Source organism: Sphaeramia orbicularis, chromosome 16, assembly GCF_902148855.1.
Source record: "Sphaeramia orbicularis chromosome 16, fSphaOr1.1, whole genome shotgun sequence".
NCBI classification, from domain to species: Eukaryota; Metazoa; Chordata; class Actinopteri; order Kurtiformes; family Apogonidae; genus Sphaeramia; species Sphaeramia orbicularis.
Window position 1 is genome coordinate 14,773,167 of NC_043972.1, and position 72,089 is coordinate 14,845,255.

Consider the following 72,089-nt stretch of genomic DNA (forward strand, 5'->3'; position numbering starts at 1 on the left):
CATGTACACTGGTAATAAAATAAATTCTATATGTTCTGTTGAAAAAGGAGTGGGAAGAAGAAAACATATTAAAGCCCACCCCCGTCTCACATTTATACAACAGAACACATGACTTTAACTTCCTTAATGATATAATAACATCTGTTTAGAGTCCTAATAATGTAAATAACAGACAGAAAACAGATTAAAACTGAAGTATATTAAACTTAGTAACTAAATCAGGGCTCTCAAACTCATGTTCTTTCAGGTTCCACGTTCAGCCTGATTTGATCTGCAGTGGGTCAGACCAGTAAAATAAAAACAGAATAACCGATACATAATGACAACTGCAAGTTTTTGTCTTTGTTTTAGTGTAAAGAAAAAAAAACATTAAGTTATGACAATACTTACTTTTATAAACTATCCAAACAAAAAAGATGTGAATAACCTGAAAAAAGAAAAAATAATAAATTTCCTCAGAAAAATCAGTGCAATTTTATTAATATTCTGCCTCAGTTTATCATTTCTCCATGTGTATTATGGATCAGATCTACAAAGACACTAAACACAGACGAACAGGTGGAAAACAGTTCAAAATGTGCTGAATTTTCTTTAAACATTTCAGATTGTTCAAATTTGTTCAGATTATTCACATTTTATTGTTACAGGATAGTTTGTAAATGTAAATATTTTCATAATTTAATGTTATTTTTTGCACTAAAACAAAGACAAAGATTTGAAGTTGTTAATTCAAGATTTTTTGCTTAATTCAAGATTTTTTTTGCTAAATTTAAGATTTTTTTTGCTTAATTCCAGTTTTTTTTTTTTTTTACTTAATTGAAGATTTTTTGCTCAATTCAAGATTTTTAGCTTAATTCAAGATTTTTTTGCTTAATTCAAGATTTTTTCCTTAATTCAAGCTATTTTTTTTTTTTTTTTGCTTAATTCAGTTCAAGACCGTGGAATTTTTGCTCTTTACAAATCCATCCCACGGGCCGGATTGGAACCTTTAGTGGGATGCATTTGGCCCCCGGGATGCATGTTTGGGACCCCTGATCTAAATGATAGTCTGCAGAATTTATAATCCAGTATATTTAACAATCTTCTGCCTGATAGTAAATGTTTGGTGTCTTTGTCGATCTGATCCATTATGAACATGTAGAAATGATACATTCAGGCAGAATATTGTTAAATTTGCATGCATTTTTCTTAAGAAATTTCAGTTTTTTGGGGGTTATTCACATCTTTGTTGTTTGGATAGTTTGTAAATGTAAATATTTTCTTTTTTTATAGTGATTTCCTTTATTGACATTCAGTATCAAACATTCCCATTTCTGTCATCATATGTACATATATCATACATCCGTAGTCTGCTCTAAATGCCAAAATAATATTTTTGTTTAATTTCCAAACACTGAAAACAAGGCAGTAAAAATGTCAATAATTTCCAAATTGAATGTTCTTTTTTTTTTAGCACTAAAGGATAAAAGTTTGTGTTTGTCATTCTTTATAGGTTCTTATTGGACTGCTCTGACCTGTTTCAGATCATATTGGTCTGAATGTGGACCTTGAACTAAAATGACTTTGACACAACAAACCAGGAAAAAAAAAAAAAAACCCAAAAACATCAAACAGCTGATGTCACTTTTCTTTTTCCAACTGCAGGTCGTTGAACTCATTGTGAAAAAACCTCCTTAAACAGGTTTTGTCTGTGGAAGACTGTGACATGCACCAGAATAGACCAGCGTTTATCAGTAAAAGGTGAAACAATGACACACCAACAGTGCCTCCAGTGTGAATGAGTCCAGACCAGTGTGGATGCCAGCCTCTACAGCGTGGGGGGGTGGGGGGGCTGTGGATTCCTCTAAAGTGAGGTCACATGGTCGGCGGTCGGGTCCAGACAGTAGGAAGTGAAAGTGCCGCTGCAGCCACAACCCAGGTCAGACCTGAGGACGGTTTTCCGCTGTTGGGTGCAACTCCTCTTCTGTTTTTACTGTTTTTATTCTGAAACTGGCGCGCACATTTCCAGACAAACTCATGATGTAACGACGAGAACAGAATCTGCAAGACGACGACCCAAACCCTCTGAGGAACAAACGTCTGAAAGCTACACATGTGGACAAAAGTATGTGGACACCTTGGATTCTAACCGGGGTCTGGGATCCAAAACTATAAGGACTAATGTCAAAATATAGGTTTATATTATGGGATGGATATCAGTGCATTGGTTAGTTTGAGTTAAATTCCCTTTGTTTCTAAAATGACTCAGAGATAGTTTGGACTTTTTTCCTGTTTTTGTGTTTTTTTTATGCATGACTTTGATTCAAAAAATATGTAAAAATACACAAAAGTATACAAAAAATATGCAAAAATACAGTAACGTATACAAAAAATATGTAAAAATACACTAAAGTCTACAGAAATATGCAAAAATACAATAAAGTATTTTTAAAAATATGTAAAAATACACTAAAGCATTCAGAAATATGCAAAAATACAGTAAAGTACACAAAAAATATGCAAAAATATACAAAAATATGTGAAAATACTGTAAAGTATACAAAAATATGCAAATACACAGTAAAGTATACAAAATATGCAAAAGTATACAAAAACATAAAAATACACTAAAGTATACAAAATATGTAAAAATACACTAAAGTATACAAAAATATGTAAAAATACACTAAAGTATACAAAAAATATGGACAAATACACTAAAGTACACAAAAAATATTCAAAAAATATTAAAAAATACACTATGACACACATTATACAATATTTTTGCTTTTTTTATCCTTTAGTGTATTTTTGGTGTATTTTTGCACTTTTTCTATACTTTAGTGTATGTTTGCATATTTTTATATACTTTCGTGTGTTTTTGCATATTTTTTGGTATACTTTATTATATTTTTAGTGTATTTTTGCATATTTTTGGGTTCTTTAGTGTATTTTTTACATATTTTTTGTGTACTTTAGTGTATTTTTTGTGTATTTTTGCATATTTTTATGTACTTTAATGTATTTTTAGTGTATTTTTGCATATTTTGGTATACTTTAGTGTATTTTTAGTGTATGAATGAAAGAAAAAAAAACAGGAAAAAAGTCCAAACCATTTTAGAAACAAAGATAATTGAACCCAAACTAACCCATTACAGTGATATCTATCCCATAATATAAGCCTATATTCTGACATTAGTCATTATTGTGTTTTTTATCCCAGACCCCTGTTAGAAAAGAAACGCCTGAATCCAACGTGTCCACACACTTTTGTCCATCTTTTAATTTTCATTTATTTCCGTGTGGGAGTTTCGGACATGAACAGACTTATCAGAGCGGTCGTTTCTTCAGGTCAAAAGCGTGAATGAAAGCAGATCTTCCCGTCAGTTGTTAAGAAATCAAGCTCAGTTTGTTTTTAGCGTCGGAGCCTGTGGATGTTATCGACGCCGTCCTCGCAGTCGCATTAGAGCCACTTCTTCTTTGAGCGCTTTAATGAGCAGAACCTTGGAGGTGTTTAGGAAAAAAGGGACGCACTATGGGTGACTCGGTGTGATTTGTATTTTCTCATTGTGTCTGACACCAAGGGAACGACAGAAGGGCGAACTTGTGAGGTTTGACAAAGACGACGGCAGATGTGGAAGTGTGAAAAATAAAACCAAAGAGGATGGAGCTATTTTTGTGCAAAGAAGAAAAACATTAAAAAAAAAAAAAAAAACAGCCTCGCACTGAGATGGTTGCTCTAAATGAAATACCTGGAGATTGCATGTTGCTTTGCAGGGGTATTCAATTTTAATTAGGGTTTTGGAGACATCTTTTATCAGACTGTCACCGACGCCCCCTCCCTCCTAACCTGACACCGAAGACACAAATACATCCGAAAATAAATAAAAACTGGGACTAAAATATGGAAAAGTACAACAACACACATTATCAGAAAGCAATGAATTGAAGACAAAACTATCGTCCGTTTTCATTTTAGCAAAAAACCATTACCTCGACTTATTAACTGCATTTTCTTTGGGGCAAAGGTGATAATTAATTTTGCTCAGGGAGGCTCACATAAATCAGTCTGCAGCTCCAGCAGAAACAGAAGCAGAAACAGCAGCAGCAGGAAATATCCAAAACTGTTAAAGAGTGAGTGTTCCTGCCTTCAGTCCTGGAAGGAGGAGCGCAATTTAAACAGAAAAAAAAAAAAAAAAAAAAAGACAAACCACAAACCACACAATAGCACAGGAAAGGGGGAAAGAATATGAGTGGAATTCAACAGTGAAGAAAGAGCAGAATTCAACAGTGAAAAAAGACGGGGAATTCAACAGTAAAATATGAGTAGAATTCAACAGTGAAAAAAGAGCGGAATTCAACAGTGATGAAAAAAGCGGAATTCAACAGTGAAAAAAGAATGGAATTCAACAGTAAAATATGAGTAGAATTCAACAGTGAAAAAAGGCCGGAATTCAACAGTGAAAAAAGACTGGAATTCAACAGTGAAGAAAGAGCGGAATTCAACAGTGAAAAAAGACCGGAATTCAACAGTGAAAAAAGACCGGAATTCAACAGTAAAATATGAGTAGAATTCAACAGTGAAGAAAGAGCGGAATTCAACAGTGAAGAAAGAGCGGAATTCAACAGTGAAAAAAGACTGGAATTCAACAGTAAAATATGAGCAGAATTCAACAGTGAAAAAAAAACGGAATTCAACAGTGAAATATGACCGGAATTCAACAGTGAAATGTGACTGGAATTCAACAGTGAAAAAAGACCGGAATTCAACAGTGAAATATGACTGGAATTCAACAGTGAAATACGACCGGAATTCAACAGTAAAAAAAAGACCAGAATTCAACAGTGAAAAAAGACCAGAATTCAACAGGGAAATACGACCTGAATTCAACAGTAAAAAAACAGACCAGAATTCAACTGTGAAAAAAGACCAGAATTCAACAGTAAAATATGACCAGAATTCAACAGTGAAAAAAGATCAGAATTCAACAGTAAAATATGAGTAGAATTCAACAGTGAAGAAAGAGCGGAATTCAACAGTGAAGAAAGAGCGGAATTCAACAGTGAAAAAAGACTGGAATTCAACAGTAAAATATGAGCAGAATTCAACAGTGAAAAAAAAACGGAATTCAACAGTGAAATATGACCGGAATTCAACAGTGAAAAAAGATCAGAATTCAACAGTAAATTATGACCGGAATTCAACAGTAAAATAAGACTGAAATTCAACAGCAAAATGTGACTGGAATTCAAATGTAAAATATGACCAGAATTCAACAGTGAAATATGTACCTGTGCCTTCATTCCTGGCCCGTTACCCCCCCCCCGTAACTGTGCCTTCATTCCTGGCCCGTACCCCCCCCCCGTCTCCCCGCCGTCCCTCCTCTTCCATTGTTAGTCACCTGCTTTATTGGCTGGAGCAGCCGTGGCGTACTGGACATCATGTGAAACTACCAACGACAGGATGCAATAAGCTGCAGAATAGCAGCAATCTGAGGAAAGTTCTCCATTCACCGGAGCTCCTCTAACTCTGTCTTCTTATCCTGGGCAGAAAATAAAAAAATCAATACGGGCTCACAGGGCTTGATAAAAGTGCTGGACAGGGAGAAAAGCCACGCTGGATATAGTAAATTAAAGTGATCAAAATTTTCCAGTGGACTCAGCCCACAGCCTCCGTAAACGAACAGGCCTGTCTCCGCCGCTGTCCGTCATCCTCCTCCTGCGCTCACATCTTCATCTGTGCCGTTTCACCGCTTCGCTTTCACATCAAGTACACACACCTTTAACTGGGAACCTCTATGGAAGAAAATCTGTCTCATCAGATTCTGAAATATGCAAAAATACACAAAAATACACTAAAAATACACCAAAGTATACAAAAATACACTAAAGTATACAAAAATTACATTAAAAGTACCCAAAAGTACCCAAAAAAATATGCAAAAATACTCTAAAGTATACAAAAATACACTGAAAATACACTAAAGTATACAAAAATGACACTGAAAGTAGCCTAAAGTACACAAAAAAATATGCAAAAATACACCAAAATATACAAAAATACACTAAAAATACACTAAAGTACACAAAAATACACTAAAAATACACCAAAGTATACAAAAATACACTAAAAATACAAATATGCAAAAATAAACACTAAAAATACACTAAAGTATACAAAAAATACACTAAAGTATACAAAAATTACATTAAAAGTACCCTAAAGTATACAAAAAAATATGCAAAAATACACTAAAAATACACTAAAGTGTACAAAAATTACACTAAAAATACACTAAAGTATACAAAAATACACTAAAAATACACTAAAGTATAAAAAAAATTACATTAAAAGTACACAAAAGAATATGCAAAAGTACACCAAAGTATACAAAAATTACACTAAAAATACACTAAAGTACACAAAAATTACACTAAAAGTACACTAAAGTACACAAAAAATATGCAAAAATACACTAAAAGTACACTAAAGTACACAAAAAATATGCAAAAATACACTAAAAGTACACTAAAGTATACAAGAATTACACTAAAAGTACCCTAAAGTACACAAAAATTACACTAAAACTACCCTAAAGTACACAAAAAAATATGCAAAAATACACCAAAGTATACAAAAATACACTAAAAATACACTAAAATATACAAAAATTACACTAAAACTACCCTAAAGTACACAAAAAAATATGCAAAAATACACCAAAGTATACAAAAATACACTAGAAATACACTAAAGTATACAAAAATTACACTAAAAGTACACTAAAGTACACAAAAAATATGCAAATATATGCAATATGCCTTTTTTTGTATACCTTAGTGTATTTTTGCAGATTTCTGTATTTTTTTGTTTTTTAGTATTTGTGACTAAATCCAACACTTGAAGCCGTCAGATTATTTGCTCATATTCAGGACTAATGTTCTCCATGTGAGTCTGAGCCGTCCGATCCTAATTCAATTACAGTAAAACCCTGATCAGCTGACTGTGCTGACACAGGCCCGGCCCGGCCCCCGTCCACCCCCCACTGACCCCCCCCCCCCCCCCCCCCGGCACCTCCAACAGTAAAACAGGGATTACCAGGGTTGGGCCAATCCGGTGCAGACTCATGGAGCGTCAGTCTGACAGTTGATGGGACTGCTTTATGATCATTTGTGTTCATCTGGGGGGGGGGGGGGGTTCAAACATGAGGCCCGCAGACCAAAACCAGCCCCCCAGAGAGTCCAATCCAGCCCACAGAAATACAAAACAAATACACTAAGATATTAACGATAAATGATGTTAAAATCATGTGAGTTCAGGTTCTACATTCAGACCAATATGATCTGAAGTGGATCAGAACCAGAACAATAAGAACAGAAGAACCTGTAAATAATAACAAACATGAACATTTATCTTTGTTTTAGTGTAAAAAAAAAATGACATGAAATATTTACATTTGTGTCATTTTAAAAGTGTAATTTTAACAACATTTACTGATGTTTCTCAAACACAGACCCTATAATTAAACTAACAAAAAGCCATTAGACTAATAAATAAATAGGATTAACTTCGATTACATCATCCATTTTTGTAGGATCTGGTTTCTTCAAATTTCCTGATATTATGAATTTAAAAACAATGGACATTATTTTTTGTGTTAAGGACTAAAAAATCTTCCTGTTTGTATTCAAAACATTTGCAATTTAAGAGAAGATAATTATAATTTAAAGGTTTTTTGTGTTTGAAACATGTGAAGTCAGAATAAATGTTAAATATGACATGTTTCTGTTATCGCGGTCACATTATGGAATCAGTGGAATGATGAGTTGAAACTGTGGAGCTCGTTGATGAGTTTCAGAAAAGTTTTAATTTGTCTAATTCTCCAGGGCTATAAAAGTCAAAAGAGTAGAAGCAGAAATACAAACACCTCTGGGTTCAGCTTCAGCCTTTTTCAGCTGTTTATTGTGTCAGTTGTATGTTTTTTATATGTATGTGTTTTGTATGTAAGAAAAATCAAACTATTCCTTCATTCAATATTATGCCTTTTTCTACGTTACAGATCAGATCTACAAAGGCACAAAACATTTAGTATCAGGTAGAATGTGAGTAAAATTATCCTTCATTTTCTTTAGATATTTCAGGTTATTCACATTTTATTCTTAAAGGATAGTTTATTTATGTAAATATTTTCATAATTTGATGTTATTTTTTGCACTGAAACAAAGAAAAACAATTGAAGTTGTCATTATTTACAGGCATAATGTAATTTTTTTTTTTTTCCGCATTAAACCAAAAATAATATTTGGACTCATTATTTATGGTTATTATGCTGTTATTTTGTAAATTCTGGATTAGACCCTTGGGCCACCAAAGTATACAAAAATACACTAAAAATACACTAAAGTATACAAAAAATACACAAAAATACACTAAAGTATACAAAAAATACACAAAAATACACTAAAGTATACAAAAAAATACACTAAAGTATACAAAATTACATTAAAAGTGCCCTAAAGTACGCAAAAATACACTAAAAATACACTAAAGTATTCAAAAATACACTGAAAATGCACTAAAGTATACAAAAATGACATTGAAAGTACCCTAAAGTGCACAAAAAAATGCAAAAATACACCAAAATATACAAAAATACACTAAAAATACACTAAAGTACACAAAAATACACTAAAAATACACCAAACTATACAAAAATACACTAAAAATACAAATATGCAAAAATAAACACTAAAAATACACTAAAGTACACAAAAAATACACTAAAGTATGCAAAAATTACATTAAAAGTAACCTAAAGTATACAAAAAAATATGCAAAAATACACTAAAAGTACACCAAAGTATACAAAAATTACACTAAAAATACACTAAAGTATACAAAAATTACACTAAAAGTACACTAAAGTACACAAAAAATATGCAAAAATAACTAAAAGTACACTAAAGTATACAAAAATTACACTAAAAGTACCCTGAAGTACACAAAAATATGCAAAAATACACCAAAGTATATAAAAATACACTAAAAATACACTAAAGTATACAAAAAATACACAAAAATACACTTAAGTATACAAAAATACACTAAAGTAAACAAAATTACATTAAAAGTGCCCTAAAGTATGCAAAAATACACTAAAAATACATTAAAGTATTCAAAAATACACTAAAAATACACAAAAGTATACAAAAATTACACTAAAAATACACTAAAGTATTCAAAAAAAATACACTAAGAATACACAAAAGTATACAAAAATTACATTAAAAGTACCCTAAAGTACACAAAAGAATATGCAAAAATACACCAAAGTATACAAAAATTACACTAAAAATACACTAAAGTATACAAAAATTACACTAAAAGTACACTAAAGTACACAAAAAATATGCAAAAATACACTAAAAGTACCCTGAAGTACACAAAAAAATGCAAAAATACACCAAAGTATACAAAAATACACTAAAAATACACTAAAATATACAAAAAATGGGCCGCATGTTTGACACCTGTGTCGAATAAAAGGACGAATCACAGCGTCCAGCAGGTTTTATAACATTCAGAATTTCATTTAATTCAATTCAGTGAATGACTGTGAATTTGAATGGACTCCACCCAACAGGAAGTGGACTTGAATTCATTTCAGTTCAGTTCAGTTCAATTCTTTCTTATCACATCTCAGTGAGAATCGGATCCTCTGAACGTATGGAAACACAGACACTAACATTAAACACACACTCCCTTAATGTTGAATAATTAGACATGGATACAGCAAAGTATTCTGGGAAATGAAGTGCTGTCCTATCATTTTCCGGTTATTCCAGTTTTAAAGATGTTTTATAGAGTATGTTTTTAAAGTTCATTTGTGTGGATGAAGTCCAAATGATAATAACTGTATGAAAATCCTGTTGTCATCATATGTCTTATATACGATAAAGCTTCATTAGTTTCTTTTCCATTGACCCTCAAATTTTGTGAATGTAACTGGGGCATAAAAATGCACCTAATGGAAAAACTATTTCACCAAAAGTCTCGTTTTTTGATTAAAAGTTTTTGCGCTGGCAAGAGGTGGTTTTGGTATATCATGCAAAACTGCAATGGAAAGACCTTTATCTGCAACTAGAGTCACATGAACAAAAACACTGATGTTGAGGTACGTTACAACAAGAGAAGAAGAAGAATCTAAAAGAAACGTGTCAGTATGTGTGGACACACCTGGAAACTGAATCATTTTAGAATTTAGTAGGAGATAGAGGGGGAATATACTGTATAATAATAATAATAATGAATATATCTGTTAATCAACACCATATTTACGTTCGTCTCCATGTTTATGGAATGACTTCTCGTGTCATCTAACGATAATAAATAAACAAATCATCGCATTTGTGATTTAATGGAAAAACCGACATTACGCACGTCTGTTTTTTTTATATTTAGTAAATACGAATAAAGTTTTGCGCAGATGTCCAATGGAAAAGCCACTAGTGTTAAATCAACCTTAATTATGTGTCATGAGTTTCTTTGAATTTCATGGAATTCCAGGTCTACTTCCTGCCGTTTGACTTGGAATTCCACGTCCTGTTTGTGATCTCAGTTCAAATTCAAGAACTTTCTTTGAATTTACGGCTCATTCTCAGTTCAGTTCTGACTCTCGTCCACCCCTGGCGTCCACGTCCACCTCCTCCAGCTGACGTCCAGGTGGCGTCTCGTGTCCTTCTGTGTGCGTCTTCCTGTTTGTGCCAAAGCGTGGAGGATCAGCTTAAAACAGCCGTAACCGCCGAGGCCGCCGCTGCCGCTGTGCGCTGATATCCTGTTGATCCGCCGCAGACGCCAGACGGCCTTGAGACACTTAAGTCCACAAACACATGTCCTGTTAGCTCACATCAACGCCTGTCCAGGACCAGGACCGGGGCCTTCTGGACTACATCAACCCTAGACTCAGGCCACTTTCACCCGGATCAGGAACAGATTATCATTTATTTATTCAAACTGAACTAGTCTTACCCATGACGCCAAAAACACAACAAATATGCCTGAAGACGTGGAGTTGAAAGGAGGATTAGCACCAATCCTGTTAATCAATGACTCGTATTAATCTGGTGCACATCCTGTTCTATATATATCGATTTTAATCTCTTTATAAACCAATTCCAATTAGAAATGCCCCAGGAGTCAATCCCATTGGACGACAGTTGGTCGACCTGCGTTCAACATTTAAAACCTTCAAAAAGATTAAAAAGGTGGAAGAGAAACGGCAGCTCTGACGGAACGGACAGGAACAGGCCCGGGAAGGTTCTGACCCGTTTCGGTGTAGGTTCTGGTCCGTTTACCAGAGTCTGTTTATGTGCAGATTCTGGTCCGTCTTGGTGCCTTGGTGCAGGCTCTGACCCGTTTAGGTGCTGATTCTGGTCCATTTATGTGCAGATTCTGACCTGTTTACATGCAGGTTTTGGTCCGTCTTGGTGCAGACTCTGGTCCATTTATGTGCAGGTTCTGGTCTGTTTAGGTGCAGATTCTGGTCCATTTCGATGCAGATTCTGACCCTTTATGTGCAGATTCTAGTCCGTTTGGGTGCAGGTTCTGACCCGTTTACGTGCATCATATCATTGCCGTTAAAATCAATGAGCACCTGTTTCATGTAACACTGTTGTCGTCATCGTCTGATCCTCTGCATCCACCGTTTACTTCCAAGCCTCGTTCATGATCGATGAGCGGTTGGTCATGTAAACATGCGTCCATACCTCCCTGACGCTCACACACACACACACACACACACACACACACAGGCGTGGAGGTGGACGGTCCTTAATCACGCCGCCGCTGTTGACTGATCAATGACAGATATGAGGAACGGTGCTGGAATGTTAACGCCGACGCTCCCGCTTTTATCCGTTTCTTTATTGAGGCCCATTTTTTACCCCGGTTCTCTTCGGCGCCTCAGTGTAAACAGACTCGCAGAGGTATTAATTAAAATCTAAATACTAAATATTGATTGATGCGTTATCAGGCCGCAGCAGTCGGTCCCCGGGCTATTGATCCGGCCTGTGATTTATTATCATATTTAAGAAAATCATTTTGCGCCGTAATGGATTTTTTTTAGCGAAAGGTGTAATTCTGTCTTTGTGTTTTTATCTCGTTTGTGATGTGGAGCGTCGCAGATGCGTGCGATATCGCCGGTCGAGACGCCATCGGCCTCCGACGGGGGCTGAGAAACCCATCCAGGGCCTCGTCACTGGGAATAATGGGCGCCGGGATTAGCTCTTTAATCACAACAAAGATTAACAGATGCTATGAGAGCAGTTATTAGCAAACATCTTGCACTCATCAAATCAATAAGATGATTTGTAATCAGGCTGTCGGTGCGAGTGAAAAGGGAGACGGGGCCGTTCGCACTGAAAGATCCTGGCAATCAGAAGCTACTGTGTACCAATTACCTCTGCACAAAATAGGTGCTCTTCTTCCTGGTCGGGCTGGCAGTCCTCCAAAACACACGGCAGACTGATAGCAACACAGGGCATGAACACGGCCAAACACAAAACAGCGCACGGATAACCTTGTGTTTGATCAGGTGTTAGCTTGTGCCGTAATTTCATTTCACTTTGTGCTATTTCATTTGGTGGATCTGGATGTACTTAAAGGCAGAAATCTAAATGTTTACACACGCCGTCTCTCACCACAAAAGAGTGTATAGCTCATTAGAGTGTTACCGTAAATAAGTCAGCACAGGGACAAAGAGGGAAGAGCAGAGGAACGCCACAGAAAAAGGGTTCGCTCTGTAAATATTTCTCCCTGGAGACGAGGACAAAGACGGAGGAGAGGCTGAAGGATCGACTGCTTCAGAACCCAGCTAACGCTAACGTTCCCTGGGCAGTTAGGAGGCGGATCTGCGACAGGAAACAGTTCAAGTGTTGATGCGTTAACCCACACGTCTAACAAGTGCTGAAGCTTTTCGTTAGCGTCTTAGCATAATTAGCAAAGTCGGATTTTTTTCAGAACAAAATAGCATATTAGGACCACATAAGAAAATAAAAACACTCTTACTACGAGAATAAAACAGGGGTGTCAAACATGTGTCCTGGGGGCCAAATACGTCCCTCCAAAGGTTCCAATCCGGCCCCTAGGATGAATTTGCAAAGTGCAAAAATTCCAGTCTTGAATTGAATTAAGCAAAAAAAAATTTACCTTCAATTAAGGAAAAAATCTTGAATTAAGCAACAACAAAAAAAATCTTCAATTAAGTAAAAAAAAATCTTGAATTAACAACTTCAAATTTTTGTCTTTGTTTTAGTGCAAAAAATAACATTAAATTATGAAATTATTTACATTTACAAACTATCCTGTAACAATAAAATGTGAATAATCTGAACAAATATAAACAACCTGAAATGTCTAAAGAAAATTCAGCACAATTTGAACTCTTTTCTGCCTGTTCCTCAGTCTTTAGTGTCTTTGTAGATCTGATCCATAATGCACAAGTAGAAATGATAAGTTGAGGCAGAATATTGTTAAAATTGCACTTTTTGTTCTTAAGAAATTTCAGTTTTTTCAGGTTATTCACATCTTTTTTGTTTGGATAGTTTATAAAAGTAAGTACTTTCATAATTGAATGGGTTTTTTTTGCAGTAAAACAAAGACAAAAATTTTGAGTTGTCATTATTTATAGATTATTATACAATTATTTTACTGGTCCGGCCCACTGGAGATCAATTGGGCTGAATGTGGAACCTGAAAGAACATGAGTTTGAGAGCCCTGTTGTAAAATATCGAAATAAAACACGTAATTTTTTTGAGAATAAAGTCGAAATACAAAAAGAGTCATAATATCATGAGAATAACGTCGTCATATTTCGAGAATAAAGCCATAATATTACAAGAATAACGTAGTAATTTAAAAACAGTTGAGAAAAATATTATTTCCAAAAATAAAGTCGCACTTACTCGTTGCATAATGTAGAACTGTGAACATTCTGTGAGGTTCTACTTTCATTTGGGGTTTACGCACAAAGACCAAATACTGAAACTATTAGCCCCGCCCACCATCAACACATTAGCATTGGTTAAAGGTCTTTGAAGACAGTTCGCAAACGTTTGGGTTTGTTTTTCATCATAAGAATTGAACAGATTTGGAACAAATTGTCTCTTTTGTGGAGGACGAACTGATAATTTATAAATTATGACTTTTTATCGCACTGTTGTGATTTTTTTTTTAATGACAATTTTATTCTCATAGTGACCAGTGTTTTTATTTTTCGTACAAAATTAATCCGCAGTGTTTGGAGAGTAAAGTTACGCAGATTTCACAATTTGACCAAAAACGCAGCTAATGTTCTGTTTTCCCTTTATCCGTACCAATACAAATATGTTTGTTTTATTTTTTTCTATCTTCCAGTTCATTCCCAGATCGGAGTCTAACCCTAAATATGAACGCCTTCATTCAATCGTCTTGTCGCTGACCCAACACCACCCTGTTCTTTCATCATCTCCGGTTCAGTGTCGGTTCCTGATGGTTCCTCGTATCAGTTTTACTGTGTGCCACATCCAGTCATGTTTGTTTGTTGAAGTGAAAGGAGGCACAAACCTGCAGCTCTGCCCTCAGCCTTTGGGCAAACCTGCACCATCCTCTGCTCTTTTGTTTCTGTTACTGGGGGGGGGGGGGGGTGTCATGTGTAGCAGGAGTGTCAAACATGCGGCCCGGGGGCCAAATGCATCCCTCCAAAGGTTCCATTCCGGCCCCTGGGATGAATTTACAAAGTGCAAAAGTTCCACAGTCAAAGATGTGGAACTCATTTTAGTTCCGGTTCCACATACAGACCAGTATGTTCTACAGTCAAATAATAACAGCAGAAGAACCGACAACAAAGAACGACTGCAGATTTTCTTCTCGGTTTGATGTGAAAAAAATAATATTACATTATGTCTGTAAATAATGACAACTTCAATTTTTTGTCTTTGTTTTAGTGCAAAAAAATAACATTAAATTCTGAAAATATTTACATTTACAAACTATCCTATAACAGTAAAATGTGAATAACCTGAACAAATATGATCAACCTGAAGTATCTAAAGAAAATTCAGCACAATTTAGACTATTTTCTGCCTGTTCCTCAGTGTTTAGTGTCTTTGTAGATCTGATCCATAACACACATGGAGAAATGATAAGTGGAGGCAGAATATTGTTAAAATTGCACTTATTCTTCTGAGGAAATTTCATTTTTTTCAGGTTATTCACATCTTTTTTGTTTGGATAGTTTATAAAAGTAAGTATTTTCATAATTTAACAGGGGTTTTTTTGTACTAAAACAAAGACATGAATTTGCAGTTGTCATTATTCACAGGTTATTCTGTTTTTATTTTACTGGTTCAGCCCACTGCAGATCAAATCAGGCTGAATGTGGAACCTGAAACAAAATGAGTTTGAGAGCCCTGATGTGCAGGAAACACCTTTACACCGTTAACACTGGGCCACAGTGTTTTTAAAAATGATCTGCCTCAGAGATTAAATGTTACGTATTTCAATAAAATAACTGGAAAATTAATCTTTAAATGAAATTAACTTTTGTTATGATTTGGCGCTATATGAATAACATTTGATTAATTGAAAACAAATGACCAAAGTGCTGGTTTGCTGATGTTTTTAGGTTATATGATTAAGTGCTATTACACAGAAATTTAAATGTAATACCTTAAAAGGGCCGGTCGTGTTCCTTTAAAAGATGTAAAGATTTGTGTGTGTGTGTGTGTGGGGGGGGGGGGGGGGGCTGAGTCACTTCCATCCACCTCATTATTCTGACACATCATCACATTATGAAGCAGCAGGAAAATATTTAACTGGAACAGAGGAATTTAGATTTAACTGAAAAAAAATCCTACTACTGTTGCTACATTTTTAACTAGAGTTTGATCGATATATTGATTTTTTTCAATATCAGCCATTGGCCTTAATTTTTTTTTTTTTTTTTTTCAAAGCCGATACTTGATTAGTAGTAAAAATGTTATCAGATATTTGATCAGGTACCTGTGTGGGAAGTTCAATAAATGTTAAAAGAGTACTATGTGCACATGTATTAGTAACTTCATTTATATTGCTGCATAAAAATCTTACTTATGTGAATGTTTCAATTGTATTTTACAGTCAATGTGCTTTAAAAAAAAATATCGGCCTCAAAAATTGGCTGTAGCTATCAGCATCGGCCTCAGAAAAACCCATATCAGTCGATCTCTATTTTCAACAGTTGTATTAATGACACTGCTCTACAGTTTTGCTTTGTTTTTTTTTTATAAATTATCTTCCCCAGAGATTAAATGTACTAAATGTTACGTATTTTAATCAGATTAATTGTTAAACTTATGACCAAAGTGTTGGTTTGCTGATGTTTTCCAGGTATATGATGGTGTGTTCTTCCACATATATGCTGGTTTCTGTCCATTTATCCAATAGATGTATAAATGTTCCACTGATAGAACCTGTGCAGTCCATGTATTGTCATGTGCAGACAGTGTAGATCCAGTAGATCTGACACTAATATTCCTTTGGAGTTAAACCAGTGTTTTTCAACCTTGGGGTCGAGACCCTATGTGGGGTCTCCTGAAATGTCTAGTAACTGCTAAAAAATCTTTTTTTAAATTACTAATAAAAAATATATGGTTAGTTCAGAGAGAAAACCCCAATCCATAGCAGACAAACTGTGGTTGTGAAACTGCAGCACTGTGGTTCTGTTTATGTGTCAAATGTTCATTGTGGTCGGTTTCAGATGCTGCAGCTCTTTCATAATTCATAGTTTGAGTTCTTGTTTGTTCAGTATTAATTGTCAGCCTTGGAAATCCAGCTGGACTGACTGTACATATCCTGAGCCTTTGTGCCGTAATCTACACCTGGCTTTACTGCGTCCGTCCACAATAATATACATTATTTAGACTAAATGTCCTCTAACATTCACCTGGATTTGAAACAGGAGAGAAAACTATTACAGGATCAAAAACAAATTAATTTTAGCAAAAAAAAAAAAAAAAAGTCTCTGTTTTGAATGTCTGGGGTCGACAGAAGTGTGTGATGTTAAAATGGAGTCAGGAGTAAAAAAAAAAGGTTGGACCCACTGCTAAATACACTGGATTTATTCTGCACATATTGTTAGCCTCAAAGAATATCTGTCCAAGTCAGACACAAATGGACAAAACTATGTGGACACGTTGAATCCAGGTGTTTCTTTTTCTAACAGGGGTCTGGGATACAAAACAATAATGACTAATGTCAGAATATAGTTTTATATTATGGGATAAATATCATTGTATTGCACTAAAGTACACAAAAAAATAGGAAAAAATACAATAAAGGATACAAAAAATAGGCAAAAATACATACACTAAAGCATACAAAAATACACTAAGAATACAATAAAGTATACAAAAAATATGCAAAAATACACTAAAGTATACAAAAAATATGAAAAAATACAATAAAGGATACAAAAAATATGTAAAAATACACTAAAAATACACTAAAGTAGACAAAAATACACTAAAAATACACTCAAGAATACAAAAAAAAGCAAAAATACACAAGTCCTGTCCAAGGAAAATCCAGTTCTCCCTTTGTGCAGTAATCTCCACCTGGCTTCACAATAATAGACATTATATAGACTAAATGTCCTCTAACATTCACCTGGATTTGAAACAGAGGAGAGAAAACTATTACAGGATCAAAAACAAATTAATTTTAGCAAAAAAAAAAAAGTCTCCATTTTGAATGTCTGGGGTTGACAGAAATCTGTGATGTTAAAATGGGATCACGATTAAAAGAGGGTTGGACCCACTGAGTTAAACCCATTCTATCGTTAATTCTCCAGTTTCACATTTTAACCCCAGACTGTATGTGTGAAACTACAACCAAGCAGTATTTAGGACTGGATTTATCTGGATCAGTGAGTCCCACCTGGTCAAACGTCCCTCCTTTTATTGTGGAGGCGTTTGCCTTGTCCACCAGTGGAACATACGTGGAACATACGTGGAACATGTGGACTGTGGGCGGTCCTAGTTCCTGATGCCTCTCACCGTCTGGACACATGCACTTACTGGGATTAAGCAAAGCAAACGGTGCCAAAACAACGACAGTAAGAAGAAACTGATGCTCTTTAAAAATTCAGAGGCCTCTATTGAACAGACACTGTGGCACACATATCCCAGCATCCCTCTGGGCCGGACGCCACTGGATGTACACATCAGCCTCCTTCTGTCTCACACAAATCACCGACAGAATCCACATTCCATCAGAGGCTCCGTTCACACAGCAGGTCTAAACGCACAAGTCCGATTTTTGGGTGAAATCCCATTTTTTGTGTGTGTGTGTTCGTTCATATCACACATTAAATGCGACTTCTATTAGTTTTGAGTCTGAACGAGGCTGATCTCATGACGTCGTGTCGTATGTCATGTCAGTTCTTATGGCATTTGGCGTGTTATACATATGCATTTTTGTGCTTTGGCGTGTTATTTTCACTGAGTGTGCAATAACCTGCTCTACCTTCCAGTACTTTCATTCAAATGTGCAATCATTTGTTTTTACCTCCCAGTACTTTTATTTAGTTATTTATTTATTTTTCTGATATAGTACTTTATTTTACAAGTGTGTATTTGTGTCTGTCTGTGCAAGAACTGTTTTTATATGTTTTAGCTGTGTTTATGTTTCGTTACTGTTTTTGTTCATGTCTTTTTTGTTTGGATTCGGTGACTCAGGGAAACGCACAAGAATTCCAACGTACCTATACTGCTATTTATTTATTTATTTATTTATTTTTTAAATTTATCTTTTTATGAGCAATGTAACAGAGCATACAAAGGAGCATAAATACAATGCATTCATTATACATTGCCTTTTTATATCATTTTTCCCCATTCCCAATCCAACCCCAAGGCCCTCCGAGAAGGGGCAACAGCAGAAACAAGAACATCACAACAGTCTCTGAGCAGTAGAAAATCAAATAGCTATTTATTTATTTATTTATTTATTTATAACATGCAAAGAAACAAAAAAAAAAACATAACGAAGCAAATTAAAACAAAAACAAAATTTTTATAGACTTGCTTTTATGTGATGTCTGTCCCTTTTTAATTTTAATTGTTTAAATTTGAATTTTATCCTGTTTAGTTAATAATTTATATTCTCGTACATGATGTTGTTTTATCTCACTCCTTCATTTTCACATTGATTTGACAGCATCATGTTATCCCTGCCCTCTTTACTCTGAATCACTTAATTTATTGGAAGTGTCCTGTTTTTGCATTTGCTGTCCATATCTCTTCTATTGTGTTGCTTCTGTTTTAATGTTTTTACTTGTATCTTGTATCCTGCTGTTGTGCCCCTGCTTTGTCTGTCAAAGCACTATACAAACTTCGTTTTTAAAGGTGCTATTAAATAAAGCTATTAATATTATTATTATTATTATTATTATTATTATTATTATTATTATTATTATTATTATTATTATTATTATATAAAATAACATTTAAATGAACAGAATCTATCTTCAAGTAAGTGCAAGTCTGAATTTTGCACGGTCAAAAAGAAGTAGGAACAAGTATAAACTTATTTAATCCAACCCCTCAAGTGCTTTTACACCTTTATCACTAACTTATCGTATCTGTGCAAATGGCAAATAAAGTCTATTCTATTCTGTTATTCAACGCTGTTTGGTCACATGTCAGTTTACGCGAAGATCTCCGGTTCCATAACCTTTAACCCTCGGTGTGTGTTGTTTGACGCGGAGTGAACACACATGCAAGAAGGTTATAATGCGTACAGATAACACACCAATTAAAAGTACTGTGTGTATTTACGCAATTTGATGATATAACGTTGGTATGAACTGAATGCGACCCTGAAGTGACCTGCTAACGTAACACATGACCACGTAGACACACACTGTGTTTACGGAAATAACACCCCTGGCAGTAGTAGTAGTAGTAGTAGTAGTAGTAGTAGTAGTAGTAGTAGTAGTAGTTTTATTTCGAGCACATAGAATCATCAGATAACGAATCAGACAACATGGTCGAAAAATAAATAAATAAATAAATAAATACAATTTTTCAGCGAGCACTCGAAAAGGAGTGGGCAGAAGTATAACTTATTGACTCCACCCCCTTTTTACAAACTAATAATCAAACTAGATCCGCTTCCTTTGCTTTAACACACATTTTCCTCTGTATATTTTTAGAATAACAGAAAACATCCATACATTCACAGACACTTTTTTAGTCACCTCACACACAATCAGATTTACATAATCAACCGTTTTAAATATAGACTATAATATTTATATGCACTTTAAATATTTACTCCAAATACAATGATCAATAATTGTGATAATATCTTCTTATCATGATAACCAATTAACTACAATAATATCTGATTTTATGTGTACTTCTATAATGTTCTATATTTTATTATTATACTGGATTTATACGTCCTTTTAAATGCACAAATTGAAGAAGACATTTTTACGTTTTTCTCCGGACTATTCCACAGATGGACCCCTCTGACACAGATACACTGGCTTTTTATGTTTGTTCTACACTTCATTTTCTTGTAGATTTCAGTTCCCCTTAAATTATCATTCCTTTGCCTGGGCTCAGGCCCTGGGATGGAGAATTGTGATGTTTGTCACATTTCAATGACGTAAAGGTCGGATAAATGCGCAAAAAGTTGCATTGCAAAATTGGATTTAGGACCACATATGAAAGTGGTCCGGGTCAGATTTAGGACCACATATGAAAGTGGTCCAGGTCAGATTTAGGACCACATATGAAAGTGTTCTGGGTCAGATTTAGGACCACATATGAAAGTGGTCCGGGTCAGATTTAGGACCACATATGAAAGTGGTCCAGGTCAGATTTAGGACCACATATGAAAGTGTTCTGGGTCAGATTTAGGACCACATATGAAAGTGTTCTGGGTCAGATTAGTGCTGTTCAGACTGTCTTTAACAGATCAGATCCAGGTCACATATGGGCAAAAAAGTCGGATTTGGGCCAGATTTACCTGCAGTGTGAACGGAGCCTTAGTCTAACGGAGGACACGTCCTGAAATCAATGACAGAATCTGCATTTAACATGAACTAAAACACACAGAAACACCGACAGGATGCATGCACACACACACACACACACACACACACAGTTGTCGAGTGGCTAATATCTCTCCAAGGTCAAACCTGACAAGGAATTCCAATGAGATTAAGTGTCATCAGTGCAGCTTTAGCGCTTTTTCTGCTCATTGTTCTTGGAAACGGCGTCAGAGCCACAGATGACCAGGCCTCGCAGCTCCAACCTGCTTCAGCCCAGTTTATAAACGACAGGAATGTGACGATTCCACGCACAAATTTTCGAATGCAGCGGCAGGGTTCACCTCTGAGCAGACGTGGGTCAGACTCCACCTGGACTTTGGTGATAATTAGTCTGAGTTTTACAGTAAAAGTTCGGTGTCCGGGGCTCGACGGCGTCCTCCGGTGACGTGGCGTCAGCTGATGTGTTTTGTTTACATGCGTTTGGGCGGTGTCAGCCACTGCTGGCTCTGCTGCCTTTGACATGCAGTCCTTCAGAGGCAGCAATCATGGTTCTAATAGTTGTGGATTTTTCATTCTAGTTTAGTTTTATTTAGTTTTGACGTTTTTTCTCTAATTCAGTTCGTTTTAATTCGTTTTTTGAGCAAGTTTGCTAGTTTTCATTAGTTTTTTTTTCTACATGCTTAGTTTTAGGGGGTTTTTTAAATATCTTTTCTCTTCTTCTCCGTCGTATTCAAATAAATCCCAGACAGGACTCTGCTGCTTTCTTCCACCGGACCGTCAAGTGTCGTACGGTGCCGCTAGCTAAAATTGCTAGAGCGAAATAAATCGCTTTTGTATCGATCCAACATTGACAAAGATGAAAACGAAGGGAATTTTATCCATAATTTTAAAATGTTTGTTAGTTTTGTAAACACACAATACAGTTTGTTAGTTGTTTTTTTTCTTTAATTATAGTTTTTATTTATTTCAGTTAACGAAAAATGTTTTTACAATTCTAGTTTTCGTCATTTCATTAGTTTTCATTCACAATAATAACCTTGGCAGCCATGAGCGTTTTGTCATCTCATCTGAAGTGCCAACTCAATGTCCAATTACACCCCGTCTACTAATTTAATTACAGTAGCTGCAGAAAATGGGTTGATTCAATTCATTTCAATTAGGCGGGTTTGGAGCCGTCACATCCCATCGGACTCATCTCAGGTACTGTCACATCTGATCTGAGCCGGCCTCGTTCAGAAGCAGACGAGCAGCTCATGATATGATAACTGAAAACTCATGGACAACTCCACCGACGAGTGGAGGAAAAACAGTGGATGGATCAGACGCTTCCAGGTTCAAATGTTCTAACGTGTGACTGTGATGAATGTGAGTCAAACACACTCCAGTTTCAGAGCAGGATCACAGCCAGGTCCCACTTAGACCAGGACCGGCTACAAGCACCATTACTAATGCATGATGTCCACAATTATGGATCAAATTGTGTGTGTGTGTGTGTGTGTGTGTGTGTGTGTGTGTGTGTGTGTGTGTGTGTTACATATCCAGTAAATGGATGTGTGCAGGAAAACACATCAGGACAGAAATCAGACAAGGAGGATTTTACAATAATAATAATAATAATAATAATAATAATAATAATAATAATAATAGTAATAATAATAATAATAACAATAATAATAATAATAATAATAATAATAATAATAATAATAATAATAATAACAATAATAATAATAATAATAATAATAAAAGTGGATTTTCAGGTTTGTACTAAAGCTGTTTTGCCAGTTTTTGCAAAGAAAACCAAAAGAATATTCTGCAGATTAAAATAAAATAATGATCATTAAAAATGACACATGAATAATGTAATTATAATAATTATATATTGTAATTATAATGTAAGTTGACTGTTAACTGTTACCTGTGGTAACACCACCAGGAATGTCCTTTGTTTCATTTTTCACACACATTTTGGTTCTACAATGTAAATACAGTCAAATGAGTTCATTCTAATTTGGTCTAGGCCTGTTTTGTTCATTGTTCTGGTTTGAAGTCAGAGGACAGGAGTGAGTATGTAAAATGTTAGCATGTTCAGTTATTTGATGACGAGAATGGGGGTGGGATGAAATAAGTTTTTCTTCTTCCCACTCCTTTTCGAGTACAGATGAATGATTTTGGAATTTTGAATTTGCATTTATTCTGTAAATGCTCGAAATAAACAAACAAATGAATGAATGAAATGAATGAATGTTAAATAATAATGGCACTGAAATATAAATTAATCTCACATAAATCACACTAAGATTAAATGTAATATTTAGCTACAAACCGAATATGTGGATTAAAAATAGAAATAGTACTTAATTTAATTTAAGGCATAAATTCAACGCCATCATATCACAATAATATCATGTTCATGTTCATGTGAACGGGCTGGTGTCCAGTATTCCATTAACTGCTGTTGTTGCTTTCATTCCTTCAGTGTGTGACAGCTGAAGAAAAGTTGCAGCTCGTCTGTGATTGGTGCAGGTCGGAGGCTCGTGCTGTGCCATAGGCTGCTACTGTAGCCTGCGGCGCGTGCAAATGCGTCCCGACACCAGTTGCGGCGGCGCAAAGATGTGTGATTGGCCGCTGACGCAGAGGAACGCGTGCGTGAACTGGTTGAGTTCAGCATCTGCAGCTTCACACCGAACACCGGTTAAACATGGAAACACCGACGCGTTACAGCGAACACACACACACCTCAGACACATTTAACCACCACACCGGCTCCGTTGGCATTTACGCACAGACACAAGGAAACTGAGCGCATTTACCTCCGTGCGTCTTCACCGCGGCCCGGCCTTCCTCCTCCTCCTCCTCCTCTTCGGTATCCGCAGTGAAAGACAGATAACCCCAGACTGCAGAGAGGGAGAGGAAGGAGAAGGAGAAGGAGGGACAGGAGCAGAGTGGAGTCAGTGAAGTCCTCCTGGTGCGTTCAATGACGCACAGGCCACAGTCGCCTTTTTCTTACCTCGCGCCTCGGATCCAGAGGGGGTGAAATGGGTAAAAGCGGTTGTTTGGGTGATTACACGTTTCTCCCTCTCTCCCTCCTTCCTCCATCCCCGACCCCCCACCCCTCTCTCCTCCTCCTCTTCCTCCCTCCATGGGCTCCAGCTCTGCAGTAAAACAGCCCCGTCCGCAAAAGGCTGGAGCGCAAACCCCAGGCGCAAAATGTGCGTAATTACCTCCGCCAAGGAGGTTATGTTTTTACCGGTGTTGGTCTGTCTGTCTGTCTGTCTGTCTGTTTGTCTGTGTGTCTGTGTGTGTGCAAGATAACTCAAAAAGTTATGGACGGATTTGGATGAAAATTTCAGGAAATGTTGATACTGGCACAAGGAACAAATGATTACATTTTGGTGGTGATGGGGGGGGGGCACTGATCTGCCTTGGCGGAGGTCTGCGCTCTCCGAGTGCTTTTCAAAATTTTTTTAAAATCCCTGTAGTTAAAAAAAACACCTCCGATATTTCCCATGTGTTCTCAGCTCCAGGTGATGTTAAACACGTGTGTAACAGTCCACACCAGGAGGGTTTACATTAATACATCCCGTTTGTGTCAATCAAAAATATCCACACTGATCTGCGCATTTTTCCCAGAATTCCAGTGTGTTTGCCATCCTAGACCCCCTCTCTTTCCCTCTCTCTCTCTCTCCTCCTCCTCGGCGCGTGCGTGCGTGCGTCCGTGCGCGCGCGCGGCCCGTACCGGATTAAATGGCACCTCGTCTTAAATGGCACCTTGCCTCGTTTCCCCTGCGCTTCATCATCAGCAAAATAAAGATTAGGCCCACGGAGGAGATTGTAAAGGGGATCTTCATTCCTCCGCCTTTGTGATGATATTGATGATGATGATGGCCAAGTGGACAGTTTGATTTTTGTGTGGCGAGCTAGTTATAAAGAATCAATATTATATCAAGGGGGGAACTTTGGTGATAAAGGACTTCAGCCACTCTGGCTATTCATCATAAGTCTGTAGCAGGCAGATAGGTCCAAAGAAATTATATTGCTCTAAAGAGTGTGTCTCCTTATCTCTGAGCACCAGGGGAGTGGAGGACACGCCGATCGATACAGTAGCTGCCGTAGACTCCCTGCAATTATCAATAGCTGATTTTGTCTTCCTGGGGCTGCATCTATTAATACCAGATAATAACAGGGTTTGGACATAAGTTTAAAGAACGGACCAAGAACACGGAGCAGGAAAGTTGGCGCACAGGACGACCTTGTTGTCACCAGATTTGTCTCATATGAGGTGGACTCAGGGGGATAGACGAGTCAAACAGACGGGAGAGGGGAGGGGGGAGGGGGAGAAAGAGAGAGAGAGAGAGAGAGAGAGAGGGGGGGGTGATCCTGAAACCCCCCCACACACCCTCTGACAAAAAGACAGCACGTACACTTACAGTACACGGATTAAATCCAGGTAGAGATGCACAAACAGGTCCGAATTTACGCAGAAAATATACACAATATATAATTCTAAAAGATTTAAATGTAAGGTCATTAAAATATCTTTACACAACCGGATATAAATCATGTTAATTCTGTGCATTTCCGTGCGCGTGCATTCTGCAGGTTAAAGAATGTAAATCCTTAAAGTGTTGAATTGTTTTCTTTGTTGGATATTATCACCAGCAAGAAAAAACGCAAAATCACAATATTAAAAATAATTATTACCGCCTATATAAATATATCAAATTCAGTGTCTCAGTTTTTTTTTTGTTTGTTTGTTTTTTTTTGGTGTGAAATCAGTTTTATTTTTAGGATAAAAATCTGTTGAAATAAAGTGGGTTTTTTTTTCCAACAGTTAAAAGTGGAAGTTGTGATGAAAACCCACCTTTCAACTGCAGAATCACCCCCATAAAAAATAAACACTGAGGTACATTAATATGACGTGTGTGTTTGGAGGTGGGGGGGGGGGCAGATATTATATGATGGGGGTCAGATGTGGGTGTTGACGCGTTCACGTCCAGGCCGGTGTGTCGGAACAGTAACGTGGTGGTACATCCTAGTGGCGGCTCAGAGCAATGGGCTGAACCTCCCTCCGGTGGGGGTTAACTCTCACACACCGACTCCCCCCACACACACACGGAGCCGCGGCCGCCGACGCACCCACTCCAGACGCGGCTGCGACAGGACCACTTCCACTGCGGCCGCGAGCCACGACGAACCCGAAGCCGAGCCCGAGGCGAAGACGCGCGCACCGAGGTCCGAATAGTTCCGGAAACCGCGGCGCGTGGAGGTGTTTGGAGAAGTGTCCAGAAAAGCACTTTTTGGAGCGCGCGCAGAGCCCAGGGCGCAGACGGAGCTACAGCACCGACAGCACGGACACGGAGCCCCGAAAGACCCCACACCGACCACCGGGACCGGGTTCTGTTGGGTCACATTCAGGGTCGTGTTTTACTCTGAGGACTCCCGGTGGCACCGCAGCCGCGCGCGTCAAACTTTGGGACTCGGATCTGCGCCTTAACGAGGAAAAAAACTAACAACAACAACAACGTGTTTACGGCTTTGGCCCAGAACTTTATTCAAGCCGTCCGGGTCCCGGTACCAACGGGGGCTCCCAGAGGCGGACCCCTCCACCGAAAACACGCGCGTCCGCGTGAGATGTGGAAAACTTTGGATCTCCGACACATTTGAGAGACAGTGAACACCGCATCATCCCAGAGCTTCAGAGGACAGAAGTTGGAGGCGCGGATGTGAAGGTCTGAGGTGGACCCTAAAGGTCACAGAGGAAGATGACGGACAGGAGGGGGGGGGGACCGTCCCTGTGAAGACCCCCCAGAGCTGAGCCGGAGCAGGAGGCGCGCGGATCGGGTTGTTTGGAGGCGGATGGTGAAGAGAACAGACACGGCTCCAGTGTGAGAGTGAAGCGGCTAATTGCTTAGTCCGTCCCTCATTTCCATATCCAATGCGCGTCCGCTGGACTCCAGCCAATCCTCCCCACCTTCACACGGTGCCATTAATCGCGAGGCATTATTCACTATCATAATTATTATACCGACATGCGCAAACCGACGCGCAGCCACATCAGCGGCACCGGCTAATTCTGCACATCCGTCCTGCGCCTCCAGACTATTTGTCAACTTTTGCCTGTTTGATTCCGTCGCTTCTTCGCTGATGCATCTGCAAAACGCAGACGCATCCCGGAGCGCAAACGCAGACGCATCTCCAGCCCCGACGGCAGCACCATGTCCCGACGCAAGCAAGCCAAGCCGCAGCACCTCAAGTCGGACGAGGAGCCCGCGATAGCCGGGGTGATCTCCGAGCACGGTGAGTGTCCCGGGTTCCGCTCAGGTCCGGATCCGGATCCACAAACACTCACACAACTTTCCCGGCTCTTCCTGGCACGGTCCGGTCCGGTTCTCTGCTGCCTTAATTCCGCTGGTTTCTGGAAGTTTCGGTCCGGTCGGTACCGGGTCGGTCCGTGCGTCTGTGGAGCCTCACGCGCGTCAGGCAGTGAATTTAGAAACAGGTTTAGTTTTTAGACCCGGTTCATGTGGTTCTGGGCTTAAAGTCTGTCCTGGGGGGAAGCGGACTAAAGTCTCCTGCTTTTAGAAGTTCCTGTTTGAGTCCGTGGACCTGCATCTGGTCCAGGATCAGCTCCAGAACACACACTTTCAGGTTCAGCTCGAAAAGAATTCCACTAAAGTGGGTCCACTTTCAGCTGCAGGTTGGAGGCCTTTTTTTACAGGCCCGATTAAAAAACACTATCCTGCTTTTATGAAACTCATCGGAGCTGTTTTCTGATCCAAGTTTTTACTTTGTATTTTTTTTTATTATTATTATTTCTTATGTTGATGCGCGCGTTCAAACACACCAGGACGAAGTGCAAACTGGGAATTTAACGTTAAAACTATTAAAGGTTGAATTTATCAGATGTAAAGATAAATAATGTCACCGATAAAAAAAAAAAAAAAGAAAAGAAAAGAAAAGAAAAATACAAACGTGATGTTAAAAGCAGTTCAATAATTTTCAGATTCTTTCCTGTTTGAATCCGCGGCTTGTGTTCGGATCCAGGGCGGTTTTTTGTCATGTTAATGTTCTAGTGTTTAGTCCTTCACATACATTTAACACTTGATTTGTTCCCTTTTACTCACATTGTGACATGATCGGCTCGTCCTCCCACTGTTGGAAAAAAGCCTCATTATGTGAATCTGGATCCAGGTTTTTACGCAATAAAAAGATCATTAATCAGGAGGAAATGGGAGGAATTATTCCAACAGCAGGACAGATGTGGACATGACAATTTAATCTGTTTATTCTAAAATTAAAAAAAAATAATAATAATAATAACATTTTGTACATTTCGTATGGTTGTCTTTAGGTTAATTTTAATCTATGTTGAAGAAAAACCACATTTATAATTAACATTTATCTGAAAACAGTTGTATTAAAATGACATTTCCTACTCTTTAAATTATTATTATTTTTTTTTTAGTTTACAGTAAAATGCATGTAATTTGAGCTGAGTTTTTGAGTCAGATTCTGCCTGTTTTTTGTTGTTTTTTTTTATTTGTTTGTTTTTTTCCTGCTCAGTGTGTCGTCCATGTCGTCCAACTCACACACACACACTTTGCAGCTTCTTTACAATACAAATGCATGATGTAATCTGTGTTTGCATGAGCAGACGCTGCTTCCACTCAGGACTTGTGCCTCTTTTGTCCTGATTTCCTTTGTGGATTTTTTTTTTTTTTTTTACAATTTGGGGCTGAAATGACATTTCCACTTGGGACAACCTTGGTGTGGTTTTGTCCCAGACTGGAGGCGTCCATCAGGTTGTCCTCCTGTAGGATTGTGGAATGTTTACGTCCAACACTGGGTCATTTGATGAGCAGATAATACATCATGTGTAGATGATTTTTTATTTTTTTTGGACCAAACACAGTCAGATCAGAGGTCAGACGAGAACATGGAGTGGATTTATTTGAGTTGTAACACGCTTGTAGTTTTCAGATAAATACAAACACCCGCCGAGCCTCATGGGTAATCTATAGTGTCTGTGCCATTGTGCTGAAGAGTCCAAGTAGCCGTGGAATGTCGAAGCTCCACAGTGGCCCGTTGTTTTCCACACAGACGTGGCAGACAAACCAGCCCAGCCCATACACACTTAAATCAACCTAATAATCCCACATCTCATCCAAAGCCTCCGACACATGTCACGCTGTCACGGTATCGTCGCGGCCTGATCACATTCTCCGCCGCGATGACACTATCGATCGCCGGCCTTGACGAATCATTGCATATCATGTCCTAGGAATCCAGAAGTTCCAACCGTCGTCGGCGTGTGTGCTCCGTTCGGACGTAAAATCCATGAACGTTGGGACGTTTTTTTTTAACGGGTGTCTCAAGGACGAACGCGCCATCGTCCACAGTTTTGTAGCCAGAGGTCGATGGACGAAGCGTTTTTAATCGAATTCAACTGAATCTGAGCTGATTTTTCAGTCCAGTCTGGTCCAAACTCTGCAGATCAGATGTAAAATCATGTCCCATCCACCGTCCTCTGGCGTCTTGTCTCCCCCTTAGGCCTCTGGATGACATCCCCCCCACCACCACCACCACCATCACCACCACCCTCACCCTCCCCTCAGTGCCTGGGGGGGGTTGTGGTTGTGTGTGCATTAGGATGTAAAAGGGGGGGGGGGGGGGGGGGGTGCTTTGAGTGCTTTCATAAACCCTGCTGACTTAACCTTTGTGTGGCCCAGGACGCCGGGTCCCGCCGCTGGATGTCAAAGCCCTCGTACCATTCCAACATGTGCCGCTGACCTTGGATCAGCTCGCACTCGTGTCCTAGAAAGCGTGAACGGTGACGGGCTTTCCATCCGACGTGTGTGTGTGTGTGCGGGGTGTGTTTTGTATGTGATTTGCTCAGATTTCACGGTGACTCCAGGCTGTTTGATGGGTTTCCAGGCAGTAGGTGAAGGTGACGGACGCGTTCAAAACCAGTTGGAGTTTAGTCTCAGCTTTTCAAGTGTTCAGACACATGTAGTTTTTCAAATGTTTGAGCAGGAATAATGTTTGTGAGCTGCAGAAGAACAGAGTGTGGTGCGAAAGCTGCTGTGACAGTTCCCTGGTTGCTTTGTTTGTCTTTTGTTTTAATCCTCGTCACCGATGGTTCAGGCCTCTGGACCACCCACGTAGGCTGTGCCAAAGATGTGTTCAAGAAGGCACTCGAATATGGCTGCGTCTTAATTACTACTCAGCGCTGAAAACACACACGAACAAGTGAGATCCTGATTGAGAGGAAGGACTAGACAGGAGAAAAGGACTATTTAACATCAGAGCACACACAGGATTTGTGGGATTAAGGAGAAAGCTCCGACCCAATGGAGAGGGTTTGTTGTTTTTTTCTTGTTTTGTTTGTTAATATGATTTTAGCTGTGAGTTTTTTTGTTTTGTTTTTTTTTTTTTTGTAGAAAGAGGTTGAAAGTGTCTCCAAAGCGTCTGAATCGGAAATGAAACCCAACTTTAGTGCAAACACATCACACTCTGCAGCTCGTTTTGTTTAAAAAAAAAAAAAAAAAATCCATAGAAAGAAGCGAAGGCGAAGGAGGCGTGTTGACGGATGGCGAGTCCTCTGGACACGCCGCCGTCATCGAATCCTCCGTTCCAAATGCTTACACAAACAAATCGTTAATGTTTTGGCTGCTCAACATCTGCAGGCGATGACAAAGGCCTCAGTGTGAGCGCAGATATGACTGTACCAGGCTGAGGATGACCAGGCCGACCACCACACCAGGACGCAGCCACGCCGCAGAGACGCCACCGTGCACACCACACACACACACACACACACACACACACACACACACACAGGAAACAAACAGCTCATCAGCCTCAGAGGACAGTTACTATAGTCACATTTATTTTTGATAAATTGTCATATCTGTGTAACTTTACTGTAACACTGCTGGTTCATATTTTTACGCATTTTATTCACAATTTGGGCAAAAATAAAGCAATTATGCTACAAAGCTAGCGATGCTGCAAAATAACACACCAGCAGAACATGAAGATCCAGTTAGATTAGATTAGATTAGATCACACTGGTCTAAAAGTAGTGAAATTTATTTATGGGTCAAAACACGGTATTCAAAACCTCTCTGATGGGACATTTTAGAGACAACTTGACAGATTAGTTGTTGCTAAATGACCCACATTTTTACTTTTAAATTCATTTTTGCTTTAGTTGGACCATAAGGGGTTATCTAAAACAAGGAGCTACTACATATTGAAATAAATGTTGGAATGGCAATCAATTAAGGTTCGCTGTCTGACGGGACATTACTGTATTTTGACCCTTATTTATTTATTTTTATTAACTCTCTTTATTGGAAGTAATTTCACAGACATGACAGTGCAATGTGATAAAAAGGACTTCCATTCTTTCATTTTCTTTTTATCCCTCCCACAATCCCACCCTACCCAAAAGTATCCTAAAAGTAGTGACATTTTCAAGATAAATCCAGGCCTAAATGTTAGTTGGCTGTAGTTTCACAGATACAGTCTGGGCTCAAAATGTGAAATTGTAGAATTAATGATAGAATGGGTTTAAATCCAAAGGAATATTAGTGTCAGATCTACTTCAAAACACTGTCTGCACATGACAGTACATGGACTTTACAGGTTCTGTCAGTGGAACATTTATAAATCTATTAATAAATGGACATATATGTGGAAGAACACACCATCATATATGTGGAAAACATCAGTAAACCAGCACTTTGGTCATTTATTTTAATTAATCTGATTAAAATACCTAACATTTAATCTGTAAGGCAGATAATTAAAAAAAAAAAAAAGTAGATAAATGTAATTAATGCAACAGTTAAAAATGCAGCAAATCGACTAAAGTTCAGTAGAAACAGTAGTAGGAGGGTTTTTTTCAGTCTAATTCTTCTGTTTCTGTTAAATATTTTCCTGCTGCTTCAGAACGTGATGGAGATGTGTCAGAATAATGAGGCGGATGGAAGTGACTCAGGCCCCCCCCCCCCATCAGAGGAACATTTATAAATCTATTAATAAACACACATAAAACATATATGTGGAAGAACACTTTATCTTATGCCTGGAAAACATCAGCAAACCAGCTTTTTGGCCATTTGTTTTTAATTCATCTGATTAAAATACCTAACATGTGATCTGTAAGGCAGATAATTTAAAAAAAATTGTAAATCAGTGTAATTAATGCAACAGTTAAAAATGCAGCAAATCGACTAAACTTCAGTAGAAACAGCGTAAGGGTTTTTTTTTTTTTTTTTTTTTCCCAGTCAAATTCTTCTGTTGCTGTTAAATATTTTCCTGCTGCTTCAGAACGTGATGGAGATGTGTTAGAATAATGAAGTGGATGGAAGTGACTCAGGCCTCCTCGTTGCCCCCCCCACCCCACCCCCCCTTTCACATCTCTGAAGGTATCCATACGTCCAACCTTTTAAAGGGGCACGAGGGGCCGTTTTAAGGCAAATACACGTCGACTCCAGAGATTTGACCTCACACATGTACGAACAGGAGTGTAGTTAAACTGTAGGACGTTGTGGGTTTTTTTTTGTTTTTTTTTTTGAGTCGTTTTACCACCGGTTTTTAACGTCGCCACAGAGCAGATGTGTCTATTGTCGTATCCATTAATTCATTAAATTGAACGTGGAATTTGTTAAGAATGGGACAATTTGTAAACGCTCTTGGCTTCAGTCAATGCTGGGCTCTGTGTCGTTCACAGAATCAGTGGAAAAGCATGAATACCTCATCTGATATAATATGTCAGATTAGCGGTTTCAGTTAGCATGCCAAAGATTGCTGAGCACGATAGCGGACACAAGGATTCAATGTCCACAATCTGCCTATTGACGGCGTTCAGCTTAATATTTGCATCCGAGTAAATGAAGACTCTTAAAGGAATGAAAAAGTGATTGGATCTTTATTTTTTTATTTTTTTTTTACATGCTATAGGAAAATCAATACTGGAACCAACACACACACTGTTCTGTTAAAGCACCAAACACTCACACGACCACAAAACGCAGCCATAAAGACACAAAAACCCACCACCGATGCAGACGCACACACAGCATTTTTACAGCAAAAGAAGGAAAATTCAGCATCAAGTGGAATCTGTTGTAACGTTCAACTGTTTTAGTCGCATCGAAAATGAGTAAAAACAGCGTTAAATCATGCACCTGGGCGTGAGAAATGAGAACATATTTAATTTAGGGAATTATTTTAAGGGGGGAATAATGTGCAAAATTGTCATCTTAATTCCAACAAAAGTGTGAGTGTTAGAATTAAATTAAATGCCTACATTGTAATCCTTATTTCTGGACCTTTCAGAAGTGTGTGTGTGTGTGTGTGTGTGTGTGTGTGTGTTCGCTGTTTATTTGGTCATGTGTGTGATTTGTGTCGGTTCTTTGTCTGTTGTCGTGTGTTTTTTCACACAAGGTCACACCAACACAAAGGCCCTCACTTGTAATGGTATGAATGAATAAAAGAGATTGACAGTAATACCGTTCTAATAACTAATCAGCTCAACACAATGCCCTCTCATTTGCGTTGACCTTTCAACCCTCAATTATGGAAATGAGCGCCGCTGTCCATCGCCCGGATAAGGAGGGGTTTTTTTTTCGCCTCCTGGCACGTGTCGCTCTCTGGTCACTCGCTGCTTTTCACCTGTCACTTTGTGTTTGCACCGTTCTCATGAAACTCATTTTTTTTATTTTTGAGGTTTTAATTCAATTTTCTGCGTTAAATCGACACACGTTTCAAACGATAATTGACAATAATTTTGTCCGTGAAAGACAATTCTCCTTTTCGTTTTCCTCTTATTTAATGTATAAATGTACAGAATTAAACACAATAATTCTTTGCGTCAGAGCCTTTCCAGCTGATCATTAATTTCCGTTGCAGACACCAGGCCTCCGTGCTCGTCCCCCTCGAGTCAGAAATTACAGGTCGACTGATGAATTTCTTTCCTAATGACTCTGTAAAACACATGAATGTTTCATGTCTGATTCGTCCATTTTCACCTTTAAGATGCTGTGTGAGTCTCAGAGGTTAAACATTACATCAAATAAACTCCCACAGTCTTAATTTACAGTATTTTTAAGGTAATTTCAGTTTATTTTTTAGGTTCTAGATGGTTTTTGGGTGAATTCACAACAACATTTGCATAAATGGGCAGGAATTACAGGTTTATTCAGGAGGGTTTTTCCTTTTATATGTGCATTTCATCATATTTAATATCCTCCTCAGACCCAGCAATGCATTTTTGTCCTCTGCAGTGGACAAGAGTTTCACAGCTTTACTTTAAAACAAAAAAAATACATAATGTCCACTGAAAAGGACATTATATATATATATATATATATATATATATATATATATATATATATATGAAAAAGAAAAATGTATCTGAAAAACTGTTGCATCATGCTGTTTCCAATCAAGACAATTATTTAATATAAATTGGTGAAATTTTTTACTTACTGGCTGTCAGGAGGATATATTATGTGCATGTTTCTTACTTTTTATCCTTTCCTATTTTTCAGATTTTCACATTTTCAGTTGCATTTGTTATAAATGCTTGTGTTAAATGTACATTAAATTCACTCTGACTCATGAAGTTAAATAAATGTAATCTTTTTTTATGTCTTCTCAGTGTAAAGATTGTGATAATGTGATTTATTCTTACAGATAAAGTGTAACTAAACTCAGTGTGTAAATATTACACCTGGTCAAAGCTGATTAAATAGGAATAAAAAAAGAGGAACATGTCTTTAAAGTAAATTATTCCATCTTTATGGACATCAGTGTAGTTTCCATCTGTTTCTACATAATTATGAAACTACATATATTTATATTTTTATGCAGGAGTGTAAACAGAACATAGACTAATTAAAAAAACGGTGCTCTGACGGTGACTTGACACAGACTCACACAGGATATGACCACGTTAAAACCCAGAAAACAAACCTCCATGGAGGCCTGGGTCTGGATCAGGTGTGAACCGGGTCCATGTTCAGAGCTTGCGCCGGCTTGTTTGACTCTTGGTGGTTTGCATGTGGAAGAGGAAGTGGCTTCTACAACTGTGATTAAACATGTGTAACTAATCAGAGACTTTGCTGCCATGGCACTAGCATGTAATTTGTTGAGTCTTTTTTTTTTTTTTTTTTAACCCTCAGAGGGGAAGAGAGAGTGGAGGAAATGGAGAGAACAGAAGGATAAAGACAGTAACTTCAGAACTTCAACCAATCAGAAAATGTTTTAGAAAAGTGTAAACTTGGAAAGTGAAAGATGTGAGAATGTAAAGGTGGAATTCATCTGAGACATAAATATTCGCTAAAACATGGAGGTTTCAGGGCAGAGTTTCTTGTTTGGATTCAGGGCCGAAGTATTACCTTTGCAATGCTAAATGAAAAGGCCCAGGCATTTGGAATTCAGGTGGAAATGACTGGCTTTGATAGCAGAGGGGAATCCTAATGTGGCCATCAAGGTCCTGATTTGTACCCAACAGATGAGGCAGCTGCGAATTGTATGAAATATTGGAAATCAATAGGTTCTATGGAATTTCATTAAGCGGCAGTATCCACAATTGATAGGCCCTCATAATTTGATGGATTGCACAAAGAAAATTATTAGCTGGCTCTATGGAGTGGGTGTGAACGCACAAACCTGGGTCTGAGAATTGGTGAACTGGGGCAATTTGTTCAGAGCAAAAAAATAAAAAGAATATTGATTGTGGTTATGTTAAAAGAGAGAAAAAAAACCCCAAAGGTTAAATCTTTGCAGGTGTGCGCTGCAAAATATGTGTGGATTTGGTATTGATTATTTATTCATTAATTCTTTTTTCTTCTCTTCAGCCCGAGGCGACGTGTTGGACGACGCAGACAGCGGCAACGAGAGTCGCAGCGGCAGCGAAGAAACCCACGTATGTGAGAAATGTTGCGCCGAGTTCTTCAAGTGGTCCGACTTCTGCGAACACTTAAAGAGCTGCACCAAGAACCCGCTGGTGCTCATCGTCAACGATAATGAGGACACGCCGAACCCCCCCCAGGAGTACGCCGAAGAGCCCTCCCCCATACCCAGCTGTCCGAGCGAGCAGGACGACAGCGAGGACCCCAGGGAGGGCAACCACAGTCCAGTCGGGGAGGGGGAGGACGTCCCCGAGACGGCAACCCTGAACGGGGTCAACGTCCTGGACAAGGAGGACGAGCAGATGGAGCTGGAACTTTCACCGGAGAAAAACATGGACCCCGAAGAAAGAGAAGCGCCGTCCCCCGAGCCCGACGCCGCCCTACCTCAGCTCAACGACGCGGTCCCGTCTGCCGTCGCCAGCTACGCCATGCCCAGCACCAACGTCACCTTGGAGACGCTGCACGGCACTCGGGTAGCGGTGGCCCAGTTCTCCCAGAGCGTCAGGGCGGCGGGCAGCGGCGTTTCTACCATGGCCATCCCCATGATCCTGGACCAGCTGATGGCCCTGCAGCAGCAGCAGATCCACCAGCTGCAGCTCATCGAGCAGATCCGCAGTCAGGTGGCTCTGATGAACAGACAGTCCGCCTCACAGCCCGCTCTCAACCACCACCACCACCACGGTGCCGTGGCTGGAACCCAGGGGCCCGCCTCCTCCTGCGTCCCCCCTGTCGCCACTCAGCTCCAGCTCCACAGCTTCATCACCCCCCCTGTCCATCAGCTGCCCGTTCGGCTGCCGGCCACCCTCAACGGCCAAGGCCCGTCACCTCTGACCTCAGCAATAGAAGGGCCCCTCCCTCAAACACCACAGAGCAGCCAACAGTCCACCCCCTCCCTCCCCATCACCTCCTCCAATAATTCAGTGTTTCCTCCCCCCTCTGGGACCGGCCTGTCGTCCCTCCTCCCCTCCTGCTCATCTACAGCCACAAACAGCAGCATTAGCACCAGTAACAGTGGAGCAGGAGGAGGAGGGGGGGGCATCAGCAGCAGCGCAGCCCTTCCCAGGAACTCCACCACCCCCCCATCCCTGAGCCACAGCAGCCTGCTGAGCTCCGCCTCCAGTCTACCGCTGATACCTCACAGTTCGTCCAGCAGCGTTATCTTCCCCAACCCGCTGGCCAGCATCGCCGCCACCGCCAACGCTCTCGACCCGCTCTCTGCTTTAATGAAGCATCGCAAGGGGAAGCCCCCCAACGTGTCTGTGTTTGACACTAAGCCCAGCTCTGAGGACCCCTTTTTTAAGCATAAGTGTCGGTTCTGTGCCAAGGTGTTTGGCAGCGACAGCGCCTTACAGATCCACCTGCGTTCCCACACTGGAGAGAGGCCCTACAAATGCAACATATGCGGAAACCGCTTCTCCACCAAAGGAAACCTGAAAGTCCACTTCCAGAGGCACAAAGAGAAGTACCCCCATATTCAGATGAACCCGTACCCGGTGCCAGAGTACCTGGACAATGTGCCCACGAGCTCAGGCATCCCGTACGGCATGTCTTTACCCCCAGAAAAACCCGTAACCACGTGGTTGGACAGCAAACCCGTCCTCCCCACCGTCTCCACTTCAGTGGGGCTCCAGCTGCCTCCCACTCTGCCGAGCATGATGGGAGGTTTCGGTGAGTCTCCGAGCCTCACCCCTCTCAACAGGTCTCCTCAGAGGCCGTCTCCGCCCTCCAGTGAGTGCGCGTCTCTATCCCCCAACATCATAAATGACTCTGGTATGACCACTACGTCACCGTCCCCCAAACCCAGCCTCGGCAGTGACGCCCCCCCTCTGTTGAAACCTGAAGGTGTTCTCCTGCCCCCCAGCTACTCCACCCGGCCCGGGGAGAACACCACCACCACCACCACAGTCACTCAAGTGGTACTTTCAACTACTGTTACATCCACCACGTCGTCCAGCAGCGGCGTCCTGGCCACCGAGCCCAACATGAGCCCCAACTCCAACCCCGTGTCCCATCCCGTCCTCCCCATGCTCTCAGACCAGTTCAAGGCCAAGTTTCCTTTCGGAGGCCTCCTAGACTCTATGCAAACCTCAGAAACGTCAAAGCTGCAGCAGCTCGTTGAAAATATTGACAAGAAGATGACCGACCCCAACCAGTGCGTCATCTGCCACCGTGTTCTGAGCTGCCAGAGTGCCCTCAAGATGCACTACCGGATCCACACCGGTGAGAGGCCTTTCAAATGCAAGATCTGTGGGCGCGCGTTCACCACCAAGGGGAACCTGAAGACCCACTTCGGCGTCCATAGGTCCAAACCCCCGCTTCGGGTCCAACACTCCTGCCCTATATGTCAGAAAAAGTTCACCAATGCCGTTGTGTTGCAGCAGCACATCCGGATGCACATGGGGGGGCAGATCCCCAACACCCCCGTCCCCGAGAGCATCCAGGAGATGGACACCGACCTCTCCTTCGACGAGAAGAGCTTAGACGCCATGAGTAACTATGACGACGACCTCCTGGATGAAATGGAGCAGGCTATAGATGATGAACCCGACTTAAAGGAAGGCGAAGTGGACCCGTCTAAACCGTATTCACCTGGAAGTTCCCCCCCCACCTCCATCATTTCTAGCATCGCTGCTATGGAGAACCAGATGAAGATGATCGACTCCACCGCCGGCGTGACCCGCCTGTCTACCCACAAGCCACTGCAGAACGGCGGCTTCGGAGTTGACGCCGACTGCTTCACCACCGACTCCCTGTCTGTGGTGGGAGACGCCGAAGGTCAGAGTCTGGGGAGTCCGGCGCTGTCCGACTCCTCCGGTTCCATGCAGCATCTGTCTCCGACCCACAGCCCTTCAGAGAGTCAGCCGTCCAAGTCCCCCGTCCTCCTCAACAACAACAACAACGGCGGCGCCATGACAGCGGAGGACGGACAGGACAACGCCGCCAGTTTGGCAACGGTGAAATCCGAAAAGTCCGAGACGCCGTCGCCGCTGTCGGCGACTGAAGGCACCGGCGCCCTGGACCTGACGGCGGCTCAGCCTGGGAGGCACTTTATCAAGGAGGAGAGTCACTTCAACATGCTGTTTCTGAACAGAGATAGAGGTGAGTTAAACCGGGGGGGAAGGGGGTGTAAACATACGGCCCCTGGACCAAACCAGCCCAACAGAGGGTCCTGCCAGGCCCGAAGGATGAATATGAAAAAAAAAAACTGAAGACCATAATAAAAAAAGAGAGATTTTAGGCAAATATAAGTAAAATATTAACCTATAAACCAGGGGTCTCAAACATGCATTCCAGGGGCCAAATGCGTCCCCCCCAAAGGTTCCAATCTGACCTGTGGGATGAATTTGTAAAGTGTAAAAATTCCACAGTCAAGGCTGTGGAACTCATTTTAGTTCCGGTTCCACATACAGACCAATATGATCTACAGTCAAATAATAACAGAATAACCGACAACAAAGAATGACTCCAGATTTTCTTCTCGGTTTGATGTGAAAAAAACAGTATTACATTATGCCGATAAACTTAAAATTTTTCTTTGTTTTAGCGCAAAAAAATAACATTAAATTATGAAAATATTTACATTTACAAACTATCCTTTAACAATAAAATGTGAATAACCTGAACAAATATGAACAACCTGAAATGTCTAAAGAAAATTCAGCACAATTTGAACTATTTTCCTCCTGTTCCTCAGTGTTTAGTGTCTTTGTAGATCTGATCCATAATGCACATGAAGAAATGATAAGTGGAGGCAGAATATTGTTAAAATTGCACTGATTTTTTTAAGAAATTTCATTTTTTTCAGGTTATTCACATCTTTTTTGTTTGAATAGTTTATAAAAGTAAGTATTTTCAGAATTTAATGGTGGGGTTTTTTTTTTGAGTTGTCATTATTTACAGGTTATGATGTTATATTTTTTTAATAATAATTTTTTTAGTAGCTCGGCCCACTTGAGATCAAATCAGGCTGAATGTGGCCCCTGAAAAAAAATGAATTTGAGAGCCCTGCTATAAATAAGGACAAATACATTTCCCTCTTTTACCCTTTCACAAAAAACGCGAATGACATGAACAAATATGAAAAACATGAAATTTATAAAGAAAAATCAGTGTAATTGTACCAATATTCAGTCTGTTATTAAATGTTTTGTGTATTTGTAGATCCACTGTGATCTGTGTGTTATAATGAACATGTGGACATGATAAACTGAGGCAGAATATTGTTAAAATTACACTGATTTTTCCTAAAAATTTCAGGTTGTTCATGTTATTCACATTTTAAAGGATAGTTTGTAAATGTAAACATTTTCTAATCATTTATGTTCATTTTTTCCACTAAAACTAATAGAAAATCGTCTTTATTTTTGAGTTATTATACTTTTATTTTCCTGATCTGACCTAAACACCCCTGAGTTAAACCCAACATATTCAGTGTTAAATTCAAAGTGTTCAGATTATTTAAATAACCAGTGCAGGAGTAAATAAACCCTGGTTCTGACCAGGGCTGTAAGAAAATATCACTTCTGCAATATATTGCAATATTTCATTTCACAATATTGTACTGGTATTAAAAAGTACTGTATCGACATTTTTAGGTATTTATTCAAATGAAGATACTGTGGAGGTTCATTTTTGTTTTTGTTTTTCTTTTTTGTTTATATTTATTATTATTTAACACTCTTTCATTAAATAATGTTTGTTCCTTTGTTGGATTGAACTAAAATAATGTTTTGATGTTAGTTCAGAACTAATAGAATATGAACATTTGAACAGGATCTGAAACTGTAATGTCTGTAAAACAGAATTCCAGTTTCAACACAGGAACATTTTGTGATATAGCATTAGATCCTGTTAGGATCAAATAAAAATGTGTTCAGTATTTGTGCAGATTTCTGCTGTAATTCAATTTTTCCAGGAAATTATCTTTTAAAAAAGAAACAAAACTAATAAAAAAAAGAAATTGCCTTTTTTTAACAGTATCATGATATATCGTAACATGATCCTAGTATTGTGATTTGTATCGTATTGCCAGATTCTTGCTGACACCCAGCCCTAGTTCTGACCCCTGTCTAACTGCCCCTGTGGTCCTCCAGGTCTGAATAATCCCAGTCTGTCCAGTTCTGCCTCCAACATGATCAAACTGGAGTTGAACGGACACACCAAGCCGGCGTCTCTGAGTGAAAACTCCCATCTGCCCGTGGGCATCCAGGTCCCCGCCGCCACCCCCCAGACCACCATGAGCCCCAGCATCAACCCCATGTTGGCGCCCCCGCCCCCCCGACGCACCCCCAAGCAGCACAACTGCCACTCGTGTGGGAAGAACTTCTCGTCGGCCAGCGCTCTGCAGATCCACGAGCGAACCCACACCGGGGAGAAACCCTTCGCCTGCTCCATCTGTGGGCGGGCCTTCACCACCAAAGGAAACCTCAAGGTACCGCCCCCATCAAGGTTTGACTAATGCTGCATTCAGGTGCTGTGGGAACTATGGTAAATGCTAGTTACAAACTCAAAAACTGTACATAAACATAGACACCCCCTCATGTTGTATTTTCCACTGGAAAACTGGGGAAAAAAATTCTAGATACATAAGTTTATTTATCCCACAATCAGTGATTTAGTACAAGTGAGATGAAAATAACCTTTGACCTTTTCAACATGGCGGAGAGCAATGAGGGATTCAATGATACTTGAATGATGTACTTTAATTAATGTTCTGCTGTTAGCTGAGGATTTTACACATTTATATTTGACACAATTTACAACAATTAATTTTTTTTTGTTTATTTTCTTGCCTATTTTATTATTTTTTTCTACAATTTTGTTCAGTTTGTGGCTTAGTTTCTTCACTAATTATTTTGTTGAATTACACATTCTTTGTTAATTTTGTTGCTAATTTTATTCATTTTGTTGACATTTTAGTTACTTTTTTGCTTTTTTTCCCATATTATTTGGGAGTTTGCAGTTGTTTTAAAATCTGTTTTTGCATTTTTTTGTAATATTTACCATATATAATCCCAGTGTGTCCATCCACTGTCACTGATCCAACTCCATGGGTTTTACTGGTGAATCAGTGTTATAGAAGATAACGGTGTTTCCATGGTAACTACAGAGCCTCTGAATGTCCAAATGGGTCATATCTGAGGACCATGAAATGTTTTGGGGTTTTTTGTTCAGTTTTATTCATTTGAATTGTTATTTTATGATTTTTTCTTCAATGTTCTTCAGTTTGTGGCTAATTTGGTTCAAATACTTCATATTTTGTAGGTTTTTTAATTCATTTTAGTTCAACAGGGGTGCCAGTCTCATTTTAGTTCAGGTTCCACATTCAGCCCAATTTGATCTAAAGCGTTAAAATAACAGCATAATAACCTATAAATAATGACAACTCCACTTTTAGTTTTTGTTTCAGTGCATGAAAAAATATTAAATCGTGAAAGTATTTACATTTACAAACTATCCTTTCACACAAAACATGTGAATAACCAGAAAAAATGAAATTTCTTTTTTTCATATATATATTATGCATCGACTTTATATGTGTGTGTTACACACACATGTGGAAACAGGCACAATACTTTTGAAATTTTGAAGTTTGAATTTGGAACTAAAATAAGAATAATTTCTACAATATTACATATCAGTTTATTATTAACACCATTTACAGATCAGATCTACAAATGCACAAAACATTTAGTCGTAGAATCTTGTTCAAATGGCATATACTCATCAGGTTGTTCACATTTTATTATTAAAGGATTCTTATGTTCTTCCTTTACTTGGTCTGTATGTGGACCCTGAACTCAACCCAGTTCAGCGCTCTGGACCGTTAATGTCTTCAGAGTCATGTTTGGACTTTGTACAGTCACACCTCAGACCTGACTGGAACCTTTGGAGGGTCAGTTCTGGTCCACAGACCGCATGTTCGACACCAAAACAGCCTTGTGTCAGATGAATGAACACGTCCAGAACAGTCTGATCACCACAAATGATGTGTCAGCCATTTTTCATATCACTACGACAACAGAAACACTTGAACACAACAGACAAGTGGAAAGGCTCATTTTCCCAACAGCACCTGAAGGCAGCATGAGTTTAGGTTTAAAGAGCTGTCAGGTTATTAGTTATTATTGACAGGAATGTAAACCTTATATTTTGGCCTTTTCTGTTCTTTTCTTTTCTTCTTTTTTCTTTCTTTCTTTTGTATTATTTTCTTTTCTCAGGAATGTAAACCTTATATTTTGGCCTCTTCTGTTCTTCTCTTTTCTTTTCTTTTCTCTTCTTTGCTTGTCTTTTCTTTTCTAGTCTCAGGAATGTAAACCTTATATTTTGGCCTTTTCTTTCCTTTTCTCTTCTTGTCTTTTCTTTTCTCTTCTTTTCTTTCCTTCTTTTGTTTTATTTTCTTTCCTTTTCTTTTCTCAGGAATGTAAACCTTATATTTTGGCCTTTTCTTTTCTTTTCTCAGGAATGTAAACCTTATATTTTGGCCTTTTCTTTTCTCAGGCCTCCCTGAATCGCTCCAGTCATTCTTTTTCCCTCTCCCGCTGACACTCGTCCTGTTTCTCTTCCGTTCGTTTCAGGTTCACATGGGAACACACATGTGGAACAACGCTCCGGCCAGACGGGGTCGCCGTCTGTCCGTGGAGAATCCCATGGCGCTGTTGGGCGGCGACGCCATGAAGTTCAGCGAGATGTTCCAGAAGGATCTAGCGGCGCGGGCCATGAACGTGGACCCGGGCTTCTGGAACCAGTACGCCGCCGCCATCACCAACGGCCTCGCCATGAAGAACAACGAGATCTCGGTGATCCAGAACGGAGGCATCACGCAGCTGCCCGTCAGCCTGGGCGGCGCCGGCATCACCTCGCTGGGCGCCATGCCGGCAGGAATGGACCGGGTTCACACCGGCGGCAGCCCCCCCATGACGGGGATGGAGAAGGCGGGGCTGGAGGTGGGCGGAGCCAGGCCCTTCTCCAGGTTTATGGAGGAAAACAAAGAGATCGGGATCAATTAAAGACGCTGTTGTGCGTTATTCCAAGCTCGGTGTTCGGCAAAGACTCGAAGTCCGACGAGGACTGAACTCACACGTACGATATTATGTACAGATTAAATATTTTTGTTTGGTTTTGGAGATTATAGTATTTAGTATTGATTAGAGGTCTTTGCCTTCCACCCGTCCCCCCCGTCACGTGATATTTCACATATACGAAGAATACTTTGTCTCTTGTTTGAGAATATGTCGTCTTGCAAGATTTGCATGGTACTTATTGGTTTTTATCAGTATGTTTGACTGCGTTGAATTCCTTTCCAAACCAGGATCCTGCCTCATTTATGATGGACAAGCGTCTACTGGACAGAAAAAGACCCAAAAGACGTCCTCGCCTTCGTCGCGAACGCTTTTTTCTGTCCAACGGAGTCGAGGACAGACCGAAGGACAGACCGAACTTTAAGTGTTTCTGTGCTCGCCTGATATTTTTTTTTTTTTTTTTTTTTTTTAAGAACTAGAAAACTTGAAAAAAATGATGTTTGAACTATTTTAATCTTTACATTTAGTCTCCCAGCATTGTCTTATGATATTGTCCTGTGTCTTTAGTATTTATGATAACGACAAAAAAGCGGGTAAACAAAAATATATTTAATGGCCCAAGCATTTTATTGATCCGTTTTTTTCTAAACTGCAGGCTTCATCGACGAATATCTCTTTCAATGAAGACAAAACGTCCTTTGAGTTGAACAAAAAGAGAAAAACAGTAGGTTTTATTTGGATATCTGTGTACGTGGTTCCGTGGTAAAGAGGCTGCAGATATCCGAAGCTGCTATGATCACAACCCTGCTTTTAACCTTTGTAAAAAGAAAAAAGAAGTGATCCTTTTGAAGAAATATCTATGTATAGAAATACAGACAAATCTAAAACAGGTATGCATATTTTGTATCACATAAAATAGACATCAGAGTTGAGAGTATTTGTCATGTTTGTGAATGCACTTTTTAAAAACAAGACGTTTTGTCTGTGAGTTACCGTTAACCTTTTGACTGAGCTCTATCTATCACGTGCTGTTTTCATCGTTTTCCGGCGTTCCACTCCTTCGATTTGCAGAGTCGGTTCTGTTCCTGCATCTGTGAGTGCAAACTCATCACTCAATCAAACCTTCTTAAATAAAAAAAGAGAACAGATGTGTGTTCGGATGGTTTCATTATCTGCATCAACACTCGACTCGGATCAAATCAATACAGGGTTTTATTTCATTTGACAATTACAGTTATTATTATTTTGCACCTAAACGAAAAGAAAAATCAAGGACTAGAGAACGACTGAATTCAAATAATATCTGTGTTCATTATTTTTATAATATATTTTCTATTATTTATCCATAAAAGCAGCTTTGGTTATTTTTGTTTTACTATTATTTCAATGTGTGTTTCAGTTATTTCTCTGTTTAGTCATTTTCATCTTTTATTTCACACTGTCCTGATTTTTCGTGGTTTGTAAAAAATCTTCCACTGAAAAACAATTTAATTCCTGTTGTTTTGTTTTGTTTTTGTCTGTGTTTTAATTTATTTATGAAGAGTGAAATTATAAAACAATTTTGCAAAATTAAAAGATCTTTAAACCTGGGTTTGGGCCTGTGGGCCTTTTATCAGCTCCTGAAAATACACAGATCTGTGTCTGTTTAAGATAAACACATATAATAAATATTTTTATTCCAAAGATCATAAATAAATGCACAGAATATTAAAATGTGTAAATAGGGTTGAGATAAACTGTTTTATCATAATTTGTCAAAAAAAAAAAAAACCATTATGAATAAATCAGTTTTTCTTGGTTTTTTTGTGCATTTAGTTCAGGGCTGTCAAACTCATTTCAGTTCAGTTCCACATTCAGCTAAATTGGATTTAAGGTGGGCTGAACCAGTAAAATAATAACATAATTATATGTAAATAATGTCAACTCCAAAATTTTCTCTTTGTTTTAGAGCGAAAAAAGTCAAATTAAACAATGAAAATGTTTACATCTACAAACTATCCTTTCAAACAATGAGAATAACATGAACAAAATGAAAAAAATAAATGTAAATTTAACATTATTCCACCTCAGTTTATGATTTCCACATGTACGTTATAACTTACAGATCACAGTGGATCTACAAACATACAAAACATTTAATATCAGGCAGAATATTGTTAAAATTGCACTTACTTCTCTTAAAATATTTCAGGTTGTTCATATTTGTTCAGATTATTCACATTTTTGGGGAAATTATACTTTGTTTTAGTGTAAATACATGAAAATATTTACATTTACTAAGAGAGAAATTTGATGTTGTGAGTATTTATGTGTTATTATGATAGTATTTTACTTGAGATTGAATTAGTCTAAATGTGGAACCTGAACTAAAAGGATTGTTAATATTTTAGTTTTGTTTTTGCATTTCATAGATTCATCCCCAGGGCCGGACTGGACCCTTTGGTGGGCCGGACTGGACCCCGGGGCACATGTTTGACACCTATGATTTAGTATGTATTAAGTCTTCAGTATTAGCTGCAGATCATTTAACACCTAAAATAATAATAATAATAATAATAATAATAATAATAATAATGATAATGATAATGATAATGATAATAATAATGATGATAATAATAATAATAATAATAATAATAATAATAATAATAATAATAATAATAATAATAATAATAATAATAATAATGTGTGATTTAGTGATGCCTCAAACACATTCAGTCCTGTCATTTCCTTAAATGGCCGCTTTGTTCCATGTCTGACTGTGATGCTTTTCCTGTCGATGTGTCGAATGGTAGCGTTTTGTGTTTTGGATTCAGTCAAATCCTCACAGATGTTTGTGTGAGTGTAAGCGGGAAGGCCATGTGGAATACTCCCAGCATTCAGTGCTGCCGGTGCCTTGGACACATGGTCCACATGTGTGCACACAAACACCATGTCCTGCTTTTCCAAACCATTTCTATCAAATTAAAGCCAAAAAAAGAAAAAGAAAAGCACCAAATTCTTTTTTTTCCAGATATACAGAAGAATGTGGAGCAAATCAGCTGAGAGACAGAAGATAATGCAGACTTCAATCAGAGAATGAAAGCGTCGGTTCTTATCTGCGGAAACTCGCACATGTTTGTTACACTTGACGTTAGCTTTGATGCTGAATGGTTCCCTTCACATTAATGACATTACAGTCATTTTCATGTCAGTCTGTCCAACCAGGAAATAAATCACGCAGATAAAAAAAAAAAATTAAACAGCTGAAACGTCTGAAAATCTGAACATCTGATTTCCTTTAAAATATGGTTTTACTTTCATTCAGGTTTTACACTGAAAAAACAACCACAAAGCAACAGAAACAAGGGAAATGCACTACATGGACACAAGTATGTGGACAAAAGTATTTGGACACATTGGATTCAGGTGTTTCTTTTCTAACAAAACAATAATGACTAATGTCAGAATAGAGTTTTATATTATGGGATAAATATCAGTGCATTGGTTCATTTGGGTTCAATTATTAGAGATGGTTTGGACTGAATTTATGTCAACACTGATTTTAAATGTTCTTCCTCTAAATTTCTATAATATTTTTTCCTGCTCTGACTGTAAATAATAATTTCCATCTACTTTCTTTACATCTCCCATTAAACTTTAATTAAATATTGATGTTTCTAAACTATATGGACAAAAGTATGTGGACACATCATGTCTACAGCTGTAAGATGTCCTGTTCATAAGGATTTAAGATAAAATGTCAGAATATAATTTTATATTATGGGATAAATATCAGTGCATCGGTTAGTTTGGGTGAAATTATTAGAGATGGTTTGAATTTCATTTTTCTCAACATTGATTTTTTTTGTTTTAATCCATGACTGATTTTAAATGTTCTTCCTCTACATTTCTATAATATTTTTCCTGCTCTGATTGTAAATAATAATTTCCATCTACTTTCTTCACATCTCCCATTAAACTATAATTAAATATTGATGTTTTTCTGTTAAATCCTCATAAACAGGACATCTTCCACCTGAGCAGAAATGGTTTGGACTTAATTTCTCTCAACATTGATTTTTTTTTTTATTTTTTTATCCATGACTATGATTTTAAATGTTCTACATCTAAATATCCAAAATATTTTTTATTTTTCTCCTGCTCTGACTAAATAATAATTTTAACGGACTATCTACTTTATTTATTTTGTGTGTATTTTGCTCGTTAGGATGCTTTTTTCTTCATTTTTATCCATTTTAAGGCTTTTTTTGTTGATTTTTGATGCTTGTGTCACTCATTTTTATTCATTTTGTTGCTTATTTTGTTAATTTTATTGTTGTGTTTTTTGCTAACCATCTACTTTCTTCACATCTCCTGTTAAACTTTAAGGAAATATTGATGTTTTTCTGTTCAATCCTCATGAACAGGACATCTTACAACTGTAGACATGATGTGTCCACATATTTATGTCCATATAGTTTAGAAACATCAATATTTCCTTAAAGTTTAATGGGAGATGTGAAGAAAGTAGATGGTTAGCAAAAAAATTAATAAAAATGAACACAAGCATCAAAAACGAGCAAAAAAAAAAACCCCTCAAAATGAACAACACTGAAGAAAAACAGCATCATTATGAGCAAAATACACACAAAGAAGAAAGCAGATGGTTTGTTAAAATTATTATTTACAGTCAGAGCAGGAAAAATATGTGAGAAATTTAGAGGAAGAACGTTTAAAATCAGAGTCATGGGTTAAAATATCGAGAGAAATTCAGTCCATTTTGGAAACAAAAATAATATTTGAACCCAAACTAACCAATGCAATGGTATCTATCCCATAAAATAAAACTATATTTGGACATTAGTCATTATTGTTTTTATTCCAGAAACACCTGAATCCACATACTTTTGTCTACATACTTTATATTTTTCCTTTAATTTCCTGCAGATTCTCTCTTTTCCTCTAAAACCAGCTCAAACGTCCACATTTGGACGTCCAGCTGCTCTAACAGGTGACAGGCGGCCGTGGAGGCGTTGATCCGTCAGCCTCCGTCCATGAGACACCGCTGTAAAATAGGACTGTAAGAAAGATATCGCTTCTGCAGTATATCGTGATATTTCATTTTGTGATACTGTATCAATATTAAAAAGTACTGTATCGATATGTTTAGGTATTTATTCAAATGCAGATATTATGGAGGTTAATTTTTTGTTTTTCTTTATTGTTTATATTTTATTTATTATTATTTAACTCTCTTTTATTAAATAATGTTCGTTCCTTTGTTGGGATTGAACTAAAATACAGTTCTGATGTTAGTTCTGAACTAATACGATATGAACATTTGAACAGGATCTGAACCCGCTGATGCATGAATTACAAGAACCTTAGTCAAGATTTTTTTCCGGTTGTTTTTATGATGAAAAAAAAAAAAAAAAAAAACAGTGTGATTGAATGTCTTTTAATGGACCTATTTTTTATGGAGTTACACAAAAGTCCACTCAGCTGGACAGCCTGTGTTTAACCCTGTCATGCGTACAGTGGACAGTTCTTCTACAGCTGTTCTTTTGTATATTCCTGGGTTTTGTTGTTTTAGTTTGATATCATCCAACACAACACCATCACATACACTGACATTCATACCATTACTGTAACTTTGCTGTTCTTTATAAACCTGATCTGCAGAAATATGTTTGAGTGTAAATCAATAGCTAATTGTTATTAGACTGTAATTTAAAAGTTTTCATAATCAAAAAGTTTTTTTTTTTTTTTTTTTTTGCATATTATCTCCATGAAGTGAGTAATAACTAGTATTAGAGTATGATAAAATGTTAGAAAACATCAGATTAGCGGCATGAAAAATAGTTTTATTTCATAGTTTTCACTTTCTGATGATGGGTTTTAAATACATGTGTTTTTTTGCCTCAAAAATTAAACACATGCTGTCCAGCTGAGTGGACATTTTTGTAACTCCATGAAAAATAGGTTCATTAAATAAATAAATAAATAAATAAAATTCAATTGCGTTGTTATTTTCATGCCTAAAGAGGAATAAAAGCACTCAGGAAAAAAAAAAAAACTCAGCTGAGGTTCTCATAATTCATGCATGAAAGGATTAATTTTTGAAGCAAACAAACATCTATTTAAATCGCAATAAAAGAAAGTGATAAACTGTGTGAAAACTATGAAATATAAACATTGTTAATGCTGCTAATCTGATGTTTTCTCACATTTTAACATACTCTAATACTAGTCATTACTCACTTCACAGAGATAATATGCAAAAAAAAAACTTTTTGTTTAAGAAAACTGTTAATTACAGTCTAAAAACAACTAGCAATTGACTTCCACTCAAACATATTACTGCATATGAGGTTTATAAAGAACAGCAAAGTTACAGTAATGGTATGAACTGCAGTGTATGTGATGGTGTTGTGTCGGCTGATATGGAACTAAAACAACAAAACCCAGGAATATACAAAAGAACAGAAGAACTGTCCACTGTATGCATGAAAACTGAAAACTGTCATGTCTGTAAAACAGAATTTCAGTTTGAACACAGGAACATTTTGTGACAGAACATTAGATCCTGTTGGGATTAAATAAAAATGTGTTTAGTATTTGTGCAGATTTCTGCTGTAATTCAATTCTTCCAGGAAATAATCATTTAAAAAAAAAGAAACAAACACAAAATTGCCTTTTTAACAGTATCATGATATATCGTGATATATTGTACCGTGATCCTAGTATTGTGATTTGTATCGTATCTCCGGATTCTTGCCGATACACAGCCCTAGTGTAGAACGGGTCTTTTTCTTGGTCTTTCTCAGGCGTGTTTCTGGTGGATGTGGGTTCAATTCCGCCCTGCTGGGCAGTCCCTCCTCCTCCTCCTGCTGGGCTCCATTGTTTTTCCTGTGCACCGTCAGCTGATGGCTCAGCCTTAGTCAGTGGAATTGTCTCGTAATGACCAACTTTCATACGGACTGCGTTCCCTCTATGAAGAGACTGTTTTACTCATATTTGTGTGGAAGAAAAATACATTCCTGCCATTCTTTGACTCATGCGCTGGCATTTAGCAGATGATTTTGCAGACGGTTGGTATACATGCGTGTAAAGACTGTTGTTTAAACGGTGATTCTTCACATTTATCATGTAATTCAATCGTCGTTTTTGCCGCAGCTCCGTGGATGTACTGCTGTTTTTCACCTCAAGTGATTTCAATTATGACGCCACGAGGTTAAACCAGGTTTGAAACGACGACACTTTAAGGGCTGTTGTTGTTTCCATAGTGGAAGGAGAGCGCTTTATTTACTCCTATTTTGCTGCTGTTATGGTCATTTTTCCAGTCAGTAACACAGTGTGATAGAATGTGGAACGTGTGAGGAGCGACTGAATGTGAACGTTTATGAGGAACCCAGAAATATTTGAGGTGTGTCCATTTAAAGATTTAACAAGTCTGATTTCAGAGGCGGTTCCAGGGATAATTATCTGACATATGTGAGTTCAGGGTCCACATCCAGACCAACAGGATCTAAACTGGATCAGAACCAGTACAATGTACACTGACAATTATAAATGGAACTGGTTCTTTGTGCTGCGGAGGTGGATCTGGTTTATCTGGGCCCACCTCCCTCCTGTGGTGTGTGTGTGTGTGTGTTGGGGGGGGGGGGGGGGGGGGGGGGGGGGGGGGGGGGGGTGCGGTGTTGTTGGTTCTGGCCCAGTGTGAACAGACAGGCCATCATTGGGACGGGGCTGTCGGCTGTTTGTTTAATGCCCTGCCTACTGTGAAAGTCTCCCTGAAACAGGCGCAGTAAATATCCCCATTGATCCAGAGGCAGGGGGCCTACGATGATGTAGTGGCCCCCCGCCACACCGGTAAATCTGCACGACAGTAATCCAATCCCATTCTCAAGGCTCGGGGATCTCAGATAGGTGCTTTAAATCCAAAAGTGTGGCTTTTTGCACAATTTTTCTGCCTCTGTTAGTGCTGCTCCTGTTGGTTTTCTCTGCTCGTCAGTCGGTTCAAAACTCTATCAAACAACCACTGCATTTACTCACATTTAACCCCTCCCCCCCAAAAAAACTAACAAATGCATTTACTCACATTTTACAAACAAAAAACACAACCACATTTAACCCCCCCCAATAAAAAACAAAACGAATGCATTTACTCACATTTAACCCAGAAAAAACAAAACAAAACAACTGCATTTACTGACATTTAACCCAAAACAAAAGTTTACTGACATTTAACGCCCCCCCCCCCCCCCAAAAAAAAACAAAACGAATGCATTTACTCACATTTAACCCAAAAAAAAAAAAAAAACAAACAAAAATGACTGCATTTACTCACATTAACCCCCCCCAAAAAAAAAACCCAAAATGAAAGCATTTACTCACATTTAACCCAAAAAACACAATGACTGGATTTACTGACATTTAACCCCCCCCCCCCCCAAAAAAAAAAACAAAACAACTGCATTTACTCACATTTAACCCCCCCCCCCAAAAAAAAACAAAAACAAAACTGCATTTACTCACATTTAACCCAAACACCCATCTGTCTGCATCTGGAACCTGTCCACAGAACCATGTATTTGAGCGTCCTCTGCAGTTTTCAGTGTAAATCAGATATTTTCCTGTATTTGATCTGATTTGACTTAGTCATTTGTTCCGAAACTTAACATAAATGCGAACAAGCAAACATAAATAATAATACAAATATCAACAATCGTAACAGTCTTGGACAGAGGAACAGCACAATAGTTCCATTTATGCCTGAAAAGGGGTGGGAACAAGCACCACTTATTTAATCCCACCCCCTCTCCCTAAAATATTAATAATAATATATCTCCCTCTTCCCTTTACATGACTCTTTTATATTTACTAGCAGCATTGTACCTGTGGTGCCATTGTACGATAGCATGAGAGGCTAAAATCTCCCAGCATACCTCACAACATTTGAATATGGACATAAGTTGTGCCTGGTAGACAGTCAGCTCATGTTTGTGTTCATTTGGTGACGATCGGGCCTGTGACGGCTGAGGAAAACCTGTACAAACACCCTCCTGTACTGCAACAACGACGGGTGGACGGACACAGAACGCACATTATAGTAGAAGGATAAGATAGGATATGTTTATTCTCTCACACACACACACACACACATTCATCCATATACACTTACATACTTTCACACATCTACCCACAGTATACAAGTACACATACACACATACAAATACACAGATTCGATTTAGTAACTGTGTAGATGTTCATTACAGCTCAGAGTACATTTAAAGGTTCTTATATCAGAACAGAAAAAGTGACTTTTTAAGAAAAATATATCATTAATGACCCAGAAAAACTAGTTAGTATTTTTACACCATGTCATCAATCAGAACGATCAATAAAATCATCCTGATATAAAGAAAATGATTCAACTGTTTTGTTAAGACTAAAGATGAAGCGATTTATCTCCTTTATTCTAATATTATCCTTTTGTATTTTTCAGTATAAATCCTGTATTTTCTGCATTTAATTCACTGATCATGTAGAGGTTCATAAAAGCTCAGAGTAAATTTAAAGGTGTTTGTTTGTGTGGGTTTTTTTGTTTGTGTGTGTGTTTGTTTGTGTTTGTTTGTTTTTGTTTGTTTGTGTGTTTGTTTGTATTTGTTTGTGTGTGTTTGTGTGTGTTTGTGTCTTGCCGTGCTGTTGTTCCTCTGGTTCTGCTGGGTTCTGTCCTGGTTCTGCTGGGTTCTGTCCTGGTTCTGTTGGTTCTGTCCAGTTCCGGGCTCAGTCTGATGCTGGTGGCCTTCGTTGCACTCTGCTTGGATTGAACCTGGTGGGAACAGACAGATCAGATCAGTAATGTCAGAATATAGAAACGTGAGGAAAAAGTGACTTTTGAAGCCAAATATATCCTAAACTAGTGTGTTGACCCATGGGGAACCACAGGTTCTAGTTCTTCTGATCCAGTTCATTCCTTGGATTCCTGTATTTAATTCACTGATCATGTAGATGTTCATTAAAACTCAGATTAAACTCAAAGGTTTTGAATTAAAACAGATCCATGTGAATAACCAGTGTGTTTTTCAGTCCAGTCTGTCATGAACTGAACATAAACCCAGTGAGTCCATCCACTGGCACTGATCCAACTGCATGGGTTAAGGATTTTTGATTCAAGTTTGTTCAGTTTGTGGCTTATTTTGTTCTTGTTGCTTATTATTTTGTTAATATTTTTAGTAATTTTGTCCATTTTATTCATTACTTTGGCTGTTTTTGTTCATTTTCTTGTTTATTTTTTCCATGTTATTCATTATTTTGTGTATTTTTTTGTTCATTTTTATTCAGTTTACTTACTTTAAATGTTTTTGTTCATTTCGTTGCCTCTTCCATATTTTTCTTGACGTAGATTAATTTTGTTGCTTATTTAGTTGTTTTTACTTCATTTTAGCTAATTTTTGCCTCCTTTTTCACATTTTTTGCTGTTTTGTAAATTTCTTATTCATTTCTGTTCACTTTATTTATTGAATATCCAACTTCATTTGTTTTTCTTCATTTTGTTGCCTATTTTATTATTTTACCTTCAATTTTGTTCAGTTTGTGGCTTATTTTATTCATGTTACTTGTTATTTTGTAGATTTTTTATTCATTTTTATCCATTTTATTGATCATTTTGAATGTTTTTGGTCATTTTGTTGCTCATTTTATTCATTTTTACTTCATTTTAGTCCATTTTTGATTACATATTGACAACATTTATTATTTGTTAATTTTTTTTCCCATTTTTGCTCATTTTATTTCTTTTTTAACATAAACCCAGTGTGTCCATCCACTATCATTCATCCAACTCCATGGGTTTTACTGGTGAATCAATGTTGTAGAAGATGACGGTGTTTCCATGGTAACTACGGAGCCTCTGAACGTCCAAATGGTTCATATCTGATGACCATAAAAGTTTTTTTAAAATTAATTTTGCTCATTTTCATTGTTAGTTTATTATTTTTCATTTGATGCTATTCATTTTGTGGCTAATTTTGTTCAATTACTTCATATGTTTTTGGTTTATTATTCATTTTAGTTAATTTTATTTAATCACTTGGGCTGTTTTTGTCAATTTTGTTGCTTATTTTATTCTTTTTTACTTCATTTTAGTCAGTTTTTTTTTTTTGGCTTATTTTTCTACATTATTTATTATTTTGTAGGTTTTTTTTTATTCATTTTTATTTATTTTCTCCACTGTCATTGATCCAACTCCATGGGTTTTACTGGTGAATCAATGTTGAAGAAGATGACGGTGTTTCCATGGTAACTACAGAGCCTCTGAACATCCAAATATGGTCATATCTGATGACCATGAAATTTTTTTGTTAAATAATTTTGTTCGTTTTTATTGTTTTTTTGTTTTTTTTTATTTGATGCTATTCAGTTTGTGGCTAATTTTATTTAATTACTTCATATTTTGTTACTTTATTATTCATTTTAGTTCATTATATTTAATCACTTATTTTATACTTATTTTATTCTTTTTTACTTCATTTTAGTCCATTTTTTGGGGGCTTTTTTGGTAACTACGGAGCCTCTGAACGTCCAAATGGGTCATATCTGATGACCATGAAAAGCTGAAGAACTGTATTTTACATCACTTATTTCCATGTGTAGATAGGATTAGTGGATGTACAGTTAATATTTCAGATCAGTAGGTGCTGTTTTGGGTCTTTAAGGGTTAAATCACGTCGGACTGCCTTTCCCGCTGATCCTACCTGAGCTTCTGGGAGTGTGAAGGTGTGTGTGTGTTCAGGTAAGCTGTGCTCTTTGTGGACGGTAGCGGGATACACTGGAAACTCTGAAACCCCATTAGGCTGGAATTTCCCTTTGATGGCCAAAAGCTGCCTACCTAGCATTACTCCACTGGGCGCTTGGCTGCTTCACCAAGTGTTAGTTTTCATGCAGGCTCTCAAGATGACAAAGTTATGCACTCCAGATCCCCTGGAATCGGACTGTGCGGTTTACAAATTCAGATTCTTTCCTGTATGGATTGTTAAGAGTCGCCGAGGCGTGGTGCTCTTTAGCCCCGTGAAACCGTCTGATACATTAACGGTTTGGTACCGAAGATCAACGGCTCAACCAAAGAAGATGTTTGTGGTTTCCTGCTCCTATCAGATATATTTAATGGAACCAAATGCATCTGGATCCGTCAGAACCCACAACAACATCCATCTGAGATTTAAAAAAAAAAAAAACAGCGAACAGCCTAACCCTTTGATATAAAAGAAAGAAATCGTTCCAGTGTCTCTGTATGTCAGCGTCTGTTCTATGTGGATCAGAACCAGTCCAATGTGTGAGGTTGTTCAGGTTCTGTTCTGTGTTCCTTACTTGTTTTGGGTTTTTTTACATTATTTTGTAAGTTTTTTACCTCTGCCAAAGAGGTTCTGTTTTTGTCAGCGTTGGTTTGTCTGTCTGTCCGTGTACAAGATAACTCAAAAAGTTAAGGACGGATTTGGATGAAAATTTCAGGAAATGTTGATACTGGCACCAGGAACAAATGATTAAATTTTGGTGGTGATCGGGGGTGGGGGGGTTGGGGGGCCACTGATCTGCCTTGGCGGAGGTCTGCGCTGCCTTTTCTAGAAAAGCACTCGTAGAGCGCTTTTTAGAGTTTAATAATAATGAATATATCTGTAAATAAACTCCATATTTACATTTTTCACCGTGTTTATGGAATGACTTCTGGTGTCATCTTGTAATAATAAATAAACTTTTTTTTTCCTTTCTTATTTTTTTTTACCGTTTTTGGTTAAACAAATCAAATCATTGCATTTGTGATTTAATGGAAAAATCGACATTACACTTCTGTTTTTTGGACATTTAGCAAATATCGATAAAGTTTTGTGCAGATATCCAATGGAAAAGGGACTATAGATTGTCATTAGTCATTTTTTTGTTTTTTTTAATCAATTACTAGAAATTTCCGGTGACCCCATTTGAATTCCAGGCGACCCCACGTGGGGTCCCGACCCCAAGGTTGGAAAACACTGTATTAGTGATAATTCAGATCTGACTGGAGTTGGACACATGTGAACAAACATCTGGGATCAAAGTCAGACGCTGCTTTAAAGTTGACAGAACTACAACACAAACAGGCTGAAGGACACTGATCCTGTTCCGATACTCGGGTCTAGTCAAGGTAGGTCCTTACAGACGGGGAGGGGGAGGGGGGGTTTTGGAAAATCAATATATGCGAGGAACATAGTGGTGGTCCACCTGAAAGAGAACACGTCATCAATTAAACAAACTTGGCGAACGGGGCCAATTCATCAGCGTGCGGCGTGGATCAGCTATTGGGTTCAGCTTGGACGTGACAAATGCCGGACCTCCTCTGTGTGCCCAAGGTTGGCGATCGATAGAGATCATCATTGTGATGTGGCCTTTTATCTCCCAACCTGCTCCCTCAAGCCTTATATTATTCCCAACACAGAGATCTCCGAGGAGACGGGGGGTGAGAAGGGCACCCGCCGGAGTCTATCGGATATTCTCACAACGTTTGGGGGATATTTGTTTAGACCCGGGGTTCCAAACTGGTCGGGCTTCAGGACCCACTCCCACCCCTCAATGACAAGACAAGACCCAAAAGGATCAAAGTTAAACCTCTAAAATGTATTTAATGAAAACATGGTGTGATTTGAACCTGAGATAATACAGAATATGAGAGTATGAACCAAGGTTATTATTGTTAACGAAAACTAACAAAATGACGAAAACTTGAATTGTAAAAACATTTTCGTTAACTGAAATAAATAAAAACTATCATTAAAAGAAGAAAACGATAACTGACTGAAACTGTATTGTGTGTTTACAAAACTAACTAAAACAGATAAAAATTATGAATAAAATTCCCTTCGTTTTCGTCTTTGTCAATGTTGGATTGATACGAAAGCGATTTATTTCCCTCAAGCAATTTTAGCTGCTGGCAACATATGATATTTAACGGTCCGTCACTTGTGGTTTCCAGTCGTCTTCTGGTCCCCACTCCACCTGGAAACATGGAGACTAAAGTTGGGAGAAAGCAGCAGAGTCCTGTCTGGGATTTATTTGAATATGACGAAGAAGAAGAGAAAAGATACGACAAAACTAAAATTAAACTAAAACTAAGCATTTAGAAAAAAACGAAAACTAAAAAAAACTATCAAACCTGCTCTAAAAACTAATTCAAACAAACTGAATTAGAAAAAAAAAGTCAAAACTAAATAAAACTAAACTATAATGAAAAATCCAAAACTATTAGAACCTTGGTATGAAAACACAGAAGACCAGCTGAACCCATAAAAACCAAAACCACCCACTGATCTAAACTGTTTCATACCTGTTGATCCACTAATGTGCAAACAAACTGACATGCTTTTGACCCGACCCACGAATAACCCGCTGATCCGTGCATCACTAACGTACGGCGCAGAATGCACCCCCATATAATCCTTGAACGGACCTGTCCATAGACCGGCTACAGCGATGGGAAACATACAGTCCATGGGCCAAAACCGACCCACCAAAGGTTCTAATTTGTCCCACAGTATGAATTTGGAAAGTGCAAAAATGATACTAAAGTTCTTCAGAGTCAGAGGTGTCATAGTTGTTTTAGTTCAGGTTCCACATTCAGACCAACTGGGATCTACAGTCAAATAATAGAATAATAACCTAGAAATAATGACTCCAAATTTAAATCAAAATTTCACTGTAAAAAGTCAGTATCGGAATCACATTGGTATCGGCAAAACTAATCATTAAAAAAAATCAGATCAGATTGGAAGCAAAAAAATCAGATCAGGACATCAGTCGTTCGTCGACCACTGGTTTCAAGTGTTTTCATCGTGTTTGACCATCGGCCTCGTCCTGAAGAACCAAAGTTCTGAAGGTTCTGGGGTTTTGGCTTTGGGTTCTGGTGCAGTTTGTTTCTTCTTCTGGTTCACGTGTCGTCGCCGCTGAACGTCTGAATCCTCTCAACATGAGCCTGTTCTCCCTCAGCGACATTTATTCAAATGTGTCAAATGTGGCTGAGAGGAAAGCCTCCTGGGCTGCGATCGATCCGCTCCATTATGGAATTCCATGCCAATAAACTGTCATGACTTACTGTAACAGTCCAATCATTAGCCTCCACTTCCGTCACATGACCATACAGAGCTTCCTCATTATCAGAGGCCATTATGAGAAAATGGAGTTTTGCAATTGAGTTATGCAATGATAAATATTGACTTATTTGCGCTTTAATCGGCTGCTGTAACTGTGTTATGGGTGCATGGGCCGATAGAGTTGCCAGTAATTGCAGTGTGGTTGTGAGCATTATGATGCACTCTGGAATGTTTTCACTGGGTTTTTGCGTCGCAGTAACGACGTCGACTCTGAAATACAGCGACTGAAAATAGAACAGAACTAACATGAAGTCACGGTAGCAGATGTCTGATAAGTACACTGTAAGACCGGATAAGATGAGTTTACTGAAAAAATCTGAGGTAACCCGCTGCCTTAAAAAATGTAAGTAATGAGTAATGAAAACTGGAGTGTATGAAACTGAAATGCTTGATTTGATGGAATTGCTATTTTAAGTCCAACACACTAAATGCTAAGTTAATTTAACTTAAAATTTGTTGCAATGTCTATTGTTTTGTACAGTCATTAACTTAACCCTTTCATGCATGAACTGTAAGAGCCGTAATCGAGATTTTTTTTCCTGAGCGTTTTTATTCCTCGAGGCTTTGAAAAAACAGTGTTGTTTTTATGAACCCATTTTTCATGGAGTTGTAAAAATGTCCACTCAGCTGGACACCATGCCTTAAATTTTTGAAGCAAAGAAACGTATTTACTGAAAACTAGGAAATGAAAACATTTTTAATGCAAATAATCTGATGTTTTCTCACATTTTAACATACGCTAATACTAGTCATTAGTCACTTCATGGAGATAATATGCAAAAAAAAAAAAAAAAAATTAACCCTTTCATGCATAGTGGTCACTACAGTGGACAGCTGTTCTCTTGTTTATTCATGGATTTTGTTGTTTTAGTTCCATATCAGCAAACACAGTGGATGCTCACTCTGCAAAAATCTAAATCTGACCAAGTGTATTTTTCTCATTTCTAGTCCAAATATCTCATCACACTTAAAATAAGACAGAATCACCTAAAGAGGAACATTCAGTGAGATATGAGAACTGATTTTTTGACAATAGATCTGCAAAATCTGATTTCAAGTAATCTTACCAAGATAATTTTCAGTTGTTCCACTGGCAGACTTTTTTTTTTTGCTTGAATTAAGCAAAAACAATGTTACTCTTTAGGTGATTCTGTCTTATTTTAAGTGTGATGAGATATTTTGACAAGAAATGAGAAAAATACACTTGGTCAGATGTAGATTTTTGCAGTGCATGCACCATCCCATACACTGCAATTCATACTATAACTTTACTGTTCTTGATAAACCTGATCTGCACTAACATGTTCGAGTGAAAATCAATTGCTAGTTATTGTTATTAAAATGTAATTAACAGGGTTTTTTTTTTTTTACCCTTTCATGCATGAATTATGAGAACCTTAGTCAATATTTTTTTTCTTGAGTGTTTTTATTCCTCTTTAGGCATCAAAAAAGCAATGTAATTGAATTTTTTTTATGAACCTATTTTTCATGGAGTTACAAATTTGTCCACTCAGCTGGACACCATGTTTTTAATTTTAGAAGCAAAGAAACATGTAATTAAAACTTACCATCAGAAAGTGACATACTGTGTGAAAACTATGAAAAAAAAAAAACATTTTTAATGCCGCTAATCTGATGTTTTCTCACATTTTATCCTACTCAAATACTAGTTATTACTCATTTCATGAAGATAATATCCTCCTGAGACCCAGGAAATTGACAATTTTAGCTTTTTTACACTAAAGAATTGTCTTGTTTGGAAACTGCATAATGCAACCGTTTTTTTAGATACATTTTAAAAATCATTTTTATTTACTGATTGATTTTTTTTAATGGAATGTCCTTTGCAATGGACAGCATTTAAGTTAAACTCAACTTTCAACTTTTAACTTTATTTATCCTTAGGAAAGGAAATTTGGTGAGCAGCAGGGGTCATAAACACATAAGCACATACACAAAAACAGCACCCCCAGATGCCACGCCAATAAAATTACACAATACCGGACAACACACAATGGAGCCACTGCCCTTCCCAACACAAGTAAAGAGAGGTCCAATAGGGCAGTACACAAGTTAATTGCCATAATGGACATGAGTCTTAAAAAATAAATAATTACATAAAAAGATTTTAAAAATTGACATATGAAGAAAAAAAAAAAGTAGATATCAGCTACGTGAATTCAGATTCCTAATAGCTGCAGGAATAAAGGAGTCCCTAGCCTGTCCGGTTACTCAATTGAGGAAGCCTAAAACGGCGACCAGAGGGGAGCAAATTAAACTCCCCAAAAAGCGGGTGATCAGGGCAGTTTAAAATTTGCTTGGCCTTACCGCTGACCCATTTGTCATATATGTCCTGCAGCTGGGTTAGCTGTACCCCAACCACCTTTAATGCTACATTTACCAGCCTAGTTAGCTTCCTCTTGCTGGTCATTGAAAGACCACCATACAACAGCACAATGCAAAATGTTAAAACAGACTGAATAAAACACTGGTAAAACAAACTCATCAAAGTCCTGCACACATTAAATAATTTCATCTTTCTTAAAAAGAAAAGTCTCTGTTGGGCCTTTTTACACACCACCTCTACAGGGGTTGGACAAAATAATGGAAACACCTTAAAAAAAAATCAACAAAATATAATTTAATATGGTGTAGGTCCGCCTTTTGCGGCAATTACGGCCTCAATTCTCCGAGGTATTGATTCATACAACTTGTGAATTGTTTCCAAAGGAATTTTAAGCCATTCTTCAGTTAGAATACCCTCCAACTCTTTTAGAGACGATGGCGGTGGAAATCGACGTCTTACTTGAATCTCTAAAACTGACCATAAATGCTCAATAATGTTGAGGTCTGGGGACTGTGCCGGCCATACGAGATGCTCAACTTCCTTAGAATGTTCCCCATGCCATTCTTTAACTATTCTAGCTGTATGGATTGGGGCATTATCATCTTGAGGTGAAGGTGTTTCCATTATTTTGTCCAACCCCTGTATATTACTCTCAAATGATCATTTCCTATCAATAATGGTCCCTAAGTATTTGTATTCATCCACATTTTCAACAACCTTATTTTGAAAACTGTCAAACTTTTGTCCCCTATAGAGGACACAATTCATTGCTGGGTCTCAGGAGGATATGCAAAAAAAAAAACAAAAACTTTTTGTTTCGGAAAACTGTTAATGACAGTCTAATAACAATTAGCAACTGATTTACACTAACACGTGTTAGTGCAGATCAGGTTTATAAAGAACAGCAAAGTTAGAGGAATGGTCTGAATGTCAGTGTATGGGAGGATGTGTAGGCGTCCACTGTGTCGGCTGATATGGAACTAAAACAATAAAACCCATGAATACACAAGAGAACAGCTGGAGAATATCTGTCCACTGGAGTGACCACTGTGCATGAAAGGGTTAAAGTCTATTCATTCAAGTGTTGAACTGAGCTCCTGGGTGCAGGCTGTGATGCGCATGTCCGACATTTTCCTTCGCTGAAATCTGTTCAGTTCTTTGCGAGCGCTGAAATGTTACACCTGAACTGTGTGTAAAATATGCATGTGGACACTATCAGTTACACGCTTGGAGCTCAGTCCAGCTGGGAGAAACTGAGGATATTACAACTGGGTCCATGTTTCAGCAGCCAGCCCTCGTTTCCCAACAGTGATTTGAAGCAGTCGGTGCTATCTGCTGTTCATTAGAGGAGATTTCAGCTGCAAGAACCAAGAAGAAGGCCAAGACTCACAGCTTCTACAGAGGCACAAACACAGCACAAGCATCCACAAAACACACACCGATACGTTTTCAGCAGGGCTACAAGTGGACAAAAGTATGTGGACACGGTAGATTCAGGTGGTTCTGTTCTAACAGGGGTCTGGGATCCAAAATGATAAGGACTAATGTCAGAATATAGTTTTATATTATGGGATACATATCATTGTATTGGTTAGTTTTGGGTTAAATTGTTATCTTTGTTTCTAAAATGACTCAGAGATGGTTTGGACTGAATTTATATCAACACTGACTTTTTTTTTTTATCCATTGACTCTGATTTTAAACGTTCTTCCTCTAAATTTCTATATTTTTTCTGCTCTGACTGTAAATAATAATTTCCATCTACTTTCTTCACATCTCACTGAGAAAGAAAAATCTACTATTAAACTTTAAAATATGGATGTTTCTAAGCTATATGGACATAAATATTGGGACACATCCTGTCTATAGCTGTCAGATGTCCTGTTCATGAGGATTTAAGATAAAAACATCAATATTTCCTTAAAGTTTAATGGGAGATTTTTCATCCTCAGTGAGATGTGAAGAAAACAGATGGTTAGCAAAAAAAGAATAAAACAATAAAATGAACAAAATCAGCAACAAAATTAATAAAAATGAGAAACACAAGCATAAAAAAATCGACAAAGTCTTAAAATGGACAAAAATGAAGAAAAGAGCATCATAATGAGTAGTAAGTAGATGGTTAGCTGTGTTCTTTGTTTTTTGTTGATTTTTTTTATGCTTGTGTCACTCATTTTGTTCATTTTGACGCTTTTTTTGCTCTTTTTGATGCCTGTGTTGTTCACTTAAGTTAATTTTGTTCCTTATTTTGTTCATTTCATTGATTTTTTTTTACCATCTATTTTCTTCACATCTCACTCAGGAAGAAAAATCCACCATTAAACTTTAAGGAAATATTTATGTTTTTATCTTATATTCTCATGAACAGGAAATCTTACAGCTGTAGACATGATGTGTCCCAATATTTATGTCCATATAGTTTAGAAAAATCAATATTTCCTTACAGTTTAACAGAAGGTTTTTCTTCTTCAGTCAGATGTGAAGAAAGTAGATGGTTAGTTTAAAAAAAAAAAGTCTATAAAATGAACAAAATAAGCAACAAAATTAATAAAAATGCACAACACGGTCATCAAAAAGAGCAAAAAGTATCAAAATGAACAAAATGAGCAACGCAAGCATAAAAAAAAAAAATCAAAAAAACGAAGAACACAACTAACCATCTACTTACTACTCATTATGATGCTCTTTTCTTCATTTTTGTCCATTTTAAGATTTTTTTTTGTCGATTTTTTTTATGCTTGTGTTGTTCATTTTTATTAATTTTATTGCTTATTTTGTTAATTTTCTTGATTTTGTTTTGTTTATTATCCATCTATTTTCTTCACATCTCACTCAGGAAGAAGATCTTTTAAAACCATAGCCATGGATATAAAATAGTAATAATAATATTAATAATAATAATGTTGATATAAATTCAGTCCAAACCATCTCTGAGTCATTTTAGAAACAAAGATACCAATTGAACCCAAACTAACCAATGCACTGATATGTATCCCGTAATATAAAACTATATTCTGACATTTTATCTTAAATCCTTATGAACAGGACATCTTACAGCTGTAGACATGATGTGTCCACATACTTTTGTCCATATAGTTTAGAAACATCAATATTTAATTAAAGTTTAATGGGAGATGTGAAGAAAGTAGATGGAAATTATTATTTACAGTCAGAACAGGAAAAATATTATAGAAATTTAGAGGAAGAACATTTAAAATCATTGTTGACATAAATTCAGTCCAAACCATCTCTAATAATTGAACCCAAACGAACCAATGCACTGATATTTATCCCATAATATAAAACTATATTCTGACATTAATCATTACTGTTTTGTTAGAAAAGAAATCCCTGAATCCAGCGTGTCCACATACTTTTGTCCACATATTTGTATCTACTCGGTCTCTAAGGTCGATTCTTGTTGATTCAGATGCAGCTGAAGAGTAAAACCAAACCAATAAATTACAGCGCAGACGTGTGTGTGTGTTCCTGCAGCGACTAAATGAAATGAACCGACAGATGAACTGACATGAAAGCAGAGGCAGAACATGACAGCGTGGCATTAAAAACAGCAGCAGAAGGCCCGCTCTCAGCAGATCCTGGACCGGCTTCTGCTCATATCATCACCGACGGTCGACGGCAGATGCTGATGTGACGGATCTGAGGAGTTCAGAGTTGTCACTGTCAGTGATTGACATGATGAGAGGATCAATGGAAAAGCCTTCCTGCCAAGCAATAATCCATCCAAACTGATCACGCTTAAAATTGCCTGAGGCTATCGATTCCATGTGGAGGCACAGAAAACACCGTAAGCACCGAGCAATAACAACCAAGACGGCGCTTTCACCTCCACTATCCTGCACATCGGCTTTTATTTCACACTCAGATCCACTTCAGGTTCTTTGTCTTTGAGTTTAGTAGCAAAGAACGTCCAGAAAATGTTAAATAATGAGCATCTACAGCAGCAGTTTGGACACATGGACAGGTTATTTAGTGTAAAACAGGGGTCTGCAACCTCTGGCTCCTGGACCAAGTGTGGCTCTGTGGCCTGTCTGTATGGCTCCGCTTGTCAAAAAAACAGAAGGAGCATTTTGAAATGAACTGAATGAACCATTACTTTTTAACATTGTTATAAATCAATCTGACATTATCCATCTGCAAAAATGTGCAGGCTATACACAGAATAAAATAATTTTTGACAGCATATAAACCTAAATATATGCTACACTACATTATTTTCTTGCCAGTTTGAATACAAGATACTCCATTTGCATTTGTTAGTAGTCTGGCTGTTTAAAAGTCAGCCCATATACTTGAAAGTTGAGCTTTTCATCTATTACACATTCTAATGTTTTGGAAACAGTATGCGTCATTTAAAAAATCCACAAATCTTGAATGTTTTTTCTTCATTGTAGTTGTATAGTTTCATAAATGCATCAAATATTGCATTATTGTAGTGGAAATACAAAGTTAAATAAACTAATCAAAAATAGGCTAGAGAAGAACAGCCACTTCATGGTAAAATGTAGATGTGTTCAAATATTTTTTTTATTGCTCTGGTCACACTTTTTCTTCTTTTTCGTGTCAAAAATGGCTCTTTAGATTGTAAAGCTTGCAGATTCCTGGCCTAAAATAAACCTGGACTGTCTCTAAAACACAAGGATCAGATCATTTATCAACAAATTACACATGAAACACAACCTGGAGCCAGAGTCAGAAGAATAAACCCTTCCTTTTATCACCTGTTGGTCGGTTTTACACTTTAACTTAGAACCCAGAGTATCTGACCTCATGTCTCTGGAAGTTTTTCTGTATTATTTTATTCAACAATATGACACTGCTCTTTGCAGATGACGTTGTCCTGTTGGCCTCATCGAGCCTGGACCTCCAGCGTGCACTGGGGCGGTTTGCAGCCGAGTGTGAAGCCAGTGGGATGAGGATCAGCACCTCCAAATCCGAGGCCATGGTTCTCGACCGGAAAAAGGTGGTCTGCCCTCTCCGGGTCGGTGGAGAGTCTTTGCCCCAAGTGGAGGAGTTCAAGTATCTAGGGGTCTTGTTCACGAGTGAGGGAAGGATGGAGCATGAGATTGACGACGGATCGGTGCAGCGTCTGCAGTGATGCAGTCCTTGTATCGGTCAGTTGTGGTGAAGAAGGAGCTGAGCTGAGAGGTGAAGCTCTCGATTTACCGGTCAGTCTACGTTCCTACCCTCACCTATGGTCATGAGCTTTGGGTCATGACTGAAAGGACAAGATCCTGGATACAAGCGGTCGAAATGAGTTTCCTCTGTCGGGTGGCTGGGCGCACCCTTAGGGATAGGGGGAGGAGCTCAGTCACCAGGGAGGAGCTCGGAGTAGAGCCGCTGCTCCTCCACATCCAGAGGGACCAGCTGAGGCGGATCAGACATCTGTTACGGATGCCTCCTGGACGCCTCCCAGGGGAGGTGTTCTGGGCATGTCCCACCGGGAAGAGACCTTGGTGAAGACAGGTCAAGATGGGGCTGACCTGGGATCGCCTCGGGGTCCCCCCAGAAGAGCTGGAGGAGGTGTCTAAGGAGAGGGAAGTCTGGGCATCCCTGCTTAGACTGTTACCCCCGTGACCTGGCCCCGGATAAAGTGGAAGATAATGGATGGATGGATGGACACTATTGGACACTGACAGTGTTTTTAACAAACAAATGCACTGAAGAAAAACAGAAAGTGTTTACTATCCCCTAAACTAGCACTGACTTTAAAATATAATCTGAAGTCTGTCTTTAACTTGTATTTATTAATATGACGTGTGTTGCTGAACTCTTGGCCAAGCCGGCTAGCAAATGAGATCCTGGTAAATGAAATAAAATAAAATAAAATAAAATAAAAATTTAAAAATGAAAAATAAATAAATAAATAACAGAAAATATAAAAAAGAATAAAATGAAATAAAAAATGAAAATAAATAAAACAAAACAAAATATAATAAAAAAAAATGAATAAAATAAAACAAATTAAAATAAAATAAAATATAAAGTGAAAAAATTAAACAAAAAATGAATAAAATAAAATAAAACTAAATTAAATTTAAAAAATGAAAAACAAATGAATAAATAAAATAAAATATAAAAAAATTTAATAAAATGAAATAAAAAATGAAAATAAATAAAACTAAATGAAATATAATTTAAGAAAATGAATAAAATAAAACAAATAAAATATAAACTGAAAAAATAAAATTAAAAATAAAATTAAAAAAGAATAAAATTAAATAAAATTAAAAAATTAATTAAAAAATGTACAAACATAAAATAAAAAAGAATAAAACTAAATGAAACTAAATGAAATTAAATTAAATTAAAAAAAAATGAACAAAACAAAACAAAGTAAAATAAATATCAGTGGTTTCTCAAATGCTGCTGTTATTAAACATCCTGAATTCAGCTGCATATGGGACGTATTTATTATATTTATTCCACAGATTCAGGACTTAATCATAGCTCTTACTGAACGTTGGGTCTATTTGTCTGAACTTTAACTTTAAAATTCTTCCTTAAATTAGATCAAGTCGACTGGAGAACGACTGCGACTCGTTCTGGACTGGGAAATGACTGGTAGGCGGAGCATACGGCGAGTAACGATAACTCACTAATTAACAATGTAAAATCTGTTAAAAATAGATATGGCATCAGCGTCTCGAACCTTAGACGCAGGCTGCCATACAGTATGTAGGCCAAAGCTGTCCATGATCACAGTAGACCATTGCATTACACCTTATCATTTCCTCTGGAGCTGAAACTCAAACTGAGCCTCATCAATAATGCACCTGTGATCTCCCATTCAGAAGAGCTCCACGGCAGATCAAGCTACTGTAGTATCTGCTCTCAGCTCGCCTTCTTCTGATGCCTTCCTCAAGCTAACGTCCACTCATTAAAGCAGGAGACAGCAAACTCCTGGGGGTTCTGCTCCACATTCACACCAATAGGATCTGAAGTGGCTCGGAACTAAGGGTGTCAGAAAATATCGATTCTGCAATATATCGCGATATTTCATTTCCAAATACTGTATCAATATTAAAAAGTACTGTATTGATATTTTTAGGCATTTATTTAAATGCAGATATGCTAATATTTATTATTATTTAACACTGCTTTATTAAATAACAGTTATTTGAAGCATTCTAACAGCACTTTTTACTGTCTGAGAGGCAGATGTTCATTCCTTTGTTGGGATTGAACTAGAACATTGTTCTGATGTTAGTTCTGAACTAATAGAATATGAACATTTGAACAGGATCTGAAACTGTAATGTCTGTAAAATAGAATTTCAGTTTGAACACAGGAACATTTTGTGATATAACATTAGATCCTGTTGGGATTAAATAAAAATGTCTTTAGGATTTGTGCAGATTTCTGCTGTAATTAAATTCTTCCAGGAAATAATCTTTAAAAAAAAAAGAAACAAACAAGAAATGGCCTTTTTAACAGGATCATGATATATCGTATCGTGATCCTAGTATTGTGATTTGTATTGTATCGCCAGATTCTTGCCAATACACAGCCCTAGTCGGAACCAGTCCAATAACGGCATAATAATCTGTAAATAATGACAAATACAATTTTTATCTGTGTTTTTATAAAAAAATATTACATTACGAAAATAAATTTATAAACTATTAAAACAAAGAAAATGTGAATAACATGAAAAAACTGAAGCTTCTTCAGAAAAATACCTGCAGTTTTAACAACATTCTGCCTCAGATTATCCTGTACACATATCAGAGACAGACCGATCTATCAGCCGACCAATGTATCAGGCCAATATACTGTTTTTTTTTTTCAGTATCGGCCTTAATTTTTTTTTCAAAGCTGATATTTGATCAGTAGTAAAAATGTTATCAGATATTTGATCAGGCACCTGTGTGGGCAGCACCTGAAGTTCAATAAATGTTAAAAGAGTACTATGTGTGCGTGTATTGATGAGTGAGATATAAGAACTGATTTATAGACAGTAGATCTGGAAAATCTGATTTCAAGAAATCTGAACAAGATCATTTTCACTGGTTCCATCAGATTTTTTTGCTTGAATTAAGAAAAAAAAATCTTGAATTAAGCAAAAAATCTGCCCATGGAACCAGTGAAAATGATCTCGGTTAGGTTCTAGGTTATGTTCATTTACAATCATTTCTATCCCAGAGGTGTTTGTTCTTTGCTTGTTTGAGGGAAACAGGAGGAAAAACGGCGCATAAGGCAAGAGAAGCTGTTCTACCTTTTATGTTATTTTTATATTTGAACATGTATTTGGTATTAATTTATTCTTATCCTAATGCTAGAGCAGCTGCTGATTTTGCAGAATATTTGCAGATAAATAATGTCAGAGCAATACCTTGTTTTAATAAAAAATCTGCATAAACACTAGGGCATTAGTGACTCCAGATTTTTTCAGATCGACTTTTTTGTCAATAAAGTCGAAGTCAATTCGACTTGTCGTATGATGACATCATCACATTGACAGCGGAGGAACAACAGACACGGAAATTCAACAATGAGCAACTTATACTAACGTCCACTGGAACATTAACAATGTACAGGAAAGAGCAGAATAAAAAACTAAGACACAAATATCAGCAGTCCTTCTCAGACATTTAACCAAAACAAAACAGAGGCTAACACCTGGAATTTTCTTTTAACCCTTTCATGCACAGTGGTCAACATAGTGGACAGCTGTTCTATTTATTTATTTTGTATTATTCATTGGTTTATTTAATAGGGATCATGCATATTTATTCAGTCCAATCCAACTTTATCTGTAAAGCACTTTAAAACAACCGCAGTGGATCAAAGTGCTGTACAGAAGAATAATTAAAACCAAAATAGAAGAATAAAGAATTTGTTGTTTTAGTTCCATATCAGCCGACACAGTGGACGCTCATGCACTATCCCATACACTGACATTCATACCATTACTGTAACTTTGCTGTTTATGCAAAGTTACATGCTAATGCTAATTGTTATTAGACTGTAATTAACAGTTTTTTTTTTTGTGTTTTTTTTTTTTTTTTTAATAAAAAGTTGTTTTTTTGCATATTATCTCCATACAGGTATGTTACAATGTGAGAAAATATCAGATTTAGCAGCATTAAAAATGTTTTTATTTCATAGTTTTCTCACGGTAAATCAGTAAATACATGTTTCTTTGCTTCTAAAATTAAACGCATGGTGTCCAGCTGAGAGGACATTTTTGTAACTCATTGAAAAATAGGTTCATAAAAAATCAATTGCATTGTTTTTTTGTTTTTTGTTTCTTTTTTTCATGCCTAAAGAGGAATAAAAACACTCAAGAAAGAAAATCTTGATTAAGGTTCTCATAATTCATGCATGAAAGGGTTAAATTTAACTGAACAACATAAAGTGGAAAAAAATTAAGACAGCAGCAGAAAAGACACACAGCATGTTCGAGAAAAGAGCGCACTGTCTTCATGAAATAAATGAACAGAATAATCCAAACCCACTGGCAGTTCAGATTATTCTTCAGTATTGGTGGTGCTCCTGTGGTTCAGAACATGACTCAGACCAGAGTTTAAACAGATCCCAGTCAGTTTAATAATCCTACTCTGAGTTGTCTTCTTCCTTCAGTCTTGGCCTTGCACTAGTGATGCGCGGGTCAGGTTTTTTTTTTTTAAGCCACTTTGTGGAATTTTTTGACCCGCCACGCAAATAAAGTGACATTTTTTGGACCCACACCAACGTGAGCCGGGTCCACTGATCCACGCATCACTACTGCGCACGGTGCTCCATGTTTTCATGTAGAAAGATGAGAGTATCAACATGCGCTGAATGACAGGTGGTGGAAGGGAGTGAGAGAATAACACACGACTAGTCGACTCCAACAAAGTAACATCGACTTGTGCCACAAACGTTGACGCGTCGGCAAACCCACTTTTTAGTTAATGCCCCAAAAAACACCGCATCCGTGGGGGACGCCATCGTTGTTTGACAGACTATGTGACGTCAGAGCTCCGAACTGGGAGAACACAGATCTGGTATGAGTTCATGGGTGTGAAGTCACAGGTTTGACTGAACATTCCAGAGCATTTTCACCGGTAGAAGGTTGGAAAAACATGGGTTATGGGTGGTCTTGAACGCAGCACTACTCTGCGTTAACTCATTAAATTTGACAGACCTCATTATTATATTACTTTACCTGAGTTCAAACTGGACCCCTGAACTAAAACCAGTTCCACATCCTTGATAATGTTAATATCATAATAATATACAATAGAAGAGTTAATATCCTCTGTATAATTTTTGCACTTTGTAAATTCATCCTGTGGGCTGGACTGGACCCTTCAGCGGCCCAGCTTTGGCCCGCAGACCTAATGTTTGACCCCCCTGCATTAATGTTCATAATCAGAACCTTCATCTACAGTCTGAGCTTTAATATTTAGTCCCATTTCAACGCTGTGTTTTTTTGGGGTTTTTTTTGTTAGATTAAACCCACTAATGGACTGGTCCGACTGGACCGTCTGTGAATCCAGAGCCATAAACGTGTGGACAGAGTTATTGGTGATGATGCATCTGTTACTGTGTGACTGAATTATTA

General features: G+C 37.9%; 1 protein-coding gene across 2 annotated transcripts; it reads left to right on the forward strand.

The window, feature by feature from the left end:
• Positions 1-24,080: 24,080 nt before the first annotated feature.
• sall3a (spalt-like transcription factor 3a) lies at positions 24,081-45,156 on the forward strand. Of its 2 annotated transcripts, none has more exons than XM_030158259.1 (4): positions 24,081-24,099; positions 35,934-39,086; positions 41,081-41,418; positions 43,565-45,156. In XM_030158259.1, the coding sequence occupies exons 1-4, from the start codon at positions 24,096-24,098 to the stop codon at positions 43,994-43,996; spliced, it is 3,927 nt and encodes a 1,308-aa protein (XP_030014119.1). In that variant the 5' UTR covers positions 24,081-24,095; the 3' UTR covers positions 43,997-45,156. The 2 variants fall into 2 exon arrangements, with proteins under 2 accessions (XP_030014119.1, XP_030014118.1); XM_030158258.1 differs by lacking the exon at positions 24,081-24,099 and adding an exon at positions 26,143-27,357.
• The last annotated feature ends 26,933 nt before the right edge of the window (positions 45,157-72,089 follow it).

Excerpts from the sequence above, each read along its gene's own strand:
- sall3a (XM_030158258.1), top strand. The coding sequence starts at position 27,276 with ATGTCCCGACGCAAGCAAGCCAAGCCGCAGCACCTCAAGTCGGACGAG. Across the intron at positions 27,358-35,933 it reads CGGGGTGATCTCCGAGCACG|CCCGAGGCGACGTGTTGGAC; the intron begins GTGAGTGTCCCG and ends TCTTCTCTTCAG. Across the intron at positions 39,087-41,080 it reads GTTTCTGAACAGAGATAGAG|GTCTGAATAATCCCAGTCTG; the intron begins GTGAGTTAAACC and ends GTGGTCCTCCAG.